Here is a 72,089-nt window from a genome sequence, read left to right on the forward strand (position 1 = left end):
TAAATAATTATATTTTCATTAACAATTAAAATTTAATTTTTTAATAACAAATAATTATACATAATGAAATAAAATCTCTATCATTAATTTTATTATTTTTTATTTTATATATAAAGAAAGAAAAAATAAATCTAAATCTTTCATATTTAACATATATATAATTATTATTTGATTATATTCACCATTACATCTCCACCACCCATTTTAAATTTAAGATATATATATAAGAATAAAATCTCATATGTTCATTTTAAATTCAAGGACTGATACAAAGATCTGTTTAGTATTAAAATTCTGTGATAAAAGTATTTTTAATAAAAAATATCTTAAATAATATTAAAAAAATAAATTAAAAATTATTTAAAGCTCCGTGTATTTTTATAGAAAATATGAAAAATATTTTCTATATTTCTTAACATTTAGGATATTAAAAAATTAAATTAACAGTAAATATTTTTATCAAAAGAAAAAATTAAGTTTTTTTTAAATAGCTTTTTCTTTTTAAAAAAGAGAATTATTTTTTATTTTTTAAATTTGAATAATTTTAGAAAAATATAATATATATATATATATATATATATATATATATATATATATTATAAGTATATATTATTAATTTAATATTATAATCGATGAAAATTATTTTTTAAAAAATATTTTTTAATTTTTTCTTCAAAATAAATAGAGAATAAAAATAAGTGAAATTTAATTTTAAATTAATTATTTATATTTACCGAAGTGTTTTTTTTTTCTTCAACAACTTCAAGAATAATACTAAACAAACCTAACATATAATTGGGCATGTTTTGTTTATATAAATATGAGAGAATCTTGATTTATTTCGTATTTAACTATTATCATATTTATGCAAATATCACCCTTAAAACAAAATTTTCTCATATTTATGCAAAACCCACACATGGGATTTAAATTGCAATTAATATACCAATTCCTTAATATAAAATATCAAAATTTTCAAATTTTAATGAAAAATATTAATTATTTTCAAAATTTTAATGCATTGGATTTTAATATAAAAGAAAAGGAAAAAAAATGAATGCATTGAATGATTGATTCAATAATGACAAAGGTAAGGAAACAGTGACAGAGAGTCAGAGACAAACTGAGAAGTAATTAACCACAGATTGAGTTAAAAAAAAAAAAACTACAGATTCTGTGGAAATATTATAACATTTCTCTCTCCCTCAAATGCTGCGGAGAAGTAATCAAAAAGTGGTAGTATGTTTTATTTTTTTAAATATATTAATTAAATATTATTAAAAAATAATTAAAATTTAAATTTAATTAATTTTAATTATAAAAATATTAAAATAATAAAATAATTTTTTTAAATTAATTTTTTCAACAATATTTAAAATAATATTTTTATTTAAAAAAATAGTTTAAGGTTGAAATAGATTTTAAAAGGTCCAACGCTTTTCTTCCAATAATTTTAGATTTTGTTTGGGAAGAATACAAAAGAGTTTACAATAATACAAATTGACCAAGAGCGCAAATTGTCATCTCTTCACATGGGAGAATTTTATCCCTTTGTGGCTCTCTTTCAATTATTAACTAGTTTTTTGATAAAATATTATCTAGTTGTTTTATATATAATTATTTATTATTTTATTTTAATAATATAATTTAATATAATTATTTTTCTATATTTTATATTTTTAGAATTATATTACAAAATTTTATTAATAATAAAATTTCTATTTAATTATAGTAAATACAATTTAAAATTTTATTAAATTTTAAATAATTATATGTCTATAAATTAAAATCAAATTTAATTTTTATTTTTAAATAATTATTATTTATTTTTTTTCTAAATATTCCTTTACAAGAATCTAACAATATGGTGTACTTTTAATAACAACAGGTATAGTTTTTTTTATTTTTTCTATAAAAAATATAAAAATATATACTATTTAATTTTAAATTTTAAAATAAATTGATTAATATATTACTTTTATCAATTTTAAATTATATTAATTTTATTTTTTTAATATGTCACATTGTGATTCATGAAATATCATTATTAAGTCAAATGACTTACTTTTATAAATATAAAGTGTAAAGTTATATTTAAAAAAAGAGAGAGAGAGATAGATAGATTGAGGACTAAAGTGTAAAGTGCATAAAAGAAGGAGGTGTTAAAGAGAATTTTTCTCAAAATTTGTCTTTTATGATACAGTTGGCACTCTTCTCTTCATGTGTTAAAAAATAATAATAATAACAAAAAAAAGATAATGAAAGAAATTTGTAGTGAAGAACGACCAAAGAGAGAAGAGAACTTCTTTCTTTCTCCTTCTTTCTTCTTCCAAACCGTAGATTAAGCTCCACATCCAATCTCCATCTTACCTTTATTCCATCACCTTATATCCATCCCTTTAATCTTCAAAGAGAAATCAAGGGTTAAGAAAGAAAGGGAGTTTTCCATTGTGGCCAAATTAGTAAGGAAGAAAATCATCTCTTATTGGCTTAAATTTCTGTTTGAATCAATCTTATACATTGTAAATTGTTATTTTAGAGTGTGATTTGACAAAGAAATGATCAAGAAAGGAAGGGAACGGGGGAATTAGGACTTTGGCTAAAATGTGAGTTGAATATCTTTTTCTTCTTCATTAAATTTCTAGTTTCTTCTTTTTATATCTTTATGTGATAGTGGAATGGGTGTACAAGGTTTGGAAAATTTGAGTTTGAAGTCATTAAAGTTGATTGCTAAATTGAGAAGTATATGAATTCTCTTTTTAGAGATGCCAAGTACAGAAATTTTGTATTTACAACTATCTATCTTCTGTTGTTTTATGATATGGTTAGATTATGTAGTTAATTTGAATTTAATTGCAAGTAGAAGGAAAACTCTTTACTGTGATTTATGGTCGGAAATATTTAATAAATAAAGATTTAAAGAGTACTAATTAAGGGTAATAATTTGATTTTTTTTTTCCTCTTTTGAGCATGTATAAGGTAGAGTTGTAAATTACACTGAATCACGAGTTAGAGATAGTTTATGCCGTTGATTTTTAATATTTAATATTTGGATATACAAAAAGTATGGTTAAAATTTGAGAATTCTTGAATAGTCAAATTGTGTGAAATAAATTTCAAAATATATATTGTCTAATTCTAAATTCTATATTTGTGATTTGCTATTTTTTAAGTAAAATAAATATTTATAGTGCTTATTTGAAATTACTATTAAATTTTACTATTATTATTTTGAAAATTATTATTTATAAAATTATTTTCTAAAAAATAGTTTACATGTTCGGTAATAAAATAGAAAATTATTATTGATAAAAAAAAGTTATTTGTTATGCTTTTATTTAAAATGCTATCAGAGGAAAAATGATTAAAAAGGATTAAATTATAAATATATTATTTTATTTTTATTAATAATTAATAATTAACTTTGTTTCTATTAATTTTTTATAATTATATTTAATTTATATAATGAAATATATTTTATTTTAAAAATTTAATTATTTGTTAAACATTAATAAACAGCAATTAAAATTTTCACTTATATTTACAAAATAATTATCAAAATAATATGTCATTTACTTAATTACAAAGCATAAATATTTATTTTAATTATTAGTAAAAATGATTTATATATTGACTTAAATAGTATTATAAAAAAATATGAAAGATAATTTCTACAAAAGAAACTATAATTAAAAAAAATTATTTTTAAAATAATAATTTAATAAAAAATTAGAAACAGGCAATCTTATTTGATATTGAATTTTAAAATTTAAAATTATTTTTTAAATAAAAATGTTATTTTAAATTTGATTGAGAAAATTAATTTAAAAAAATTTATTTTATTATTTTAATATTTTTATAATTAAAATTAATTAAATTTAATTTTTAATATTTTTTAATTAATATATTTTAAAAAATAATTTTTCCAATAACAATTTCTCCACTAACGACAAACAAAACCAAAATTTGCAAAAAGTTTCATCACCTCGACGTTTGTGAAAGCAGCTGAAACTGTGATAAAAGTACGGTTATTGCTGCTTTTTTAAAACTGGGGTTTTGAGCTCTCAAAACTCTGGTTCCAAAATTATTTAAGTGTTTTTGGCATTAAATTTGGGAAGTTTAAATTATTTTTTTTAAATAAAATTATTATTTTAGATATTATTAAAAAAATAATTTATTATTTTTATAATTAAAAATTAAAATATGTATTATATAATATATTAATACACTTAATTATATATATCTTAGTTATATATATATATATAGAAAATAATAATGGTTAGATAAATTAGTGTTAAACTTGAAGTTTAATCTTTTAAAATTTCACAATTGTGAGAAAATAGAACAATAGAACAAAAGAACAATATTGAGAATGATTGAAGAGTTTGATTATTCCCTCAAGCCAATGGTGTCAATTTATAAATTGTACAAGACAACTAAATATGAAATACAATTCTAATTAAATACGTAATTATAGTCACGATTCTAGCACCTAAATATATTCACATAATCACTGCAAACACACATATTCTAGCTATTTATGGTACATATCTTAACACTCCCCCTCAAGCTGGAGCGTGCAAATCATATGCTCCAAGTTTGTTACAAATATATTCAATCCGAGAGCCTCTGAGAGATTTTGTCAGGATATCTGCTAATTGGTCATTTGAGCTAACAAAGATAGTGGCAATACACTCAGATTCAATCTTTTGTCTGATGAAATGACAATCCACCTCTATATTTGTAACAATTTGCTTGCCCAATCTGCATATGAGTAACCAATAATCTGTGAATGACCCCTTTCTTCATATAATAGGCCTTGTTCTGAAGCTCCTTTAATATATTTGAATATCCGAATAACTGCATCCCAATGACTACTACATGGTGTTTGAAGGAACTGACTGACCAAACTTACAACAAATGAGATGTCTGGGCATGTGATTGTAAGATAATTGAGTTTTCCAACCAATCTCCGGTATCTACCAAGATCTTCCAATGGCTCCCCCTGTCCAGAAACAAGTTTGACATTTGAATCCATAGGAGTATCTGCGTGTCTACAGTCTAACATGCCCGTCTCTATCAGTATATCCAAAGCATATTTCCTTTGAGAAATGGCGATACCTATTTTGGATTGTGCCACTTCAATCCCAAAGAAATACTTTAGCTTCCCAAGATCCTTAGTCTGAAAATGACTGGACAAGTGCTATTTGAGTTTTGAGATCCCAACATAATCATTTGCTGTAATAACAATGTCATCAACATAAACAACGAGATAAATGCACTTATCATGGCCATTATGGTGGAAAAATACTGAATGGTCAGCTTCACTCTGAGACATTTCAAATTGTTGGACTAAAGTACTAAACCATCCAAACCATGCTCTCGGAGATTGTTTCAAGCCATATAAAAAATGCCATAGGTGACACACCAAACCAGACTCCCCCTGAGCAACAAACCCTGGTGGTTGCTCTATATAAACTTCCTCAGCTAGCTTGCCATATAAAAAGGCATTTTTAATATCCAGTTGATGAAGTGGCCAGTGATGGATGGCAGCTAAGGAAATAAAAAGGCGAACCGAGACAATCTTAGCCACAAGAGAGAAGGTATCACTGTAATCAAGGCCAAAGATATAAGTATAGCCCTTTGCAACAAGGCGAGCTTTAAGTCTATCAATATAGCCATCAGGCCCCACCTTGACTGTATAAACCCATCGACAACCATCAGTAGATTTTCCCTTTAGTAGTGGCACCAAATCCCAAGTGCCATTGTTATGGAGAGCAGTCATCTCTTCAACCATTGCATTACACTATCCTGGATGTTCCAAAGCTTCTCTAACAGTCTTAGGTATAAATACATTAGACAAAGTGGTGACAAAAGCATAGTAGAAAGGAGACAAACGATGATAACTCACAAAATTATAAATAGGATGAGGATTTCGAGATGAACAAATACCTTTTCGGATAACAATGGGAGGAGTAGCATCGTCTGTTGAAGGCGAGACCAAAATAGGTGAAGATGAAGGAGGGCGAGAGTCACCAGGAGCCAGTGTTGTACCTGTATCAAGCAAATGAGCATTAATTGTGTTAGTGGGAGGATGAGAATGACGTGAGTAGACATGTGGAGGTGGTGGACTAATTGGTGGTGGAGGAAGAGTAGGAACTAGTAAGGCGGTGGGAATAAAAACCTTGGATGCGATATTAGAGGAAAAAATAGGGAGATATTTCAAAGAAGGTTACATCAACTGACACAAAGTATTTATTTGTAAGTAGATTGTAGCATTTGTAACCTTTTTGAAGTTTAGAATATCCCAAAAAGACACATTTTATTGATTTGGGTTGAAGTTTATCTTTGCCAGAAGTGTGATCATGAATAAAACAAATACAACCAAATACACGCAGGGACAACTGATGGGCACCTTGGTCGGGAAACAAAATGGAATGAGGACTCTGATTCTACAAAATAGAAGAAGGCATTCGGTTAAGTAAGTAACAAGCAGTAAGAATAGCATCTCCCTAAAAATGAAGAGGAACATTATGGCGAATGAGTAAAATGCGGGCAATCTCAACTAGATGTTGATTCTTTCGTTCGACAACCCCATTTTGTTGAGGGGTATAAGCATACGAAGTTTGGTGAGTAATACCCTGAGAAGATCAGAAATGAGTAAAAATAGTAGACAAATATTCTTTTACATTGTCACTATGAAATATTTTAATAGAAACACCAAATTAATTACGTATTTCAATAGAGAATTTTTGAAATATAGAAAATAATTCAGAATGAGTCTTCATTAAAAATAACCAAGTGCAACGAGAATAATCACCAATAAAAGTAACAAAATAATGAAATTCTAAAGTTGTACTGACACGACTTGGACCCCAAATGTCTAAATGGACAATTTCAAATATGGCATTAGCCCTATTATTGACTCGCTTGGGAAAGAAAACACGACTTTGTTTCCCAAGTTGACAGAACTCACATTCAAAAAAAGATAAACTAGAAATACTAGGAACTAATTTTTGCAATTTGGCAAGACTCGGATGACCCAGACGATTATGAAAAAGATCAGCGAAAGTCGTAGAGGCAAGAGCAACTGGAGAATTTGAAGTAGAAAGATTGTACAACCCTTGTGACTTACATCCTACTTTAAACATCTTCCCAGTACTCCGGTCCTGCACAACAACAGAGTCGGCTGTAAAGGTGATAGAACAATTGAGATTTTTAGTCAATTTACTAATGCAGATTAAATTATATGGGCATTCTGGAGTGAACAAAACTGTGGTTAAAGGAATAGATGGAAAGCCTTTTACTTCTCCTATGCCCTTAACTAAAGTTTGTGAACCATTAGCCAAAGTCACTTTAGACAAAATCGGAGGAGAAACTAGAGATGAGAAAAGACTTTTGTTATCAGATATTTGATCAGAAGCACCAGAGTCTAGGATCCATGGACCAGTGAGCGAAGACTGTGTTAGACAAGCAAAGGAATTACCAAAATGAGCATTGCTAGAAGATTGCTATTTGGCTATTTGATATTGTAAATACTCCTTATAATCAGCTCTAGCTAATAGGATAGAATCTGACACTTGATCCTTTCCATCAGGTAATGGAAGAATACTATTTTCACCGGATTGAGCCATATGAGCAGTTGATCGGCCCACATTATTTGACTGAATGAGGCGTGGTGGTTGACCATGAAGGGCTCAACAAGCGTCTCGAGTGTGATTACTCTTATCACAATAAGTGCAATGGAGCCTTTTACCCTTGCCTCTCTAATAAGTACCCTGTCTCGATTAGTTTCCACTTTGTGCAGCTAAAACTGAAGATTCAATTCTGGAGAAATTATTCTTATTAAGTGAGATGCGTAGAAGCTTGGCAGACACATCCTCTAGAGTGGGAATAATCGGACTAGTTAATATCTGGTCTCTAACAGAATCAAGGTCAGGTCTTAGCCTAATCAATGCCAAAACCATGAAGAACCTATCCCGTTGTTGCTCAGAAATATTATCAGTACATGGCATGATAGAATTAAATTCATCTTTCAGTGATTCTACTTGTCCTAAATAACTAGACATATCTTATTGATTTTGCTACAAATGAACCATATCTGATACTACCTTATAAATACGCTGCACATCATTTATATATAAGGTATTTGCCGTAGTCCAGACTTTGCAATAGGTTTTACAAGACTGAAAAATATTAAGTAATTTTGGATCTAGAGAATGCCACAAGAGACTACATAATTGAGTAGCAATCTTAGTCTAATTAGCTCTATTTGTTAAAGCTATATCTATGGCATTTTTAATCAAGTGGTCATCATACCCCTGCCCCATAAACTATAATTCTACTGATGTAGCCAAAGACATATAATTTTGACTTTCTACTAATTTAACAGTACTAATAGCTAGTGAATTACCAATGGAAGAAAATATGGGTTTGAGAATCTCAGAACCTATGTTGGATATGGGTGTGAGAATCTCAGAACTTGTGTTGGAGGCTGTATTGGAGGACTCCTCAATCTCAGACATGTTGGCAAGAGAAGCACACTGAATGTTGTTCAGAAATACATTAGAAAAGCCTACTGTATGAAGAGGTAGTGACAAAAAAGTGAGAAACAGGTGACAGAACCAGGGTGGTTGAGGTCACTTGAGGCCGGCAAATTGACGGGAAGAAGCGCGTGAAGGCGCTTGTATTGGAGTCTTTCGCCGACGGTCAATGGAGAGGCCGATCCTGGGCTGGGTAATCTACTAGACTAGGCTGTGACAGCTATGGACTCCTAGAAAGTAACCGAAAAAAGAGGGAAAGTTCCTCCCTATGACTTTGTTTCAGATTTCAAATCAGACCCACGCAGGGCTCTGATACCATGTGAGAAAATAGAACATAAGAAAATATTAAGAATGATTAAAGAGCTTGATTACTCCCTCAAGCCAATGGTGTCAATTTATAATCTGTACAGGATAACTAAATAGGAAATACAATCCTAATTAAATATATAATTATAGTCACGATTCTAGCACCTAAATATATTCACACAATCACTATAGATACACATATCCTAGCTATTTATGGTACATATCTTAACAAAAATTTAGAAAGAAAGAGGAAAAGAGAGACAGAGAGATGATTCATATTTTTAAATCATACAACTATCACCAAAACTACATAGTCTAATATTCTAAATTTATTTCTCATATAATAATTAACTTGATTTTTCATTAAAAAAATTAAATTTATATTAAAAAAATATATTTCATAAATGCACTTTTTATTTGATTATATCATAATATTATATAATAATAATATAATATTTAACAATATATTATTTCATATTGAGAGCACATATTTAATACCTTAATTTTATTTTTATGTATAAGTTAACTTAATTTTTTTAAAAAAAATTAGAATACAGATAACTATATTTTATATATTGGTTATATTATAATTTTAAATAATATATTATTTTTAAAACAATTATAAATAAAATAAATATATTTACAATATTATGAAATGTAATTATTAATATAAATGCTTTTATAAACAAGCCAGCTCATGACCTTATAAACGAACTTGTTCACGAGTTTATTTGTGAGCCTATTCAATGAGCTTGTTCAATGAGTTGGCTCGTGAGTTTGTTTAACTACCTGACTGGCGAGCCTATTTAACGAGTTGACTCGCGAGCTTGTGAACGAGCCGAGCTCGAGCTCGAGCCAAATACTGTTAAACTCGAGCCTAGCTCTTTTAAAAAATGAATCAAACCGAGCCGAGTTCGAGCTCGAGCTCGAGCCAAATACTGTTGAACTCGAGCCTAGCTCGTTTAAAAAATGAATCGAACCGAGCCGAGCTTATATCAAGTTGAGCCTTGAGTAGCTCACAAGCAACTTGATTCATTTACACCCCTAGTGGTTTGGAAGACATTAAATTATTTCTACAAGCTATCTGGATAAGAACAATTTCTGGAAAAATTCAGAAATCCAAAGGGCTTGAAAGATCCCTTGACATCTTCTGACATGGAAATAAATTGAAGCTTAAAGTTTCACTGAGAACACATATGTATGTCTAGATTATATTGTTTAAATTTGAGGATTATAATTTGAGGATGATCAAATGGCTAGAATATTAGATAAAAATTCGGATATACGAACAGCCAGATTGAGAACTTGTGTAAAAATGTTTGTTCAGTCATAGAAAATAAATTATTTTTAGTATCTAGAAATTTTGGCTTGACGTAAAGTTTTGTATACCAAATATTTGATATGTTAGGAAGCTTGTAATTTAATTTGGAGTCGGTGAATTTAAAAATTTATAATGAATTTTTATATATAGGTTGTCTGGTTTTGTATCATGAGAAGTACTCTTTGCTTGCTTGTATATTTAACTTGGAACCCAAAGCTTTAGTGTGAGTATACAGACCCTCTAGATTCCATCATTTCCTTTTCTTATGTCATTTAATTGTTAGGCCACTTCATTAATTTGACTATGAATGAGTTGTGCAAAAAGGGTTAGAATGATTGTTAGACTAAATGGAGGAAATTGTAAACAAATTCCCTTCCTTTATTTCCGTACTAAACTTTTATATGATGATGTTGCGTGAGTTCACAAGACAAAACTTTTAATTTTTGCTTTCCCTTGGTAACTAAAATACATTCTTATTCATAAAAGAGTAAGCTTTATTGTAAAGTAAATGTTAGTATAGTGAAATTTTTAATGGAAATCTATGGGTGATGAAATGTACTAAAACAAGGTTAATTAATTTGTGACCATAATCCTAGTGGAAGGACGAATGGATACTTACATGACTGTAGTGATGTATTAAAAATTCTCAAGGATTGACAAACTACTTGTGTTTATTTATGCAATTAAGATTTTGTGAGCACCTGCATTCTAAACGGTTATGATAACTTGAGTAAGGTGATGAAATGTGATGTGGAATAAAACTTGGAAAATTTGGGTTGTATACCTAAAATGCATGAGAATAGTTAAGATACCTATTTATGCATAATTTATAGTTGAGGGAAATTCCTAAAAATCTGATAATAGTGGCGTTGACACTTTTGTTATTTGGATATAGTGGCGTTGTCACTTCTGTTATTTGAATCTAATGGCTTTACTACATCTACATCTCTATATCTGACTCTAGTGGCTTTGCTATATCTGTATTTTGCCACATCTGTATGTAAATTTAGTGGCTTTGCCACATTTATATCTGGTTCTGGTGGCTTTGCCATATCTGTGTCTAACTTTGGTAGCCTTGCTACGATTATGTTTTCCCTCAACTCTAAATCTATGCATATAGGGTTCAAAATATAAAAAGAATAAGAATGGACAATAGCTCATTAAATGAATGATAAATTTGAGATAAGGTTATAGTGAGTGCTAAGGGTCTCGGTAAAAGGATTAAATGAAATAGCTAATATTACACCAGGTATTAAATTACTAGAAACTTGATTAATCACTAGGATGTTGTGTTCTGACTAATAAAGATTGTAATGGTAGGTACTTTTGTGCAAATAAACAAATGAGATTTCATTATTGAATAAGACAAATTCTGAATTGTCTAAAAATATGCAAAACTAAATTGAATTAGAAATTGTAAACTAAGATAAAAATTTATTTTAAGTTCTGAATAAGGAATTTGTAGTAATATGCCACCAAATTTTGTTTTTAGATGTAAGTACATACCATATAATGTATTAAGATTGAGAAATTTTGCAAAGCTTACTAATCCATGAATTAAACTAATGGTTTTAAATTATGTTTGTATAGTTTTGAATAATGGGATAATTTCCCATTTTATGTCACTATTAGTAAAAAATAATTGCTAGAGAAAATATGAAAATACTGAACTGTTGATTATAACTTATGGATGGTAATCTAATGATATGATAAATATGTTGCTTAACTGACTAGTAGAGTTTTTCTTGATGAATATGGAAATACAAAATCTTCCAGAAACTCTGAATCTAATGTTCCAGGAATCATTTATTAATTCTTGCTATTTATTAAATTTATTGATTTAATAATATTTATGATTTCTGCAGGTATTGATAAGTTTGCTTTTGTGTCAAGGATTGTAGCTTGGAGTATTGGCTTAGTTGAACAAGAATAACGGTAAATCTACTAAGACCAGAAGACAATTGTAATAGTCAAAAACTCAAGTAATGTATATGAACATCTGCATGCATTATTAGAATTGTAAAATACCATAAAAAAATGTTAGCTTAGCTTTGGGATATGTGACGAGTACTTGTCATAATATAATTTGCAATAATTGATTATTACAAAGAAATTGAATGTTGAATTTAAAATTATGGTTTCATAGATTTGATTACATATTATTCTGTTGATTTTTTTTAAAATAGAATTACTTAAGAAAAATAAATATGAGAAATCTTGATTGACTAAATGAACTAATCAGTTAGAAATTATTATACATGCGATTGCAGTTCTAGATTAGTAACGTAAACCATAGGCGTTGTGAACACTAGTACCTTAAGAATTTGGTTTTGACAATGGAGAATAAAAAAAGAGGCAGATGTCAATGATAAGGTCAACAGCCAAAATATTTCAAAGTGAGTCCTCTTTTCCAATAATTGTAACAGTTATCTATATTACAATGCCAGAGCCACAATTCCATTTAATGTATTTTATCCAAAGTTTCTGCTTCTTCCCCTTCATAGATGTTGTGAAAATAAAGCATTCTTCATAGTAGAGCACTATCGAAAGTGCTCGATTAATTTTGGATTAGATTGTAATAATTAAAAGTGATGACGGTCGAGTTAGTGAATGCGTTGAAGAAAATTAGTACTTCTTTGATTATTTGAGTGTCAAAGAATTGAAGATAGGCATTAAATACAATTCAAGCGTGCACTGACCTCTCTGCTGTAAGTCCAAATCACTAGAAACATATTTTTCCACTTACTATATGTATTATATGAAGATAAAGATCCGTAGACAACTTGTTCAAGCTCGATATTTGTAGAAGCAAGGTGAGATTATTTAGCACGCATATTTCAAAACTATAACAAGTTTATCATATGAGATTAAGAATTTGTTGTTGAGTCAAGTTTTATGATAAATTATACCTTTTCAGAAACATGAGCATGGAAGAAGCAAAAGAAAAGAAAGAAATTGAGAATGAGGACATGGAAGAGACACAGTATGAAGCAGAGAAATTAGAAAGAGCCCAACCATGGACAAAGCAAATCACTATAAGAGGACTGCTAGTGAGTGTTGTGATAGGGGCCATCTATAGTGTTATAACCATGAAGCTGAACCTGTCAACTGGGATGAGTCCTAATCTAAATGTTTCTGCAGCACTTCTTGCTTTTGTTTTTATCAGAACATGGACAAAAACGCTTCATAAGGCAGGATATGTAGCCAAGCCCTTTACCCGGCAGGAGAATACTATGATTCAAACTTGTGCAGTTGCTTGTTATAGTATAGCTTTGGGAGGTTAGCTTTCATCTCTAGTCATAGAACTTGGCATAAATTAACGTTCTTTTTCTTGTTAATTAGCTTGCTTATTTATGACCTTTTTTTTAAACATTTCCTTTATTTTGGATTTTGAGTTAATTACAGGTGGGTTTGCTGCTTACCTTTTGGGATTAAACAGGAAGACATATGAGTTGTCAGGGGAACATACTGAGGGGAACTCTCCAAGAGCTATTAAGGAACCTGGATTTGGTTGGATGACTGGCTTCCTTTTCCTAGTTTGCTTTGTTGGCCTTTTCGTCTTAATTCCACTTAGAAAGGTGTCTACATAATCTCTACTTTCTAGTTTCCATTAACTTCTTGCTTTGAAAGATCACAAAAGTGCTGTTACATTTTTTTTCCAACTTAATTTGTAAGTTTATTGGGTTGAAGACCATAGGACGCCAGTGGCATCATGGAGTCATAACTCCCTTCTTATTTTATATTAATTTTCTAAATTAAAAAAAAAAAATTTTGGGCTTTGTGTTGTAAAATAAAGTTCTGCTTTTTGAATCCATATTCAAATGGGTTATTATTAATTATTAATTTTGAGGAGTTGTTGTAACCCAGATCATGATTGTAGACCTCAAGTTGACTTATCCAAGTGGCTTGGCAACTGCAGTTCTCATCAATGGCTTTCATGCCCAAGGAAATAAGATGGCTAAGTACATTCCAAATTTAGCAGTTTCATTTCTTGGTTTCTTAGTTCCTAACGTTAAATATATTATTAAATATTGAGCTATAATTGTTATTGAAGAAAACAAGTCCGTGGGTTCATGAAGTACTTCTCAATCAGCTTCTTGTGGGCATTTTTCAAGTGGTTTTTTACAGGGAAAGAAGCATGTGGGTTTGCACAGTTCCCTACTTTTGGATTGCAAGCTTGGAAGCAAACGTATGTAACGTTTTGTTTCTCTTATCGTTGCTGTCTCTAAAACTTGGCTTCTTCACATACGATACTGATCATTTCTTTGCTGGTTTGTCAGATTTTTCTTTGATTTTAGCGCCACTTTTGTGGGAGCAGGGATGATTGTTTCCCACCTAGTGAACTTGTCTTTGCTTCTGGGCGCTGTCCTTTCATATGGGATTATGTGGCCACTTATTGATAAGCTCAAAGGAGATTGGTTCCCTGAGAATTTAGAAGGAGATGCTAACATGAAGGGCTTGTATGGTTACAAGGTCTAGCTCTCTCTGATCAAACGAACTTCTGTTCGTAATTTTCTAAAACTTGTACTAATTCTTGGTCTCTGGCTCCTTATAATTTGACAGGTTTTTATATCAGTTGCTCTAATCCTAGGAGATGGGCTTTACAGTTTCGTCAAGATAATGAGTTGTACAATCATTAACATCCATAGCAGATTAAGGAGCAGCAACCTCAATACAGGTAAATTGAACAACCTTGTTATGATAACCTATAATAAATCAGCAATTGAAAGATTCCTTGTTATCTCACAAGATTGCTTTTCCCAGAGGCTTTGGATGACCCGCACAAGTCACTTGATGATTTAAAACAAAACGAATTCTTCCTCCGAGAGAAGATACCCATGTGGATAGGAGCTGTTGGATATGTCTTATTCTCCATTATATCCATAATTGCTGTCCCAATAATATTCCCACAGCTTAAATGGTACTACGTTGTTGTTTCTTATATTCTTGCTCCGTCTCTGGCATTTTGCAATGCTTATGGTGCTGGTTTAACAGACATAAACATGGCCTATAATTATGGCAAAGTTGCTCTCTTTGTACTAGCAGCACTGTCTGGGAAAGAGAACGGTGTCGTTGCAGCTCTTGCCGGGTGTGGCCTTATAAAATCTGTCGTTTCTGTTGCCTGCGTACTTATGCAGGATTTCAAAACAGCCCATCTGACTTGCACATCCCCAAGAGCAATGTTCATGAGCCAAGTTATTGGCACTGCCGTTGGTTGTGTGATGGCTCCTCTCACCTTCTTCCTCTTCTACAAGGCATTCGATGTTGGAAATCCAAATGGAGAGTTTAAAGCTCCTTATGCACTAATCTATAGAAACATGGCAATTCTTGGTGTTCAGGGGTTCTCGGCTTTGCCTCAACATTGTTTGCAGCTTTGTTATGGTTTCTTTGGTTTTGCAGTGGCAGTTAACCTGGTAAGAGATCTCTCGCCACAGAAATTTGGACCATGGATGCCACTTCCAATGGTTATGGCAGTGCCTTTCCTTGTTGGGGCTTACTATGCCATTGATATGTGTGTTGGAAGTTTAATTGTTTTCACATGGAATAAAATCAACGCCAAGAAGGCAGAGTTTATGATTCCAGCAGTTGCTTCAGGATTACTGTGTGGAGAAGGACTATGGACTCTTCCTGCTGCTATACTTGCTTTGGCCAAAATAAATCCACCAATCTGCATGAAATTTGTACCTTCCTAGTCCTACAGAAATCTATTGAAAATAAAGATTCATGGCAAGGCAATCCATGATTCAGGATTTGAGTAGAAATGTACTCTTGCACTGCAACCCATTAGCATGCCCTTTTAGTTGCAACTTAAAACAGTTACTGTAGATGAGTTTTAAATAGCTCAATGATATTGAAGTCATTTTTAAGACTCTGTACTTTTAAATTGGAGTCTCAATTGAAGTTGTATATGTGTATATTTTGTGACGTGCATTACAATTTTATATAATTGTAATAAAATATATCATTTTTACATTCTAAATATTTTTAATTTAATATAATTATATTCTTATATAGATTTTACTTTCTTTATATTTCTAAATATTTAAATAATTATAAAATAATATTATAATTTGATATTTTGCTTCAGCCTTCAAAATTAGTATGTTGACCTTAGGTAAATTGACAATAATAGCAAGATTTTTTATTGATAACATTCACATGCAACTACTCTAATAAGAATGATCCTTATGATTGCCTGATCAATCTTAAAAATTTTAAAAATAATACATAAAGAGAGAATATAGAAAAATCAAATAAAGAGAGAATATAAAAAAACATAAAATCCAAATTAAAATAATGATATTTGATAAGAGAATTCATCAGGATTTTTTTTTTGTATTTATCATTTTTTTAACTTTTGCTAGGTTTAAATTTCTTTATAAATGTAATTTTATTTAAATTAAAGAATATATTAATTAGTGATTAATTATTAAATATATTATTAAACTTTTCATATAACAAAATATGTTTCTAATTAAAAGAAAATACTATATAATTTTCACTTTACTCTTTAATAGGACTCCATAATTTTTTTTTCACTTTAACTTTTTGCTAGGTTTAAGTTTCCTTATAGATTAGAATTTTATTTAAATTAAAGAATATATTAATTAGTTTCTAATTATAAAATAAATTGTCAAAGTTTCATATAATAAAACAGATTTCTAATTAAAAGAAAACACCCTATGTTTTACTTGACACTTTTTATGTAACATCCTCACCGTAGCTATTCCGTACATTCTACTGTTCCGATGACCGGTGTCGGTCCGGACAGCTAGAACGTTTGAAAAAATATTTAGACTAAAGTGAGGATTCATAATTAACTCAAATATTAATAAGAAAAATTTAGGAAAAATTTTAGAAATAAAATACAACCAAGTTAAATGAGCCGGTACCCTAGCGATGAGTAACCTAGTGAGAAGTTGCGGTCTTTGCAGCTAGGAGTCCTAAACTTGGGAGAAAATTCATAAAATAAATTTTGAAACTCTAGAGAAGAGTCATTGAGGTTTCTATGGCATTAGAATGCCAAGAAAAGGCTTAGAAAATTTTTTCGATCGGTACAGAAGATTTTGGTTCAATAAGCCAAACGGAGGGCATTTTGGTCATTTCGTCTTCAGAGATAATTTTTGACCGACTTGTCCAGTTAAGTAAATAATTATTATGATCTAAAATATGAATAAATATTGCTAAAAATTAAATTGAAAATGAGTAGAAAATAAAAGAAAAAGAAAATGAATTAAATGAAAAATATGACATCACATGATGTCATTAGTTAGGTCTCCACCAATCACAACTCAACAAGCCAATTAAAAAGAGATAAAATGGGAAAAAAATGAAAACAACATCTGCCTTCTTCCTTGAGTGACCAGCCGAAACACACCTCCCTCTCTCTTCCTCCATTAAAGCATCACCCAAGCTCCATTTCTCACTCAATTATACCATAAAACCCTATCTTGTCTTCACTAAAACTCCTCCTCACACCTTAAACTATCTCTAGGCAGCAATTAGAAGAAGAAATTAAGGAGATTTATAAGCTCAAGTTAGCTCCTAAAAGAGGTTAGTGCCTAATATTTCACCTTTCTTTTTAATTTCTTGTTTAAGAACATGATTTAAGTTGAATTAGTAAGAAAAGAAATGAAAATTATGTGTATATATAAATATATCCCATGATTTTGGCAGCCATAGATGGGTTAGGGCTTGATGAATTCCTTTGAATTAAAAATGGCTTCATAGCTGCCCTTAACACTAATCTCATGATTTGGATAATGAAATGTAAGTTAATACATGAATTGAAATGGTAGAGTTAGGGTTTGGGCACAAATTTGAGATTTTGTTTATGTATTGATGAAAAGAAGTTGTAATGGTCAATTAGTGACCATTTGGTCATGTTTGAGTAGGAAATTGAGTAAATAGTGCTAAGGGAATAGAGGTTAGGCATGCTGCCCAATGTGCCCTGCAGTTCTAGATGCGAGTCCAGCATGTTTTGACAGCTATAACTTGGGTTGTGTAGGGTCAATTGATGCAAGGCCAATTGGACATGAAATTAGACACATAATGGCACAACTTTGATGAAAGAACCCTATCTAGAAACTAAACTTAGGATGCCCTAAAAATTGACCAAATCCGAGTAGCACCAATTCTGCCTGGGCAAAATGACCAAATGAACAGTGTTCATTCATTTGGTCATAACTCAGTGTAGAAAGGTCCAATTGTCCTGAATTTTATACCGAAAGAAAGCTGAGATATAGCCCTACAACTTTCATGAAAAAAACAAACCTAAAATTTGACCATAACTTATCCAAAAACTCACCTGCAGTCAGTGTACAAAAACTGCCAATACCCAAAAATAACCCAGAAATTCTGGGTAAAGGCAATCCGACCAGTTATGGTGAAATAACCATAACTTGAGTTAGAAAACTCCAAATGGGGTGATTCAAAAAGTGAAATGTAATTAGACACAACAAAGAACAACTTTGATTAAGAACACTTGGCCAAATTCTCACTGCAGAATGGCCTAATGGAATAGTGAACTCTAGCACCAAAAAACTAAAATTTTGATTTATTCTCCATTGGTTAGAAGTATGGATTGACAACTAATGCCAACACTTTTGGGAACCAAAATGTGGTAAATTTATGTGATTAAAACTCATATAACTATTATATATGAGAAAGTCAATATTTTGACTTACATGACCAAATGAATAGTAACCTTACATGTTAAGTACAAATATTCAAGAAATAACTTTGTAAAATGCCCTAGTAGGCTTAGTGTGATTGGTTTGGATAGGTTGGCATGCCAATAGGGTTCTGATAGCAATACTGCGTAAGGGTTCTGATAACAGTACTACGTATGGCTTCATGCCATTCTGTGATATGATAGCCTATGGCTATACTGATTATAATGTTAACTTTATGCATTATTACTTTTATGGCTTATTAGCCATTCTGTCTGCACACCGGGAGACACATTGTGACCGATGGTGTGACGGCCTGAGGTACCTAGTACTCAGTGCTAGTTTACCCATTTATCCAGTCCGGTCAATTTGTATAGGTTACTTGGGCATGGAAAAGTATAAATGTAATTGAATTGATTATTAAAGAAAGTAAGGAAATTAAATATCAAGATAAAGAACAAGAATGATTACAATAAAAAAAAGTTCAAAATCATCAAGAAAACGATTAATAACATGCTAGAAGGAGTTAATATCATAAAATATAATTAGCCTTCGAATAAACAATAAGTTAGTAATTATTTATTTCTTATAAATACAATAACTAGAAAATTTTTACTTTTATTTGCATATTATATTTTCTTGTATTATTGACACCACTAAGCTTTATGCTTAGCGCGTCGCTTTTGCAACGCGTAGGTACTGAAGATTTGGACAGAAAACCCAGTAGACCACAGACTGGGTGAGGCCATTCACAGTTCTACATAGTGTTCGTATCACCTCACAGACTTCAATGCATTGGTAGGACACCAGGTCCCATTTTGGTATTTTATACTGTTTGTATTTTGTAATTAAACTTTTATTTTCTCATGTATAGTTGAAACTCATGTAATATATTTTGGTATTAATACAAATATTTGTAATTTATGTTTATAAATGAAAATTTAGTATTTATATATGATTTGAACATGATTATCATGTGAAATGAATGAATGTCAAATAGAAAAAGTTGTGAGAAATTATTGAGAATATTGAGATTATGTTGATACAAATGGAGTTTGAGAATGATTGGAAATGTATTGAAAGCGTTTTTCACAGGTTCCGAAGAACTGTTTTATCCATTTTTAGCCATTACTCTGCCGAATTTTCTATAAAATTTTCGAAACCTCAAATGAATTTATAATTTCAATAAATGACTTAAATGAGTCAAATTTCACAAATTACACTTTATAACCATGAATAAATAAATTAAGAAAGGATAAAAATAACGAAGATGAATTATGGTGTTCCTGCACAATGTGTGGCATATCTTGCTCGGCTATACTGTAGACGGGTAAGGGGTGTCACATTTTAATAACACTCCATATCTCAATAAAAAATAATAATGATCTAAATTAATTTTTTAATAAATAATTAAATTTAAATTTGTTTTCAAAATAATTAAAATTAAATAAAAGCTAACTAAAGAGATTGTTGGGTAGGACAAATCCCTTGTGCCAAGGTCCTTCCATTTCACAAACTTGAAAGCCCCACCTCGTGTACTACTGTAACCCATAGCCAAATTAGGTGAAGGAATTCTTATAAGATTTCCAGTTAAAATAGGAAATTTAGGGACAATATTTAGTTAATAATAACACATAACAAGGAGGACAATCTTTCCGCCTTATTTGGTTGGGGTAACTTAACTAGAGAACTTCAAGTTTATAGGAAGCGTGAGAATCTAACTTGTTTGGTTGACATTTTATCTCAACTTTCTAAGAAGTCAAAGAAGCCATTTCCTTCACTTTCCAAGAAAATAACTTACTTATCCCATGAGGGTAAGTTATGATCTTCCTAGGAAGTTCACTTCCCAGGAAATAAAGAATTTGAACCAAACAAGGCCTCCTATGTATAGTTATTAGCCTAGTGCTCTATAGGAGAAAGGCAAGCGACATTCACCAAACTCTCGCCTTATGTACCGAAGTGTGCGCCTTACTCTAGGAGCAAGGCTCTAGAAAGACATACCTTTTTTATTTTCACCTTTGACGAGCACTTCCATTGACGAAAAACATTGCTACTCAACTCGAAATTTATTAACCTAAAAGTTTTTAAAATTAATATCGCCAAAGATAACTAGTCACTAAAATCTCATCAAATTATCACACTTAGAATCACAAACCTCCTATATTTTCATTTTACACTACCACTCATTTTCTTTTTTAAAAAAAAAATATTACACCTATACCTATTTCAAGACCTATGCTAATCTAACTCGAGAACTCAATGATACTCCTTTAGTTCTAAAAGATGAGGTAGATGATGAAAATATTGATTTTGAAGATGAGTGTTAATAGGATGAAGGTGTAAAAGAAGATGAAGAAGATTATGATGCTACTCTTGATGAAGATTGAAGAGTAGTTATTTTATAGTTGCTTGATTTTAGTTTTGAAACATTAAAAGACTATTTAAATTTTAATATATTAATACTTGAATGCTTATAAATTATTATTATTTTTAGTTTTATATTATTTGAAATGTGATAAAATATTCAGATTTATTTGACTTTGAATTTCTTTTCTGTTGTGTCTCACTTCGCTTAGGCACGCGGCTGCGCTTTGCGCCTATCCCTTGGCGGCTTAGTACACTTTAAGCCTTTAATAACTATGCTCACATACACAAGTGACTTCATCACAGCGGGATGCACATAAATAGGCGCATCAAAAAGATCTAAAAGCATTCGTCCGCTCATATTGCATGGAAATTGGATCCAAATTCAAATTAAGAGAATTAAGTGAAACAATGAAAAGTGCAGAGATCATGATTTAGTTAGAAATTTTAGGTTCTACTGTCATAATCATAAGAAAGCACATTATCTATCCTGAGTGAACAATACATTCAACTCATCCCATGCGTGTCATATATCAGAAGTCTAAACAAGATCACTCCCATAAGCCGTATAAAATAAAAGAATCTACTTCCAATATAATATAACGCAGAGAAAATTTGATAAACCTTATGCTATGCCAAAAATTTTATAATCTACACAAATAGAGGAACCATAAATCTTGACAAGTATATTGCATTGGTCAAGAATGTAACAATAACGATAATCAGCCTGTGACAATACCTGCTAGGACTTCACTTTTACCCCGTGCATAGATTGTGTAAACTAACCGGATTGCATCCAGCCAGCCATCCAGGGACTCCCATGAATCAGCAACCTGAAGAATCATTGAGTAGATGTTAAAACATGGATGCTTAATGTGCAAAAGCAGTAAATTCCATCCCAAATGTTCTTACAATGAAAGACCCAAGAATTGGCAATCATTAGTGAAGAATGAAAAAGGAAGAATTACAAAACTTTCATCTTCCTCTTAATTTTGCAGAACAGATCAATGAACAAACTTTTAAAGCTTGTGCTTTAGATTACAAATATTTGAAGAAAAACTTACAAATCATCTATATATGAGCTTGCTTTGTCTAAACTCTTTTATTGCCTACTTTCTTAGCTTACAATTCCCTCCATGCAATTATCCAATTATATTCCATTTCAAAAGCATAAGTTCCCCGTTCCAACGGATCAAGTGCCAAAAGAATAAATCATGCTTGTTATCTCGTTTAGAGGGCAGCTAATTCATTTGCATGGTCCCTATAGTAGAGAGCAACTGTTTGACAAGCTTTGGAAGTTAACTGATACAAGTCCATACGTTTCTCATTTACATAAGAACATCATTTAGATAGTATATCAATTGGCTATTAGATAACAATGCTATTATTAAAGAAAATACAGTCTAGCTAAAGTTTGTTTTTATGGCAAGATGGTGATAGTTGTAATGTATAAGTGCTAAAGACATTAACCTTCCAGGAAGAAGAATGCAGATGCAACAAAACATCATTCTATTCTTTTGTACATAAATTTCAAAAGTAAAATGAAAAACTAATGCCTACCAAGAAAAATGGTCCATGAATTGTATCAATGCAGAGGCCTGAACCAGGTGGCAAAGTCAGATCGGCACAAGCTGATACAGAAACAATATCTGGAACATCGACTTTGATAGCCCTTTTTTCACTGTTTGTGACATCTGGTCTACCTAAGAGGTTCTGAACTTGTTTTTGCTCTAATTTATTAACCTGTCCAGGAAATGATAAAACAAGAAAGAAGTATAGAGGGAAAAATAAAGGAAATGTAGGTTAGTACAAGCAGTTCCATCAAATCTCATGACAGATTGTTTGATAGTCCACTTAACACATAAAAACATCAACAAAATTGCAACAAAACTTAAAAGACATATCTCATTCCCACAATCTCGTCCAAGCAGGCCCTAGTACTGGTTTTGTTTGGTGTCCTCTCCTCCCCCAACCAGGTCTTTTTAATTTAACTGTTACACTTTCCTTAACTCAAAATCTGCAAGGCTTCTAGAGGACAATCGGTCCATGGACATGCACAAATTAAGTTTCTTCAACTCTTGCTGGGGAAGCAGATCTTTCTGATGCAGTCAAGTTAGCAAGGAGAGTGAATGCAAGGAAGAGTAATTTTTGAGACTGATTCTCCTCAGCTCAAGGAATCACTCTTTGATGATAGTGATTGCATTCATTGGGAGATCAAAGTACTAGTCATACAAGCATTGTCTACTGAATTTCCAGAACTGCCGAGTTCTTTATGAGGTCAGCAAATCTTTTCCGCCAAAATCTTCAATAGAATCCAGGATAAGTTGGCATCTTGTGTAAGTAGGTCAACCATCAGATGAGACAAGGACAACATTTTATATCATTGTTAATTTTCAATTTTCTCCATAGCACCCTTCAGAGTTAAGCAAGTAAGTTACCTTTGAAGGATTATACAAGGTGTATTGTCATCACAAAAACATAACAAAATCAAAATGGATGAAAATTTTACTAACTATGCAATAAATGAAGACACTCAAGTTCCAAAATGGACTAAAATAAAGGGGTTCATTATTAGATAAATTGTGCACCAAAGAAAGTAAAATTTACCTGTTGAAGCCCTTCATGATTTAATACATACTGGGATCTCTTCCAGTCACTATGAGGTGCAACTGGTTCCCCAGCTGGAGGTGCAGTCAGATAACCAACTTTAAGATATGGTAATGGCAACTGTCAACAATTAAATCCTGTCAGATTTTTCATTAAAAAAAAATGATTTCTAACTGGTCCTTCCAATAAACAATTTACAGAACCATAACAACAGCTTTTAGACTGAATAACTCAAATTTTATCAGCTGAGTCAAGTTCCAGCTGCTGAATATAATATCATGTTTAAAAAGTAACAAGTAGCAATTACCCAAAATACAGAATGCGTAGTTCAAAAAAAAAAAAAGAATGAGATATTTAGAGAAGAGTACAATAAACAGGGTAGTAGAAAGCTCACCAGAAGCCAAAGGGATGGTAAGAAAAAGATTAGTTTAATGTCTTATTCTCTGTTAAGATCAATTTTTCAATATACAGTAGCTTTAGCTTAAGCGAGAGGTGACAAACTGACAATGGTTTAGGTCTTGATGTAAAATCAGTTGCATAGAAAACAGATCTAGCAGATAATCCAAAGTCTGTGTAGAAGTCACTTGTCAACTAACAAAAATGACCAGTGTAAGATCCATAAAGCTTCCAAGGCATTTGTCTTGTCCAATGATTAAAAGGTCCAAGAAAAGAGTAAAACCAAAATAAAATCTGAAAGACTACTATTGTAAACAAACAACCAGAAATAAGTCACACACCAACAAGGACTTGCTCCAGGAATAAACATTTTATATATATCATTACAAAAATTATAATACTAACCATTGAACGCACAAGTCTCAAGGCACTGCTGTATACCTGTAATCATGAAATCAAATAGAAGCTTAGCCTACTAATCATAATCATTATCTTCTTGCTATTGGAGACTTTAATATCACGAACATCAGCATTACATTAGCGAATGAACTATTAATTGGTGATTATTTATGCCATCAAGTCACAAAAAAATATCAAAACAAAATGAGAGCCTGTGATCCATCAACATGAAATTGATTGGCAACACTTACAGAGTAATTTGGTTTCAATGCATGAGCAGCTGCAATGTAGATAGCAGACTGACTATAAAACTCATCTGGGGAAACATCTTCAGGATTGGTTGCACCACCAGTTCTTAATGTGTCCTCTGCTAATCCATACTGAAATGAATAACATAAAGAATTTACATAAATATCCCATCTGATTTACAAGAATGATAAGACAATAATATGATCAATTATGTTCATTGGCCAACAAGGTAAATAAAGCAAAAGAAGAAGAATAAGAAGAAGATAGCACCATGATATTCCAAATACATATTGAAAATAATACTGACCAAAACAGTTCCAAGATTGTAGATTGCTCGGTGGAAATCAAATTGCAATTGTATTGCTGCACGAAACTGCATTATGAGACCAGTGAAAGGTATCAAAAAGAAAGAAGGCATTAGTAGACGCTATTCTTAGGAGATATCAGATTCCTAATTACTTTGCTTCTTGTTCCTATGCATTCATCCAAACAATATTTTGTACCTTGCTAATAGCAATTCTGACAATTGTTTGCTCTTCGCGTGCAGGAACAATTGCACTGAGTTCCTAAAATTGCAAAATCAAAACATAATATTAAATGAAACCAACAGCACCACACACCAGGTCATCTTCAACTATTCCACATAAGTCAAGTAAAAAATTTATTTAAATAATAATTGCAAACAAAACGAAAAGGATAATCAAATTTGGAACTCGGAGCAATCTAAATTTAACTTAAAAGCACCTGCAAAGCAAGTCCCCAATTGTTAAGTGCCTGAGACAAAATTTCACGTAAGGTTAGAATCAATAATAAGAAAAGAAAAAAGCAACTTCAAATAAGAACAGATGGAAATTAGTGGATTCAGGTTTCATAAAAACTCAAGAATAAATGTGGCATACCTGGGGACTGTTCCAGTTAAGTTGGACAGCTTTTTCATAATTTTGGGTTGCCTGCAAAATTACATTACACACTTGAGTTCTTTAATAGGGCTATCCCAAAGGAAAATACAAAAAGCAGTGTCACATGCAAGCCCAAGGCACTCAACAAGAAAAACATAGAAGAGGAAATGATTTTGGATGCAGTAGTACTGTTAGCTCCTTTTTCAATGTTAGAAAGGTCCTATACCTTACAGATGACTACAAATTAAATAGTTATTTTCAAAAGGCTAATCTACAACAATTTATTCATATTTTCCACCTAATCATAATAGCAACACGTACAATTAACAAAAACAATACATATGTTCATGTTCGTGTCTGTGAATGAATTGCTATGTTTGTAGTCAACCTGCTTCCACAGTTCTTCAGCCTCCTTTGTACGACCACGCATTTTTGCACGATCAGAGATTGCTATAGCCCAATTGTAAAAAGCCTGTCAAGTAATCATAAATCACAAAATTTTACATCAGGAGATCATCATTGCTGATTTATAAGCTCATCAATGTGAGGGTACAATTTACAAACATGCATCTTCAATATAAAAAATGTGATTTGTAAGGTGTGGAGGCCCATTGGCCATGACAAAAAACCCCAAAAATCACAATCAACAGCCAATGGCCAATGGCCTAACCTAGCTAGCACTTCATGTAAATTGTTTTTCCTATTCTCTAATATAGTTCTAACGTTCTACCAGAAAGGAGGGGGGAAAAAGCATATATACAAACTTGAGCTATCCAAAGCACTAAACTAGTCACAACTCCAATGGATATTGGATAGAATATTCAACAGTCTGGAATAATCACTCACAAGAAAGCATTCTGTGCATTTCCATTACTTATCTCATTTATCTGTTCTGGCCAGTTACAGTGCTTCTCAAAAATTGATCCATCAAAAGAATATTTAGGAAGGATATAGAATACATACATCATGAAGTGTAGGACAGAGGCGGGTAGCCTCATTGTACTTTTTACAGGCCTCCTCAAGCAATGCATCTTTAGAAGGTGATGTAGAATCTGGATTAACATTATCTGCACTTTCCTGCAAGCCAAATGTGGCTCATGTAAATATGCTGGAAATGAATATTACATGAACTGTTTCCATCACAACACACACAGGATGAAACATTTCAACTTCTAAACAACATTAATTTGAATATGGTCCACCGTCCACATGTTAAAGGTACCTTTAATGCATGATATAAAACATATTTCATCCTCTCTCATGCCATAAATAGAACTAATAGAATAACATTCTATTTGCTACCATGTGATAGGAAGGCAGGCGGGTGATCCACATGGCCAAAGAACCTTCTAGGTGTATTCTAGAAGAATCAAAGGGAGCAGTAACAGAAAGGAGGCCATTGGAGCAAGTGGTGATGCAAGGAGCATGTGAAGTTGACAGCTGGAAGGAGAGAAGAAAAGTGTATAAAAAAAGAAGGGCTAGTGTGAGTAGTTTATGTTTTGGATAGCTGGGTTTTCTCTGTATTAGAGGGGCAGATTGTATCTGCATGGGGTAATCTCCCTGGGGTCTATTTGGCAGCCATTGTTGAGTGCTTGTTTGTATCTTTTATCTTTGTTAATTTGGAATTGTAATCAATCCGAGAAGAAGAAGATTTGCAAAGGAATTCTTTCTATTAATACAAATATTCTGTCAATTCCAATTACAAATCTCATTGCAGTTGTTTAATTACAATACAATTTTCTCCTTGCTCTACCACCATGTAAGAGCATTACCCTCTTCATATGCATGCACATTGATAGAGAAACATACATAATAAATACACGAGCTAAACAAGAATTCTGAAAACATTTTACTCATAGAAAAATGCCTCTTTGTAACTCTCACAAAACAAGTAATCAAGCCAGCTGGCTGGAGAACATCTATGATCTAACTTACTTGAAAATAAAAATAGTTATAGAATTTTAACGTTACAAGAATCAAAAAAGATATTTCGGACCTGAAGAACCAATGCCCAATTGTATAGTGCATCATAGTCTTCAGGATTTCTCTGTATTGCACTAGCATACCTACAAATTTTTGAGTAAAGTGTACAAATTTGGAAATTAGCAAAACTCCAAAGCAAGTATAATTAAGGTATTTTTCACAATGATGAAGCACAAACTGAAATTCTTCCAGTTTTTACTTCAATTTTATCATCTTAATTGTACTTTTAATCACTCAAAGTTCTGAAAGGAAACAGAGGAGTGCCTTCTATAAAGCTTAATAGTAATCCAGAGAGAGAGAGAGAGAGACAGTCAGACAGAGAGGGCACCTAAGAAATCCACAGCCAAGTGGAAAAGGAAGAACAAAGAAAAAAGTACCTCTTGGCAGCAAATGTAAGAATCCGTTGGCGAGACCGACCTTCCTCATCAGCACCTGTAACACTATTTATCAATTCCATTGCTGCACTATTTTGCTCTGCTTGGTGGTATGGTGTGCTTTGTTGACTGAAACAATTAAAAGGCATATAATGGAAAAGGTAAGGCTTCTGCAGAAGCAAAACACACAAGCAAGCTGAAAAAAAAATTCCTCTAATGACATCAATACCAAAGAAGAGCACAGTTACTACCACATGACAATGATGACAGAATACATGGAATTTCAGTTTTAAAATAACATTACTGGAAAATTGCTAGTATTGCAGCTTTGGAATTTAATACCTGCCACAAATTTTCAGCAAAAGCAACAGGATGATTTGAACAATGGGACGTCACATGGCATAATTTGAGATCAGAGTTAATGAAATGGCGTGTACTGTCAAAAAAAAAAAAAAAAAAGGAAGAAAAAGAAGAGCAAGCAAGACTGCATTTTGGCTAAGGCAGGAATCAAGAAGCTTTGGAACATTTTTGTAACAGTTCCAAGAATTTGCTGTTAGCAGTTGGCTAGTTTTGGATTTGTTTATTCTTCTTCTTCTTCTAAAATTCCTATCTATAATCCTTCAAGAGATGGTTCTTATTATTGGTATTAGAGCATGATCTTGGCCTAAATGGTAGAGAGAACACAAGCACAAGAATGGTGAAGGGAGGGTAATGTTTCTGATCAAGGAATTTGAAGGTCGCTGGGATCAGAGGAAAAAAGAGCTAAGCAAGAAGCCAAGTCGAGGACAAATAAGGCAAAACAAGAGCTTAAGACCTCTTGGCTGGTCTAAGTCCCCAAAATAATGGATTGGCTTCTAATAAGAGTCAAGCAGGACCTCCACAGCTGGGGGATTGTTTCTATACAACTTCTGGGCAATCTGTTACATACCAGAGGAGAAAGTATAGAGTAAGGCAGTAGTAGTTTGGGTTGTTAAGGAAATTAATTGAGTTGTTGAAATTGGAGGGAAAGGGATTAGGTGGTTACAAGATCTGTTAGGAGGTTAGGGATAACTACCTGCAGTAGCTGAGGCAGTTACTGAGCTATTATATAAGCACGATAATCATTCTTGTAAGGCATTCTAGATTCATTAACAAGTGTTATGGAAAGTCAATCACTATATTATTTCTCTGTATATTCTACATTCTGTATTCCTATTTAGGATTTCTTCTTAATTAGTAGAACACAATTATAAGAATCAATTGTATATATTTACCCATGTACAGATTAATTGAAATTAAGGAGAATCATCTCTTTCTACATGGTATCAGAGCAGGTCATTTATCTAGGGTGACTATTTGTTCTCACCACCCAGCTCAGGAGAGACCTTGGCCGCCGACCGGCTGTTTCGACTCCGATCAACATCGCCGGCATCGCCTCAAACCCCTCATTCCACTACTCTGTGTGTTGTTGCCTAATCCAGTACACCATTAAAGGACTTCTGAGGTTTGGCTCTCAAATTCTATTTCGGTATTTGCTTGATTTGTGATTTTAGGTTATTTTGCTGCTGTAAGCACTTTGAATTAGCATTTCAGTTAGTTTTCTTTGTCTCAACAAATGGCAGACAATAAGAATGTTATTTCTGATGTGATTCCAGTGATGACTAAGATCACGGAATACAAACTTAATAGTTTGATTTACCTGGAGTGGAGTAAGACTGTTTGGGTCTATTTGAGTAGCATTGACAAGGATGATCACCTTACTAAAGATCCACCTACTGATGATACACGACAAACTTGGCTAAGGGAGGATGCTCGGTTGTTTTTGCAGCTTCGGAACTCAATTCTCAGTGAGGTAATTATTTTAATTAATCACTATGAATTTGTTAAGGAATTGATGGATTACTTAGATTTTCTGTATTCTGGTAAAGGGAATATCTCCCGTATTTATGATGTTTGTAAGGCATTCTACCATGCTGAGAAAGAGGATAAGTCTCTCACAGCTTATATTATGAATTTTAAACGAGTATATGAGGAACTTAATCTATTGTTACCTTTTAGTCCTGATGTGAAAGTTCAACAGGCTCAACGAGAGCAACTGGCTGTTATGAGTTTTGCAACTGGTCTTCCTTCAGAGTATGAGACTGCTAAAACTCAGATTATTTCCAGTTCTGAGATTTCCTCTTTGCATGAAATGTTCACACGGGTCCTTCGTACAGAGAGTACCCAATCTTCACAGCCTGCCAGTAGTGCTCTTATTAGCCGTAATCCAAATAGACAACAGGGTAATAGAAGAGGAAGTAGATAATGAATTACAGGCAACAGAAGTAATCAGCGTAATGGAGAGGCTAGTTCTAATCAGGACTCAAGAGGAGTCATTTGTTATTATTGCCATGAGCCTAGCCATACAAAATATAATTGTCTGCGACTTCAGAGGAAAAATTAGTAATCACAGGTGACAAATATGGCAGCAGAGAATTCTACAGTATCTTCCTCTGAGAAAACTATTTTGTTATCTGCAGAGGATTTTGCACAGTTTTTTCAGTATCAGGTATCTCTAAAGCCTACCAGTTCCCCTGTCACTGCGATCGCTGAGTCAGGTAAATCCACTACATGCCTTGTGACTTCCTCATTCAAATTGGTTATTAATTCTGGTGTGACAGATCACATGACAGGTAATTCTAGTCTTCTATCTGCTTTTAAGTCTAATTTCACTTCCTCTACTGTTACTTTAGCTTATGGTTCTATTTCTTGGGTCATGGGTTCTGAAACTGCGAACCCGATTTCGTCAATTTCTTTGTCATCTATTTTGTGTCTATAAAAATTCTCTTTTAATTTACTTTCTGTTAGTAAACTTACTCGTACCTTAAATTGTTCTGTTTTCTTTTTTCCTAACCAGTGTTTGTTTTAGGATCTTACGACGAAGCAGATTATTGGTAGAGGACGTGAGTCAGGTGGTCTCTACATTCTGGAAAATCATGTACTGCGGTCTTGTTTGCTCCAGTGCCTTAACACCTCTTGAAGCTCATTGTAGATTGGGCCATCCTTCTTTGTCTACCATGAAGAAGCTGTGTCCTCAGTTTCAGTCTTTATCAATACTAGAATATGAGTCGTGTCAGTTTGCAAAATATCATCGTTTGCCTTCTGTGTCTAAAGTCAATAAACAGGCTTTATCCCCTTTTGAGTTAGTTCATTCTGATGTTTAGGGTCCTTGTTCTGTTACTTCTAAAACTGAATTTCGTTATTTTGTTACTTTTGTTAATGATTACTCTCTTGTTACCTGGTTATATTTAATGAAGAATCGTTCTGAGTTGTTTTCTATCTTTTGTGCCTTTTGTAATGAAATCAAAACTTAATTTAATATTTCTGTGCTCAACTCATATTAAGAAGTGACAATGCCAAAGAATACTTTTCAGCACAATTTCAGTCTTATATGATACAAAATGGCATTCTTCATCAGTCTTCCTGTGTGGATACCCCATCCCAAAATGGCGTGGCCGAAAGAAAAAATCAATATCTTCTTGAGGTAACTCGTGCTCTTCTTTTTCAGATGAAAGTGCCTAAACACTTTTGAGCGGATGCAGTTTCTACAGCATGTTTTTTTTATCAATCGTATACTGTCTTTTGTCCTTAATGGGGATATTCCTTATACTGTTTTGTTTCCTATAAAATCTTTGTTCCCTGTTGAACCCCGTATTTTTTGTTGTACCTGTTTTGTGCGTGATGTTCGTCCACAGGTTACTAAATTGGATCCAAAGTCTCTCAAATGTGTCTTCCTTGGGTGCTCTTGGCTCCAAAAAGGGTACCGTTGTTTCTCTCCTACTCTTAATCGTTATCTTATTTCTGCAGATGTCACATTTTTTAAGTCCACTCCATTTTTTCCTCAATCATTTGTGTATGAGAGTCAGGGGGAGGAGGATGATCTCTTAATATATACTGTCCAACCAATGTCTAGTCCTCTCACACAGCCTGTTCCTTCTATCTCTAGACCTACTTGACCTCCCGTTGTTCATGTTTATTCTAAGAGATTGGAGATTTCTGACTCAGATCCTCCACCAGCTACTTCGTTAGGAGATCCTATACCTCATACTGATCATGATTTTGATCTAGACTTACCCATTGCTCTTCGTAAAGGTAAACGTTCATGTACTTACCCTATCTCTTCTTTTGTTTCTTATAATTAATTGTCTTCTTGTTCTCGGTGTTTTGTTACTTCTTTAGACTCTGTTCTTATCCCTAATACTGTTGGTGAGGCACTGTCTCATCCTGGCTGGTGTGCTGCTATGAAAGAGGAAATGGAGGTTTTAGATGCTAATGATAAATGGGAATTGTTGCCTTTGCCCACTGGTCAGAAAGCTATTGGTTGCAAATGGGTATTTACAGTAAAGGTAAATCCTGATGGTTCTGTGGCTAGGTTAAAAGCACGCCTTGTAGGAAAAGGATATGCTCAGACATATGGGGTTGATTATTCTGACACTTTTTCTCCTGTAGCTAAACTTACTTCTGTTCACTTGTTTATCTCTTTAGCAGCTACATATGATTGGCCCCTGCACCAATTAGATATCAAGAATACTTTCCTTCAGGGTGATCTTCAGGAGGAGTTGTATATGAAGCAACCACCTGGGTTTGTTGCTCAGGGGGAGTTGGGTAAAGTTTGTAGGCTTCAGAAGTCTCTTTATGGCTTGAAACAAAGTCCTAGGGCCTGGTTTGGAAGATTCAGTGAAGCAGTACAGGAATTTGGTATGCAAAAGAGTAAGTGTGATCTCTTAGTATTTTATAGGCAATCTGAGGTTGGTTTAATTCTCCTGATAGTCTATGTGGATGACATTGTCATCACTGAGAGTGACTTTGCAAGTATTTCATCTCTTAAAACCCTCCTCCAAACCCAGTTTTAGACGAAAGACTTCGGATTGTTAAAGTATTTCTTGGGTATAGAAGTTATGAGAAGTAAGAAAGGTATTTTTTTGTCTCAAAGAAAATATGTCCTCGATTTATTAACAGAGACAGGAAAATTAGGTGCTAAGCCTTGTAGTGCACCAATGACTCCAAATTTATAACTGTTAGCAGGGGATAGTGAGTTGTTTGAAGATCTAGAGAGATACAGGAGATTGGTAGGAAAATTGAACTACCTTACAGTCACTTGTCCTGACATTGCTTATGCCGTTAGTGTGGTAAGTCAGTTTATGTCTTCCCCAACTGTTGCTCATTGGGAAGCCTTGGGACAAATCTTGTGTTATCTGAAGGGCGGTCCAAGAAGAGGTTTGTTATATGGTAATCATGGGCATTTGAATGTTGAATGTTTTTCAAATGTCGACTGGGCTGAATCTAAGGTTGACAGGAGTTCAACTACTAGATATTGCGTTTTTATTGGAGGAAATTTGATGTCTTGGAGAAGCAAGAAGCAGAGTGTAGTTTCTCGATCTAGTGCTGAATCCGAATACAGAGCCATGGCACAATCAGTATGTGAGGTAATGTGGATACTTCAATTACTAGATGAGATAGGTTTTAAGACCTCCCTGCCTGCGAAATTGTGGTGCGATAATCAAGCTGCTCTCCATATTGCTTCTAATCCAGTGTTTCATGAACGAACCAAACATATTGAGATTGATTGTCACTTTGTTCGTAAAAAGATTCAACAACAGATCATCTCAACAGGACACATCAAAACTGGAAAGCAATTAGGAGATATTTTCACAAAAGCTCTGAATGGAGCTAGGATTAACTACATTTGTAACAAGTTGGGCATGATTAACATCTATGCTCCAACTTGAGGGGGAGTGTTATGGAAAGTCAATTACTATATTATTTCTCTGTATATTCTGTATTCTATATTTCTATTTAGGATTTCTTATTTAGGATTTCTTTCTAATTAGTAGAACACAATTATAGGAATCAATTGTATATATATACCCATGTACAGATTAATTGAAATTAAGGAGAATCATCTCTTTCTACAACAAGAAATACAATTCTCTCTCTCTTTTAGTACTCTTTCTCTATCTTGCTCTATTTCTCTCCCTAATATTCTTCTTCTTCTAAATTCTTCTAAAATTCTCTTGTTAGGGTTAACTACCTTAACAATTGGTATCAGAGCGCTTCCATGGGGGAATTAAGTGGAGGTTCACCGCATTTTGGTCGCAATAATGATCAGATCTGTGGTAGTTAGTGCTGAGATGGTTAGGGTTGCGGAATTGGAAGAAAAATTAATGACACTGCAGGAGAATGTAGACGGGAAAGTTAATATGTTGAATGAGAAAGTGGAAGGGAAATTCACTATATTGGAAGGAAAGTTGGATAGAGCCTTTGTAGATAATGATGCATTAAGGGAGGATTTGAAGGCTTTCATGAGTGCATTTGCAAAAGAAAAAGGGAAAGAAGTTGTTTCTATAGAAAAGGAAGGGAAAGGCAATAACAAGAAGACTGAAAGTAGGGGACTGCTGCCAATTCCAAAGGATCTGCCCAACCCATAATGGAGAGATCAAGGCAGTTCTAGAAGCATTGCTATAACTGAAGGTATGATTCTTTTTTACCAAAAATTAAGTTGGTGACTTTTGATGGGAAAGAACCTCGGGTTTGGCTAAGGAAATAGGAAAAGCACTTTGAGGTGTATAAAGCTCCTATGGATCAAAAAATTAGTATTGCAAGTTTGTTTCTGGTGGATAAAGCAGATTCTTGGTTCCATAATTGAAATAGGGGAACTCATACTTGGGAAGAATTTGAAAAGGGGCTTTGGGGTAGATTTGGAGATGTTGGGTTGGAAGATACAGTGGAGGAATTTATGAGATTAAGGCAAGAGGGTTCTTTAGAAGATTATTTGGAGAATTTTGAGGATTTAAGGATTTGTATGGAAAGGGTGATGCCAGAGTTAAGGGAGCCCTATTTTCTTTCTGGTTTTATGGGGGGACTGAGGGATGAAAATAGGTTGGTGGTTAGGATGTTCAAACTTGCTACTTTGGTGGATGCTGTAGAGATAGCTAAGTTGCAGGAGCAGTTGCTGCTGGATACCAAGAAAACTGAGACTTTTACTAGACCTTTCAGTTCTAATTTTCTTAGAAGCACTGCTAATTTTAATTCTAATTTCTCTTATTCAAACCCTAAACTTTCTCAAATATACCCTTGCCCTCCTAAACCTCCATAACAGATCAAAACACCAAATCCACCAACCCCACACCTACTAACCAACCTGTTAAATCCAATTCTGTTGGCAGTTCCATTTCAGCTAATCAACCTTCCATTTTACCCAGCAATGCCAACTCTTCTAAATCCAATGTTTCCAACATAAATACCAACCTAAACCTTGTTACAGATGCGGAGAAAAATATTTCCCTGGCCACCAGTGCAAAGCTAAAACACTAACAGCAATGCAACTGACTGAACAGGAGGAAGGTAGTGGAGAGGACATTTGGCATGAGATAGCAGAAGAAATTGAAGATGGAGGTGAGCAGGGGGTGCTTATGCTATCTGTACATGCTGTGGAAGGAAGTGAAGGGGCAGAAACAATTAAAGTGAAGGGAGTTTATAAAAATAAGGAGATCATAATACTAATTGATAGTGGTAGTAATAGTAGCTTTATAGACAAAAAGTTAGCTGAAGAATTGAAGTTAGATTTGGTGGAAATTCCTACAACTTCCATAGCAGTAGCTGATGGTAGGAAACTGAATTGCAGCCATCAATGCAAGCATTTTGGATGGAAGATGCAATTTTATAAATTCCAGTTTGACTGTAGGATTTTAGAGTTAGGGAGCTTTGATATAATTTTGGGAGTTGATTGGCTTAGAAGTTTTAATCCAGTACTATTTGATTTCAAAGCATCTAGAATTTCTTTTGTAAAGGACGGGAAAGAAGCAGTGTTGCAGGGTGTGGGCAAGACAGGTGAAGTGTTAGCACCTATTTTATGTTCTGTTGCGGAATTATTTCTAAGGAAGGGGAAGGATTTCAAGTCTCCATTGTTGTGTATAGTGGATTTCCCAAAATCTTCATGATCTTCATTACCTGAACAAGTATCAGCAGCAGTAAATGAAGCAGGTGCCAGTTCTGTTTCTGATAATGAAGCACTGCAGTTGTTATTGCAGATATATCAGGAAGTTTTTCAGGAACCTCATCAGTTGCCTCCCCTTAGAAGTCATAATCATGCAATCCACTTGCTGGCCCAAACTCATCCAGTGAATATCAGGCCACATAGATACCCTAGTACCAAAAAGCAGAAATTGAGAAGTTGGTAAATGAAATGCTAGCTTCATCAGTAATTCAACCTAGCACTAGCCCTTATTCATCTCCAGTTTTATTGGTCAAGAAGAAGGATGGAACTTAGAGATTTTGCATTGATTATAGAAGATTGAATGAGGTGACTGCCAAGGATAAGTTTCCTAATCCTATCATTGATGACCTCTTGGATGAACTTCACGAGGATAGGTATTTTTCAAAAGTTGATTTGAGAGCATGGTACCACCAAATTAGAATGCATCCTTAGGACATTTCTAAGACTGCATTCAGAACTCACCATGGCCACTTTGAATTCAATGTGATGCCTTTTGGGCTTACTAATGCCCCTGCCACTTTTCAGGCTTTGAGGAATCACATTTTTCAACCTTTTGTCGGAAAATCTGTTCTAGTATTCTTTGATGATATTCTTGTGCATAGTATGGATTGGGATTCTCATTTGAAGCATTTGGAGGAGGTGTTTCAAGTCTTGAAAGACCAACAGCTATATGAAAAGCAATCCAAATGTTCTTTTGGATAGACTGAAGTGGAGATTTTAAGCCATATTATCACAGCAGAAGGAGTTTCCACTGATCCCAGAAATATTCGGGCTATGGTATAGTGGCCCACACCTGTTTTAGTCAAGGAATTAAGAAGTTTTCTTGGTTTAACAGGGTACTACAGAAAATTTATAAGAAATTATGGGGTAATTAGTAAGCCACTAACTGATCTATTAAAAAAGGACTCTTTTCAGTGGTCTGATTCAGCTCAGAAAGCTTTTGATACTTTGAGAAAAGCTATAGCAAAAGCTCCAGTTCTTGCTTTATCAGATTTTACTATTCCATTTGTAATCGAGACTGATGCTAGTAGCTGGGGAATGGGGGCTGTATTGCAGCAAAAAGGGCATCCTTTGGCTTATATCTCAAAAGCTTTTGGTCCTAGAAGTACAGCTTTATCTGTCTATGAAAGAGAATTACTCACAATTACTTTTGCAGTCTCCAAGTAGAGACATTACTTGGAGCAAAGGCAATTTTTCATTCAAACTGATCATGAAAGTATAAAATATTTGCTTGAGCAAAGGCTTCATACTAATTTGCAGTAGAGGGGCATTTCTAAACTTTTGGGGCTGGATTATAAGATCCTTTATAGAAGAGGTGTTGAAAATAAGGCAGTAGATGCCTTTATAGAAGACCTATTAGGGCTGACTCTAGTTGCTATGCCCTTCAGTCAACAATTTTGCCTTCTTGGATAACTACTTTAATTCACACTTATGACAAGGACTCTGAAGCAACTGACTTGATGCAACAATTGTCATTGGATAGTACAGCTCAGCTAGGATTTCAGTTGAAGAAAGGAGTTCTCTACTTTCATGACAGGCTATATGTAGGCTGCTCCACTAAATTAAGACAGCAATTAATTGCTTTATACCATGACAGTCCCCTTGGAGGTCATTCTAGAGTTAATGTGACTTACTTAAGGTTGAAAAAGCATTTCTTTTGGCCTGGTATGCTTAAAGATATATTGGAGTGGATAAAAAAATGTGAAACTTGCGCTAGGTGCAAAAGTGAACATTGTGCTAGGTGCAAAAGTGAACATTGTGCTAGGTGCAAAAGTGAACATTGTGCAGCCCCTGGCATGTTGCAACCACTGCCTATCGCAACTCAAGCTTGACAACACATCTCAATGGATTTTATTGATCATTTACCCAAGTCCAAGGGTAAAGATACCATACTAGTGGTGGTTTGTAGATTCACTAAGTATGGGCATTTCATACCATTGACTCATCCCTATATTGCTTCTGTTGTGGCCAAATTATTCTTAGATAATGTTTTTAAGCTGCATGGGGCACCACAATCTATTATCTCAAATACGGACAAAATTTTTACTAGCTTATTTTGGAAGGAGTTGTTTAGATGTTTGGGCACTACATTGGCTTTTAGTATTGCTTATCATCCCCAGTTTAATGGTCAGACTGAGAGACTTAATTAGTGCTTGGAGGGTTACCTAAGGTGTATGGCTCATTTGAAACCCACTACGTGGAGTACTTGGCTTCCTCTTACAGAATGGTGGTACAATTCTTCCTCCCACAGTGCTATTAGGATGTCACCTTTTGAAGCGCTTTATGGCTACTCTCCTCCATTTCTTCCATTAGTGCTTGTGGGGTTACCTACTGTTGGAGCAGTGGGAAGTTTTTACAAAAGAGACAGCAGCTAGATGGGTTGTTGAAAGAAAATTTGTTGTTAGCCCAAAATAGAATGAAATAACAAGCTGATAAGTAGAGGTCAGAACGAGACTTTTCAGTTGGGGATTATGTTTATCTGAAGCTTCAGCCTTACAGGCAGGCATCAATAGCTATCAGACAGTCCTTAAAGCTTTCTCCTAAGTACTATGGTCCTTATCAAATCATTGCTAAGTATGGGTCAGTTGCCCACAAGCTTTAGTTGCCTTCATCTTCTTCAATCCACCCTGTTTTTCATGTTTCTATGTTAAAGGAAAAATTGGGCAATAACATTACTCCTCTACTTGACGTTCCAGTGATGTATGAAAATTCAGTGGTAGTGGCTCCGAAACAGGTTTTGCAGACTAGAACCATTACTAGAGACAGCCGGCATGTTTTTCAAGGGTTGATCCAATGGAAGAATTTGCCTCCTGAAGATGCTACTTGGGAGGACTATTCTTTTATTCAGGCACAATTTCCTGATGTTGTCCTTTCTTGGGGTCAAGAAAGTTCTAATGGGGGAGGAATTGTTACATATCAGAGGAGAAAGTATAGAATAACGCATTAGTAGTTTGGGTTGTTAAGGGAATTAATTGAGTTGTTGAAATTGAAGGGAAAGGGATTAGGTGGTTACAAGATCTGTTAGGAGGTTAGGGATAACTACCTGCAGTAGCAGAGGCAGTTACTGAGCTATTATATAAGCACAATAGTCATTCTTGTAAGGCACTCTGGACTCATTAACAAGAAATACAATTCCCTCTCTCTTTTAGTCCTCTTTCTCTATCTTGCTCTATTTCTGTTTCTCTCTCTAATATTCTTCTTCTTCTTCTAAATTCTTCTAAATTCTCTTGTTAGGGTTAACTACCTTAACACAATCTTGGAATCACTCTAAAATGTTGGACTTCTCTCGTTTTAATGGAGATGAATTAGAGACGTGGTTAGTTAAGGTGGAGTATTTCTTCGAGGTAACTAAACTAACACTCTACCTGAAAATAAAGTTAAAGTAGTTGTGTTGCATATGTAAGTAAAGGCAATGCAGGGGTATATCAAGATTAAAGGGCCAAAAGCTTATACAAGTTGGGAAGCCTATGTATAAGGTCTGAGGGCTAGATTTGGCATGCAAGTCTTTGATGATCGCTTGGCAATCTAAAAAATCTTAACCAAGCAAGCTCACTGCAAAATTATTTAGATTCCTTTGATTTGTTATACACTAAGGCAAGTATAAGAGAGGATAAGGAGTTGAGTTTCTTTCTATCAGGATTAACTGATGAATTACAAATGCCTATATGTATGTCTAAACCACAATATCTAAGGCTTATTCTTTGGCCAGGATTCAAGAAATAACAGTAGCAGCATTGCAAAGTAAGCTTAAACCCTTATCTAAAGCCAATTTAATCCCAACTCTTAACACCAGTTATAAGCCTACAACCCTTATTCCACCTACTTTTCCAAAAACAAATACCATGAAGCATCAAACAAGCTTACTACCAACCCCAAATGTCCCTAAACTACTGCATACAGCAACCAAACCTCCAAGAACCCTAACTAGTAAGGAAAAAAATGAGTAAAGAGAAAAAGATTTGTGTTTTTGGTGTGAGAAAAAGTTTATGCCTGGTAATAGATGTAAGAAAAGACAGGCTTATGTGATGCAACTGGGAGTTGATGAGGGAGAAGAGGAGGACATTATCTTGGTAGATTAATTAGCCATGTGCAAACTCCAATTATCTCTGGAGGCAATTAGAAACACTCAAAGGGCACAAACAATGTGTATTCATGGAATGTCTAGCAAATTGCTTGTTCATATTCTCATTGATACTGATAGCACCCATAATTTACTTAATGTGCAAATTGCCAGGAACGATAATGCATATTAGAAGAGGTTTCTGGATTCTTAGTAGAAGTCACAAATGGCTAAACTTGCAATGCCAATCTGTGTGGAAGGATTTCTCATGGCAGATGCAAAATCAAAATTTTGATGCTGAAGTTTTTGTGCTACCACTAGACAATTATGATTTGACACTTGGAGAGGAATGGCTAGCTACCCTTGGAGATATGGTTAGTTGCCTCTCGCAAAGTATTGGGATAACACCAATTACCATTCCACAATTTTAATGTTTCATTTTGAGGCATTGTATGGAGTAAAACCTCCTTTACATGTCCCCCACTTTCCAAGTGATTCATATTTAACAACGATGAATATTCAATTGAGTAATCGTGAAGCTACAATCGCATTACTGAAACATCACTTACAAATAGCTAGTCAACGTATGAAGCAATGTGTAGATCGTCATCGAACTGAATGTGATTTTGGTATTAGGGATTTTGTGTTTGTTAAAGTGAATCCTTGTGTTTAATGCTCTATGCATAAGGGGATTCCTAAACTCTAACCCAAGTATTTTGTGCCTTTTCCAATTATTGATCGTATGGGCAAGGTCACTTACAAGCTGCAGCTGCCCTTGGATGCCCTTATCCATAACTACATGTTTCCCTTCTGAAACCAGCTTCTGCTTTAGTAATAGCTTCTTCCCAAGTTCCTCCAATGTCACGGCTAGCCAATGTCGTTCCTCAAGCTATTATTAATCACCAAATTGTTAAACTACGAAATGCAGCAGCCACACAACTATTGATTCATTAGCAAGGGTCTTCACCTGTGGATGCTACTTGGAAGTATGTTGATGAGTTTGCCTCGTGGTTCCCAACGTTCTCCTTGCAAACAAGGATTCTAGAGGGAGAGGGAATATTGATATGAACAATGGTCGGGTCGACTTCGCATGGTGTAACTTGAGACCAGAGTTAATGAAATGATGTATTCTGCCAGTAACAAAAAAAAAAAAAAAAAAAAAAAAAAAAAAAAAAGCAAGCAAGATGGTGGGTTTTGGCTAAGGTGGGAATTGAGAAGCTGTGCAATCGTTCTGATGGCTTTAAAACAGATTTGTAACAGTTCCAACAATTTACTGTTCGCAGTTAGTTTGTGAGATGATTAGCTGGATATGTTAATTGATCTGTAACAACCATAAAAAGCTTGTAGCAGAAGGAGATATAGAGAAGAATGAATAGACATTTTGTTTTCATTCCTATCTGTAATCCTTTTAAGAGTTAGTTCATATCACAGGAGTCCAGCATGAAGAGATTAATATAGACACAAACAATGCAAAGTGTTGTGAAAACTAAGAAGAGCGACGAGAAAGTAAAAAAAAGAGAGATATTTGCAACCAAAGATGGATTATTAACCAAAGAAACATATGAAACAGAACACATTTGTTATGGAAACAGAACAATTTAAGGTACGAGTAAGTTTACTAACAGAAAGTAGATTAAAAGAGAATTTTGGTAGACACAAAACAGAAGACAAAGAAATTGACGAAGTCGGGTTCGCAGTTCCAGAACCCATGACACAAGAAGTAGAACCATCAGCTAAAGTAACAGTAGAGGAAGTGAGATTAGACTGAAAAGCAGATAGAAGACTAGAATTACCTGTCATGTGATCTGTCGCACCAGAATCAATAACCCATTTGGATGAAGAAGACACAAGGCATGTAGTAGATTTACCTGACTCAGCGATCGCAGTGACAGGGGAACTGGTAGGCTTTAGAGATGCCTGATACTGGGAAAATTGTGCAAAATCCTCTGCAGATACCAAAATAGTTTTCTCAGAGGAAGATACTGTAGAATTCTCTGCTGCCATATTTGCCATCTGTGATCGCTGATTTTTCTTCTGAAGTTGCGGACAATTATATTTTGTATGGCCAGGCTCATGGCAATAATAACAAATGACTCCTCTTGAGTCCTGATTAGAACTAGCCTCTCCATTACGCTGATTACTTACATTTGCTGTAATTCCTCCTCTACTTCCTCTTCTATTACCTGTTGTCCATTTGGATTACGGCTAATAAGAGCACTCTTGTGAGTTGTGAAGATTGAGTACTCTCTGTCTGAAGGACCCGTGTGAACGTTTCATGCAAAGAGGAAATCTCAAGATCTTGGAGAGAATCGAGATTTAGCGATCTCATACTCGAAGGAAGGCACGCAAGAAAACTCATAATGACCCATTGCTCCGTTGGGCTCTTTGAACTTTCACATCAGGACTAAAAGGCAATAATACATTAAGTTCCTCATATACCCGTTTAAAATCCATAAAATAAGCCATGAGAGACTTATCATCTTTCTCAGCACTGTAGAATGCCTTACAAACATCATAAATACAGGAGATATTCCCTTTACCAGAATACAGAAAATCTAAGTAATCCATCAATTCCTTAACAAATTCACAGTGATTAATTAAACTAATTACCTCACTATGAATCGAGTTCCGAAGCTGCAAAAACAATCGAGCATCCTCCCTTAGCCAAGTTTGTCGTGTATCATCAGTGGGTGGATCTTTAGTAAGGTGATCATCCTTATCAATGCTACGCAAATAAACCCTAACAGTCTTACTCCACTTCAGGTAATTCGAACCATTAAGTTTGTGTTCCGTGATCTTAGTCATCACCGGAATCACATCAGAAATAATATTCTTATTGTCTGCCATTTGTTGAGACAAAGAAAACTAACCGAAACGCTAATCCAAAGTGCTTATAGCAGCAAAATAACCCAAAATCACAAATCAAGCAAATACCGAAATAGGATCTGAGAGCCAAACCTCAGAAGTCCTTTAATGGTTATCTTTGGATCGTGCAACAAAGACACGGTGGTGGAATGAGGGGTTGAGGCACGCCGGCAATGTTGATCGGGGTTGAAGCAGTGGTCGGCGACCAAGGTCTCTCCCGAATGGGTAGTGAGAACAAATAGTCACCCTAGATTGATGACCTGCTCTGATACCATGTAGAAAGAGATGATCCTTATTGATTTCAATTAATCTGTACATGGGTATATATATACAATTGATTCCTATAACTGTGTTCTACTAATTAGGAAGAAATCCTAAATAAGAGATCCTAAATAGGAATACAGAATACAAAATATACAGAAAAATAATATAGTGATTGATTTTCCATAACATAGTGATTGACTTTCCATAACAACATTAAAATCACAATTCTGTACTACCAAAATCAGTGATTATAGAGGTGGAAAAGTTTGTTACGAGGAGGTTAAGCTGAGTTGGAAACAATCATTAGTTTGTTAATAGTAACAGCTTGGCGTGCAGTAAAATAGCTAGTGTGCTAAGCATGTGTACCGTGTATATAAGAAAAACAATCAATCAATAATATCAACTTTTCACTTTCACTTTCTCTTTAATAATCCTTTCTGCGTTATTATTCTCTCATGGCATCTGAGCGTCTTCTTCCTGTGTAGACAGCGATTTTTTTTTTTTTTCAGATCTAGTAACCGTCAATTTTGATCAAAAGGAAGTGGCGGTTCTCAGAGATTTCTGCTTGGTTTATTTCCACAGATTTCTGGTTGTATTCTTCTTACTTGACTATATGTCATCTAGCAATTCTAATGAAGTGAGGAATATGGCTGAACAATCAATTGAAGAGGCTTTATCATTTGCTTAACCCGGAATGGTTCCAAGAGCTCAAGCAGAAGAAGAAAGGGAAAATGCAAGCTCATATGACTGTTCAAGATTCACCTGATGAACCCATAGTTGAATGGGGAAAAGATTTTTCAAGTACCGTACATCAAGAAGTGACCAAGTATATGGAAAATAAGGTGAATGGGGAAGAAACTTGTCCCAACTTTGCTAGATACGCAAGTATGGTTCTTTATCATTCTCTCCTTAGCACTGAGTATGATTGGCATGAATCTTGGATTATAGATACAGAAGCATCTACTCACATGACTATTGATCACACACAATTCCAAACATATACACAACCCAATACACAAACCTCTATTTCTTTGCCTGACGGTACCAAACAGCTTGTCAGCAAAATAGATACTATATCCTTAACCCCTAGCTTGATGTTAACCAATGTTCTTTGCATTCCAACCTTTCGATTCAATCTTTTATCCGTAGGACAATTAGCTGCCACATCTAACATCAGCATAACCTTTTTCCCTAAACACTGTTTGTTGTAGGAGTGGTGCCAATTGAAGATAAGTTGAGATAAGGGAGATTGAGGTGGTTTAGTCATGTGAAATGTAGACATACGGAGGCTCCAGTTAGACAAGTAGAGCACATTAGGTTAGAGGATAGAAAGAAAAAAATGGGTAGACCTAAATTGACTTGGAGGAGAGTAGTACAACATGACCTAGAAGCATTACACATTTATGAGGATTTAACCCAAAATCGTTCAGAGTGAAAAAGCGAATTCATATAGCCGACCCCAAATTTTTGGGATAAAGGTTTAGTTGAGTTGAGTTGAGTTGAGTTGAGTTGTACTGTTTGTTGTAGGACCAATGGACTAAGCAAGTTGTGGCAATTGGAAGGTTGATAGGAGGGCTATATAGATTGGACAAGTCATCCTTTAGTGTGTCAAATCCTTGTACTAGCCACGCCACACCTACTACCACTACTAAGTAGATTTGTAATGAATCAAATACAGTGTGTACTAATGCAAATAAAGCACCTCCTATTATTGACCAACTATGGCATAATCAACAAGGTCATGTTTCAAACATCACTACTGCTCACATCCCAGAACTCACATACGCAAATAGAATTCCAGATTACAGCATCTATCACATGTCTAAACAACAAAGACTGTTGTTTATCCAAGCACCACGCAAATTGATTTTCTCTTTCAACTAGTCCACATTGATATCTCGGGGCCCTACCGTGTACCTTCATTATCTGGTGCAAGGTATATGTTAACAATTGTGGATGATTATAGTTAGGCAACTTGGACTTCTACCTCTTGCGAGACAAAACTCAAACACCTTCTGTGCTTCGAGTTTTTCTTTCCACAATTGAAAACCAATTATCAACATCAGTAAAAATTATCCGCGGTGACAACGGATCTGACTTTGTTAACAAGCATTGCAACCAATTGTTTCAAGCCAAAGGCATTATTCATCAGAGATCATGTGCTTATTCCCCACAGCCAAACGGCATCGTGGAGAGAAAACACAAGTCACTGCTTCAAGTTGCCCGTGCCTTGATGTTTCAAGCGGCATTACCCTCCAAGTTTTGGGATGAATCCTTATTAACAACCACATACATCATCAACAGATTGCCCACCAAAGTTTTGCAATGGAAATCTCCAGATGAAGTCCTTCATAACAAATCTCCTGATTACTCAATCATGCGCATTTTTGGTTGTCTCTGTTACATCACAAATACACTACCTTCTAAGTCCAAATTTGATCCAAGGGCATACATACGTGTGTTCTTGGGGTATCCACCTGGACAAAAGGCCTACTGAGTTTTTAACCTAGTTTTTAACCTACACACTAACACCATTGTTGTTTCAAGAGACATCATTTTCCATAAGTCTGTTTTCCCTTTCTCCCAGTCAACTTCACATAATCTACCATCTTTGTCCACACCTACTTCCACTCCAATACCTATTCCACAACATGATTACCATTCCCCAATCATACCAACACCATCGTGTCAAATTTCACCCTCACATTCTACCTCATCGCCTTCTCAAAATGAACCATCAGATTTACCTAGTCCTTTGGCAGTCTCTATTGCCCCACCAACCATGACCCAAGACTCTGTTTCTGTCATTCCTCCTACAAGGAAGAGTAATAGAGTTATCGGTAAACCTACATGGCTACGTGACTTTGTGGATAATGTCCAATCTTGCAACTTCCTTCATCATTCCAATTCAACTTCAACTAGTATTAGTTCATTGGTTCCAATGTCAACCACAGGTAATGATTTTATTACCTCTCAATTTACTCCTTTTACTTTTAACTCAGAATATTTGCATTTTCTTGCCAATGTATCTGTGATCCATGAGCCTACCAGTTATACTCAGGCTAAGAAAGACCCCCATTGGGTTGAGGTAATGAACAAGGAACTAGCTGCACTTGAACACAATGGGACGTAGCAACTTACTGCTTTACCGCCAAATAAAAGGGCTATTGAATCCAAATGGATTTACAAAGTAAAATACAATCTAAATGGTACTGTTGAACACTACAAAGCCCGCTTGGTGGCCAAGGGCTACAATCAATTGCAGGGTCTTTATTATACTGCTGATTTTTCCCCTATTGCAAAGACTGTAACTGTGCGACTCCTTCTTGCCCTTGCTTCTGCAAGAAATTGGCCAATTCACCAACTCGATATAAATAACGCATGCCTTCACGAGTTTATTAATGAAGATTTATACATGAAACCTCTAGAAGATTATACAAAAGCACAAGATGGGCAAGTATGCAAGTTGGTCAAGTCCTTGTATGGCCTTAAGCAAGCTAGCTGCCAATGGAACAAGGAGCTCATGTCTAAGCTTCAGTCATATGGGTTTGTTCAGTCTATCCATGATAACTGTTTGTTTACTAAGGGTATTGGTGACCGCTTTCTTGCTTTATTGGTATATGGGGATGATGTACTTGTTACAGGGGCTGTTGAATCACATATAATTGATGTAAAAAATTATTTGCACAAATCATTTACCATCAATGATCTTGGTTACGCAAAATATTTTCTTGGTGCTAAGATTGCAAGATCAAATGCCGGGTTATTCTTAAGTCAACGCAACTATATCCTCGATACTCTTGCAGAGGCTGGTATGCTTCGGGCCAAGGTAAAGGAATTTCCTATGTCTAAGTCATTAAGGCTTGACTCCTCCATTGGACCATTGCTTACTGAACCAGAAAGTATTGCCGGATTGTTGGAAGGTTATTATACCTCAATCTTACAAGACCTGAAATTTCATACATTGTGCAACATCTTAGCCAATTCCTGCAACAACCAAGACAAACTCATTGGGATACTCTCACAGCATTGCTGCATTACTTGAAGGGCACCCTAGCTAAAGGCCTTTTCTTTCCCGATCATGCAAAACTTCAATTACTTGCCCACTGTGATGCAAACTGGGCTACATGCCCGATGACTAGAAAATCATTAACGGGATACTGCATTTTCCTAGGTTCTTCCTTGATTTCATGGAAAACAAAGAAACAATCCATTGTAAGTAAGTATTCTGCCGAAGCTGAGTACAGGAGTATGGCTACGACAGTATGTGAACTTCAGTGGATCTCATATCTGTTAAAAGATTTGCAAGTTCCCATTTCGCTTCCCATTCCGCTATTGTGTGACAATAAAGCTGCCATACATATTTCCGAGAATCCCGTTTTTCACGAGTGCACAAAACATTTAGACATTGACTGTCACATTGTCCGCCAACAAGTTCTCAACAAATTCATTTCAACATCTCATATTGGCAGCAAGATGCAACTCGCTGATTTGTTTACTAAACCCCTTACTTCTTCATCATTTCATCAATTCTTATCCAAGATGGGATTGGTTTCTATCGACCCATCTCCCTCTTGAGGGGGGCTGTAGAGTTAGTAAGTTATAGAGGTGGGAAAGTTTGTTAGGAGGAGGTTAAGCTGAGCTGGATACAGTTATTAGTTTGCTAATAGTAACAGCTTGGCATGCAGTAAAATAGCTAGTGTGCTAAGCATGTGTACTGTGTATATAAGAGAAACAATCAATCAATAATATCAACTTTTCACTCTCTTTAATAATCCTTCCTGTGTTATTATTCTCTTAATACTATAACGTTACCAAGAATCATGGTGCTTCAACTACATGCGAAAATATTTAAACATGAGATCCCCAGTATCACAAGTGCCATTATTTCAATGTATACAAACAGTAAAAGATAATGATGATTGATGATTCACAAATTCACAAACTTCTGATGTCAAAAGGTCAAGTCTAAAAGGTCAAGTCTTTTAATGCGTAACGATGCTCAACTCAACAAATCCTTAACAATGCAATAAATTCAGTTACACAAAGATCCAGCAAATTGTTAAGAAAAAATTATCAGTGAGAAAATATCAGTGATTGAAAATGCTTAACTCAACGCAACAAATCCTTTACTACCGAACCTTTGAGAACTGCTGGCATCGTCTCCTTCTGCGCTTCTCGATTCGCTAAGCAATTCTCTCATCGTGAACGTTCTGCTTCCTTCGTCCTTTCGCAGCTCGGGACGTGCATTTTGGTCATTGGATTGAGGTTTGTCCGCTTCGTTTGATTGGATCGAAGCATCTGTCGGTTCCTGGGCATTGGGATCTACATCCGTTATTGCCAACGCTGTTGAGTCAGGTTCTGGTTGAGAAGCAAGATTAGGTTCAGGTTCTGATGTAGTTGCAGTTTCACGTGCGGGATTTGGTTCTGGGGTGCGTTCAGGTTCAATTTCGGCTCCATTTTGCAATTGGGGTTCTTCGGTGGACATTGAGGGAAGGGCAAAGGGTTTTGCGGAGTTGAGAAAATGACGATTATGTTCAAAGTTGGAAGCAGAGAGATCTATTGAAGTGGAAAAGAGAGGAATGAAGAGATGATACTGTTGAAATACACTTTTTCTGTTTTTGCCCGCCCTTTACACTATGTTTGGCACTTGGGAGAGTGTAAGCCTGTAACGAGATCAGGTTTAATACAACGTGAAATAAAAAAAAAATAAATAAATAAATAATATGCAACCTGCATTAAAGTCCATAAGGGCAAAGAATATATCTTGGGTTTAGAAAACAAACGGAAAAAAGGAAGCCCACAGCAACAGAACTAATTACTACACAAATCAACCAAACCCACAAATCAAATTCATTCTAAATCTTAATTTTACAAAAAAGATCACAAAACTGAATAGTTCGCCGTTGGCCACCACCATCGCTTGCCACCACCAGTGAAGTTGAGCTACGATCAACACAAGGGGCAATCAAAGTCGTCCGTTCAAACTTAGTCACTCACCCAAATAAAGTTACAATCAATAAGAGGGAGCTGTTGTAGAGCTCTTTAGCATTCTAAGCCTTCAGGAAGAATAAAAAAGGCGAGGTGATTTCTTTTTTTTTAAGGATAAGGTCATGGTTATCATTAATCAGTAATTTTATATTATTTGAGTGAAAAATATGAAAAAGTAAGATTAAATATAATTCTATTTAAATATTTTTATTATATAAAGTAATATATTAAGATTAAATATAATTCTATTTAAATATTTTTATTATATAAAGTAATATATTTAAATATTTAAATAATAATTTTTAAAATTTATTGAAAATAATATGAATAATAAAAAAATTAGTTATCTAAACTTTTTAAACCCACTAATTTAGATTGTTGAGAAAGTGAGGGTTTATAGACTTTGAAAACCTTTAAAAATCTTTAAAAATTTTAGAAGATTTTTAACTATAAGTTAATTTAAAAATAGGTAATTAATTATTTGATAAAACTATTTAAAAGTTACTTTTAAATAATTTAAGTGTTTAATTAACATATACTTAAAAGTAATTAATATGTGAACCATAAAAAGGATGTAATATTTTTAAATAGTTGATTATTTTGTTAAAACAAGATTAGTGCTAGCATTTTTAAAAATTAATATAATATGATCTTTTAATCATAAGTCATAATTTTTTACTTATTTTAAATAGTTTTTTAAACTTTTAAGTCAAATAAAATTTTTTTTTTAATAATATATATATATATATATATATATATATATATATATATAAATATATGAAGGAATGAGAGAACATTAGAATTTTTAAAAATACCCATAATAATTTAATATTATAACAATAAAAGATTAAATTTAATTGGTTATGTAATTTAAAATTAATTACAACAATAAATAACTAAATTTAATTGACTATTATATATCTATATTCTATATAATATATAAAAGTGCAAAAGGGAGAATATTGTGATACACAAAAATACCCTTCATGCATTAAATTATTTACGGTAATATTTTTATCATTTAAATTAATTTTAAAATTTATATAAATTTAAAATTTTTAATTCTACTTATACCTAATTTTTAACTTCAATTAAAAATAAAATTTTATAAGAAGTAATTAATTATAATAAGAAATCAATAAGTTAAAAATAAAAAAATTATTAATAAAAGAAAAAAAGAACGTATTATCAATACTTGCTATGAGAGAGAAAAATAAAATTCTTAATATTCTATAATTCTATTTTAATTTGACAACAAAAATTTATGTAAAAGAAAAAAAAGATATTGTCTTTAAATTTTTACCTCATGTTATATATTAGAGAACTTAAAATTTTATAATATAATAAATTATATATTTATTTTCTATTCCTACAATAAATTATAGAAAATAAGACTATGTAACCATATAATTTACCCTTTCCAAAAAAAGTGGATATATTCTGAATGTCATGCCATCTATTTATCTATAATATATAATAATTAGCTAAATATCCATCCACTAAAATTATTAATTTTTAGTATTTAAATTTTTAATATGTAAAAGCATATATAAAATATTAACAAAATAATTATTAGCATAATTTATATTAATATTTCAAATAATTATAAAAAAACATAAATAAAAAGTAAAATAAAACAGAAAAAATATACTTTCATTTAAAAAATTGAAATCATTTCATTTTAAATGTGACACCATCAATTAATACATTTTACTATTTTTTTTTAAATTTTCATATTTAAAGTTGGCTGTAAAAATTTTAAGAGTTAAATATTTAAATATGATATTATCAATTAATTCATTTTATTATTGTCTGATTTACATATTTAAAACTGATTTTAAAAATTTTTAGAATTAAATAAGTAATTAAATAATGTTTTCTAGTAAAATAATATGAAATTGTCACGGCCCAAATTATGGGTCAGACCGACACTAGAACTTGAGTTGACATAAGGCCCCCAAAACTCGTAGTAAGTCCAACTAAACTCTAACTTATCAGCAGGCCCATATTGGGCCCAATTTCAAGAAATCAACGGGACAGAGTTCGGCCATAAAATGGACTATCCAATGCAGAGTTAATAACCCACCCGACCTGTAATCTCAATAAAAATACATTTGGGGAGCTCAGCTCACCCATCAATCATCCACAATCTAGAACAAAATCAATGGGAGTTTCGCTCCCTAATCCATCATAGGTATCTAACCACCCAATTACACATACATAAAGTTTAATAAGTTACAATTCCAAATATTAATAAATATTACAGTCCCAAACTAAATAATATGTTTCTACGCATGCGGAGGGCTAGGATTTACATTTAACAACACAAAACATAAAATTAATAGCAGTAGACCTGCAATGAATCAAATAATAACAAGATGGGATCTTGTGATGACATGTGACAAGGGAGTTAGGGTTTGACCTAAGTATATAAAGAAAAGTTATAAAGAAAAATCAGCCCACCTCTCTTTTCTCTCTTATGTTGGATGGCAATATGCTCTCTTCCTCTCCTATTCAATTTCTCAATTGATTCAAGAGAAAAACTAAGATTTCCTCTTGAATTAAATTACTAGAAAATGTTTCTAACACCCACTACATTCATACAACCTTCACAAAGCATAAACCCCATCTTATAATTGGTTGACAAGGCTTGAGAAGCCAATCTAGGGGCAGCCATTGCTACTTTGGTGTGTGCTTGTGGTAGACAAATTAGAGGGACAACATTTGAGGTCCTAAGAACATCCTAAGAAGACATCAATTGTGTATCAAGAGGTTAATACCTAAAAATCCCTCTTTTAGTTAGGGTTTAATTGAATTAAATGTTAATTTATAATCTTTGATGGCAAATGAAATTTTAATACATGCTAAAATATGTTTTAGTATGCAATTGGGCATTGAAAATTGATTAGGATCATAAGATACTTGGTATGGTGTATGTAACCTTAGAAATAATTTTTGAAATTCAAGGTTCTAATGCCCAATAATCACGTTTTGACTCCTTCAATAGTATCCTATGAGATGCTTTCCTGTAGCACCTATCATATGCATCTCGTTTGAAATCTTTACTTATCCTATGACCTCAATGGTCAACACCTATGCATTTTCTCATCTCCCATATACTTCGAATTTCCAATCTACTTTGTGTCATTACTAAGGTCCTTAGACCAACTCTTGTCAATCTTATATAACTAGTCATATAGAGTTTCATTCAAGTGCCAAGTGTACCTTGCACCATCCATCAACATTGGAAAGTGAATAGAGTCTTTTCTCCTATATGAAAAAAGTGTTTGTATTCCCTAACAACCCAGTTAATGCGACCTTATCATTTCCCACTCCTTTTCTGGAATGGAAGTATCTTGACTTTTTTTCTAAATCTTCTTATTATGTGACGTATTTTCTGACACATTGTGTAACATCCTCACTTTAGCTAGTCCGTACAGTCTACTGTTTCGGTGACCAATGTCGGTCCGGGCATTTATAATGTTTGAAATTATAAATAGACTAGAGTGAGGAGTTATAAAGAAACTAAATAATGCTCATAACAATCAAGGAAAATTTATAGGAAAGAAATACACTAAGGTTAAACGAGCCGAAACCCCAGTGATGAGTAACCCGAAGGGGAAGTGACGGTGAAGGCCGTTAACAAACCTAGACCCGGGGAAAAATTTATAAAATAATTTTTGGGACTCCAGAGAAGGGTCATAGAGGTTCTTATGGTATTAGAATGCCAAGAAAATATTTAGAAAAATTTTTCTATCGGTACACAATTTTGGCTCGTTAAGCTAAATGGAGGGCATTTTGGTCATTTCGTCTTCAGAGATGATTTTTGACCAACTTATCCATTTATGTAAGTGAATTATATGACATAAAATATGAACAAATATTGATGAAAAATTAATTAAAAATGAATAGGAAAAGGAAGAAGAGAAATTATGAATAAATAAGATTTACATAAGCATAAGGTAATTAAAATGCTTAGCCAATCAAATTAAAGGAAAACACTTATAATACATAAAATAGGCAGAAAAGAAGGCTAATTCTAGAAAATTTTTGCAGCCACTCTTCTTCCCAAAGAAGACGCCCCATGCTCCTCCTTCCCTCCTCCATTTTCATGCTTACAAAAGCTTGAATTCCTTAGTCTTTTCTCAACAAAACCCTAACCTAGTAACATAAAATCTTGTTCTTTCATCTTGGTGAGTCTTTTAGGATAAAAAAGAAGTGAAAAAGAAGAACCCTAGCAAGTTGGAATTTCACTCCATTAGAGGTTAGTGACTTAAACTTATTTTTCTCTTTAATTTCATGTTGAATGAGTGGTAATTGATGCAAATTTGCAAGAAAATTTAGTAAACATTATGTGTATGTCTTATTCTAAATTCCAGCAGCCTTGAACTTGGTAGTGTTTTGAAGAATTCTTAGAATTAAAGTGGTATAGTGCCTGCCCTTAACATTAATTTATTGGTTAGGATAGTGAAAGGTAAGTGAATGCAAGTTTTGAGATGGTTGAGCTAGGGTTTGAGCTTGAAATTGAGACTTGTTCATGTATTTATTGAAAGAGAGTTTTAATGGTCAATTATTGACCATTTGGCTGTGTGTGAATAAAAAATGAAGTGGTTTGTGTAGTGGGAATTGAGTTTGGTGTGGCTACCCTTGGTGACCTGCAGGACTAGGCATGAGTCCAGCAAGGTTGGGCAGCAATAACTGGAATTATAGAGGTTCAATTGGTGCAAGGCCAATTAGATATGAAACTAGACACATAATGACACAACTTTGGTGAAGAAACCATGCCCAGAAAACTAAACCAAGTTGACCTAAAGATTGTCCTAATCCGGGTGACCTGCATTCTGCTTGGGCAAAATGACCAAATGAACAATGTTTAGTCATTTGGTCATAACTCAGTGTAGAAATGTCCAATTGACCTGAAATTTTACTAGCAATAAGCTGAGATATAGACCTACAACTTTCATGAGAAACCTAACCCAAATTATGACCATAACATATTCAAAAAGTGACCTGCAGTCACTGTTCAAAATACTATAGATTTGGTCAGTCTAGAAATTCTGGAAAAATTATAATTCAGCCAGTTGTGGTTTTTGGGCCATAACTTGAGCTACAAAACTCCAAATGGAGTGATTCAAAAAAGGAAATGTAACTAGACAAAATAAAGAACAACTTTCATGTTGATCATTTTGCCAAATTCCCACTGCAAAAATGACTAATGGAATAGTAAATACAAAGCTTGAAATCTAAAAATTTTGAACAATTAACATTAAACTTAGAAATGGTATTGGCAACCAATACCAACAATTTTAGAATGCAAAATGTGGTATGTTGGGAGTAATAAAGCCAATGTACCTATTGTCCATGTAAAAGTCAACATTTTGTTGACTAATGAATTGAATAGTAACACCAAAACTTGAATTTCAAGAATTGTGAAATTTAAAAGTGTAATATGCCCTAGTATACCTAGCAAGATTGGTTTGGATAGGTTGGCATGCCAATAGGGTTCTGTTAGTAGTACTGCATATGGCTTCATACCATTCTGTGTTTCATGGCCTCCCATGCCATTCTGTGATAAAATAGCATTTGGCTATGTTAATTGAGTTATTATACTTGAATTATATCCTTGATGATTTTTACAGTTTACTAGCTATTATGTTACACACCGGGAGACACAATGTGACCGATGGTGTGATGGTCCGAGGTACTTAGTACCCAGTGCCAGTTTACCCATTTATTCAGTCCAATCGACTAGTATGGGTTACTCGGGCAATGATAATAAATCTTATCAAATTTTAATCGAATAATACTGTAATAAATATCAGGAATTAAGTCTACTAAAAATATGAACACACATTCTGCATATTTACTTTATTTTAATTATTTTATTTTATATTATCACCACTAAGCAGAATTGCTTAGCGCGTCGCTTTGCCACGCGCAGGTACTGGAGACATAGCTGGGGAGTCCAGCAGACCTCATACTGGGTGAGCTTTCAGATCTGCACACAGAGTTCAGAGTCACCCCTCATTGCAGTGCATTTGGTAAGACATTAGGCCACTTTTGATATTTTGATATTTTGTATTTTATAAACTTCTGTAATGTATATTTTAATTTCATGTAATTATGCTTTTTATGTAATTATTTGTGAACTATGTTCAGTAATAAATGTGAGCATTTCTCATTGAGTTGACTGTGATATGAATTTAATTTAATTTTGAGATACTGAAGTCATTTAAGAAATTATTGAGAATATATTGTTGGTTGACTGAGAATGATGTGATGATTTTATTGGAAGTGTTTTTAACAGATTCAGAAGAACTATTTTTCCAATTTACAGTCGGCACTCTGACGGATTTTCTATAAAATTTGCAGAAAAATTTAGCTTACTCAAAAATTGTAAATAAATAAGTAAAAAGGGTAAATTGAATTGAAATATGATTTGGTACTCCGGCACACTGTGTGACATATCTTGCTCAGCTACACTGTAGACGGGTAAGGGGTGTCACACATTGGCACTTAGATCAAAGCTCCACTACTCCTTTAATCTATCATCTCACCATAACTTATTTTAAATATTCCTTAGTGTGTCCCTAGCATACTTATTTCTTCTTATTCTCATTATTGTAGCCAACTCTACCTAGCTTTCCTCCTGTTCTTTGGATCTTATCCATTTGCTTTTTCTGTTTTCTGCTATTGTTGATATCTTTTCAACCTACTGTACTTATTCTTTAACCTTTGTCCTTTCTCACCCTTATACCTTTTTCCCTCAAGGATGTCCATCCCATCATCAACTTCAATCTTCTTTTTATTTCTTAGTCCTTTCTTGATTACTAGTTCCATTACGTTTGGACTTCTAACCTTATGATTGGCTCCTACCAGCACATCTTTCATATTATGTAACACTTGTAATTGACTATAGAAAATTCTTCTTATATCTCTTTTTCCAACTTGACCATCAGAACATTATCATTCCCTACTACCCTTTGTAGGAAATCGCTCATCATGGTTAGATAGGAGCCCTTGTAACTATAAGTTTTACCTAAACTAACATGGTTGTGAGAAATGTGTGATGCTATAATTCCTGATAAGATATTTTACGTGTTCATTCTCCTTAATATAATCACATATATTGCTCATGTCTCTCCAAACTTCAGCCTCAAATTTACCCATCAGCAATAATTTCATCCATTGAAACTCATCTACAAATTGTACTTCCTCCAGCTTATATTTCAAATGGGTTGTAAGCCCTAATAACTAACTTGATTTAACTCCTATCATTACTCTAATCGCCATTTCATACTTAGCATTAGGTACACACTTACCGTCATTTTCTTTTAAGGAGAATGTATACGGACTAGTGCCTACCAAATTCTTAAATACTGGGTCTCCTCAACACAACTTTCCTTACTTATGTAGTCTTCTAGAGCCAAAACCATAAGCTAAACTTAAAGAGAAAGGGAAATCTCCTCCTATAATCATTAGCACACTGTTGTCTGTAGAATAATGTTCAGCCCATATCTCTTGGTCTTCTTCTTGATATTTTATCATCTCTTTCTATAAGATGTCAGCTGCAACAATCCTTCTGTTGTACCACCGATTTGCCTAACATCATCTTAAGATTTACTATCTTTACTTATACTTCATTTTTATCTTTTATGCCTACCCTTGCTCTTTTGCTTCCCTATATCTTACTGTATTCTAGAAAATACCTCTTACCAACGAACTCTTCCAAAATTGATTCCAATCATACTTACTGCCATAACTCTTATCCTTGTACTTCTCAGTGACTTGTGACTATCACTCATACATATGTCTTCCGGCTCTATCTCCTACTGTTGTTCTGTCACTTATTTTTGTTCATGTTTTCTTATAAAGTGACCTTATTGGTCATACTAAAAATGCTTACCTAACCTGTGACACCTCTTACCCGTCTACAGTATATCGAAGTAAGCTATGTCACACGGTGTACCGGAACACTCCATTTTATCTTAATTATTTTTATTCCTCCTTAATTAATTTTTAAGATAGTTTTGAATATAACTTGTGAAATATAATTCATTTAAGTCATTTATTGAAATTATAATTTATTTGAGGTTCCGAAAATTTTATAGAAAATCCGGCAGAGTATCGGCTAAAAATGGAGAAAACAGTTCTTCGGAACCTGTGAAAAACACTTCCAATAATCATATTCAATCATTCTCAAACTCCAATATCAAAATCTCAATATAATTTTTATTTTCAATAACATCTCCATTTCTCAATCATTCATTTCTCATGGTACTCATATATAAGCAATAAGTAAATACTCAAATTTTTCCATTCATAATCACAATTTTCATTATTTACATGAATATCAAAATACATTACATAAGTTTCATTTACACAAAAGAAAATAAAAGTTAGTTACAAAATACCAAAATGAAACCTAGTGTCCTACCAATGCACTGAAGATGGTGAGGTGACACGGACACTATGCAGAGCTGCAGGAGGTCTCACCCAGTCTGTGGTCTACCGGGCTCTCGGTCAGGATCTCCAGAACCTACGCGTGGCAAAAGCAACGCGCTAAGCAATAATGCTTAGTGGTGCCAATAATATAATAAAAAGAAATAATAGAAAATAAATATGTAGTGAATGTATTAATGTCTCATTGTAAATAAATTTTCTTTGAGTATTTGTAGTCGTACTTATTTTGTACTGGTTATATTCGTTATTTCATTACATTTATCCACTTTCATTTTTTTGTTGCCCAAGTAACCTATACTGGACGACTGGACTGGACAAACGGGTAAACTGGCACTGGGTATCAAGTACCTCGGGCCGTCACACCATCGGTCACATATGTATCTCCCGGTGTGTAACAGAATAGCTAACAAGCTGTAATAACATCAGGCACAAGGCCAAATCTCAACACAATGTCAGAATGGCTAAAAGCCATGAAATCACAGAATGGTATAATGCCATGTGCAGTACTGCTAACTGAATCCTATTGGCATGCTAAACTATCCAAACCAATCTTGTTAGGTATACTAGGGCATTTGATACTTTTTGAATTTTACAATTTTTGAATTTCAAGTTTTGGTGTTACTATTCCCTTCATTAGTCAACAAAAATGTTGACTTTTGTATAGAAAATAGGTACATTGGTTTTAACACTCCCAACATACCACATTTTGCATTCAAAATTTGTTGGTATTGGTTAATAATACCATTTCTAAGCTTAAAATTAATGAAGCAGAATTTTCAGTTTTCATACCCAATCTTTGCTGTTCTATTAGTTACTGTTGCAGTGGGAATTTGGAAAAATGATAAACATGAAAGTTGTTCCTTATTTTGTCTAGTTGAATTTATTTTTTTGAATCACTCCATTTGGAGTTTTGTAGCTCAAGTTATGGTCCAAAAACCACAACTGGCCAGATTGGAATTTTTCTGGACTGACCATATCTACAGTGCAGTGAACAGTGACTGCAACTGCCTTGTTGGATAGGTTCTGGTCATAATTTGGGGTGGGTTTCTTCATGAAAGTTGTTGGTCTATATCTTAGCTTGTTGCTGGTAAAATTTCAGGTCAATTGGGCCATTCTACACTGAGTTATGGCCAAATGAACAATCACTGTTTATTTAGTCATTCTGCAGAAACTGGTTGCAGGATACCCGGATTGGGGCAAGTTTTTAGTACACTTGGTTTGGTCTTATGGGCATGATTTCTTCACCAAAGTTGTGCCATTATGTGTTTAGTTTCATGTCCAATTGGCCAAATACCAATTGAACCTACACAGCCCAAGTTATGGCTATCCAAACAGGCTGGACTCACATCCAAACCTGCTGGTTTCACTAGGCAGCATACCAAATCAGTTTTCTAATGCTACAATTCACTCCAAGTTGTGGTCAATTTACCTCAAATGGTCACTAATTGACCATTAGAATGTTCATATACCATTTCATGAGCAAACCCTAATTTTTTTCAAGTCTCCAAGTTCTCAAAGTTCAATTTATACATTAAACTTGCAATTTCAACTTAAATCATGTCCTTAAACATGAATTGAGTGAGAAAGAGAATAAATTGGGCACTAACCTTGTTGTGTGCCAATCCAAGCTTGAAAAACTTCTTTATTTTCACTTCTTTTTGCTGCCCAAGTATTGCACAAATTGTGATGAACAATTTTTGTGAAGGGAAGATGGGGTTTTATGGTGGGATAAAGGGAGAAATCAAGCTTACAAGGAAGCTTTCATGGAGGTTGAAGAGGGCTGCCGAAATTTGGAGAAGAAGAGCAGAAAGTTTGTTAAATTTTTAACTCATTTCTTTCCTTTTTAATTGGTTTAAGAGTGCTTGTTAACATGTGATTGGTGGAGGCCTTTTTGATGACATCATTATGATGTCATAATTCAAGTTTTCATTCAATTTCTTTTCTTTTCTCTCCTACCCATTTTTAATTCAATTTTTAACAATATTTATTCATATTTTAGATCATAATAATTATTTACTTAACTGGACAAGTCAGCCAAAAATCATCTTTGAAGACGAAATGACCAAAATGCCCTCCGTTTGGCTTAACGGGTCAAAATTGTTTGTACCGATTGAAAAATTTTTCTAAATATTTTCTTGGCATTCTAATGCCATAGGAACCTCAATGACCCTTCTTTGGAGTCCTAATAATTATTTTATAAATTTTCCCCTGGGTCTAGGGCTCCTAGTTGCGAGAACCGCAACTTCTCACTAGGTTACCCATCGCTAGGGCACCGGCTCATTTAACTTGGTTGTATTTTATTTCTAAAATTTTTTTCTAAATTTTTCTTGTTAATATTTGAGTTAATTATGGTCCCTCACTTTAGTTTAAATATTTTTCCAGATGTTCTAGCTGTCCGGACCGACACTGGTCACCGGAACAGTAGAATGTACGGAGTTGCCACAGGGAGGGTGTTACAACTCTTCCCCTCTAATTTAAATTTCGTCCTCGAAATTTACCTAATGCAAATAGTTGAGGGAACTGCTGCCTCATCGTCTCTTCATTTTCCCATGTTGCCTCTTCAGTATTATGGTGCCTCCAAAGTACTTTCACCAGTGGAATCTGCTTATTCCTCAACTCTTTCACTTCCCGAGCCAGGATCCGTATGGGTTCTTCTTCATATGTCAAATCCAGTTGTACTTCAATTTCTTCCATGGAGATGACATGTGAAGGATCTGATCGGTATCTTCTTAGCATAGACACGTGGAACACATTGTGGATCTTATCCAGCTCTGGTGGTAAAGCTAGCTCAGAGGGCTACTGGTCCCACACGTTCAATGACTTCATATGGGCCAATGAACCTAGGGCTCAACTTACCTTTTCTTCTAAATCTCAATACCTTCTTCCACGGTGACACCTTGAGGAACACTTTGTCGCCAACCACATATTCTATTTCTTTTCTCTTCAGGTCGGCATAAGATTTACATGCATGCGAGGTAACCTTGATTGGCTTTGATTAGTTTTACTTTCTCCTCGATCTGTTTCACTAGGTCCGCCCCACGGTTTGTCTTCGCCCAATTCAGTCTAGCACACTGGAGTTCTACATTTTCTCCCATACAGTGCTTCATACGGGGCCATTTGGATACTAGCTTGGTAGCTATTGTTGTATGCAAATTCTGCCAATGGGAGGTATTTATCCCAATTTCCCTCAAACTCAATGACACAACCCCTCAGCATATCCTCAAGGACCTGGATTACTCTTTCTGATTGCCCATCCGTCTGAGGATGGAAAGCTGTGCTGAAGTGGAGTTGTGTACCCAAGGACTCATGCAACTTCTTCCAAAATCTCGATGTAAACCTTGGGTCTCGATCATGTAGTCTAACTATCTCACTGATATACAATTCTGCTAACTTCTCCAGTGAGTAGTCAGTCCTAACTGGCAAAAAGTGTGCTGACTTCGTCAATCTATCTACTATCACCCATACTGCATCAGGTTTCTTCTGGGTGAGAGGTAAACCACTTACAAAATCCATGGTGACCCGATCCCATTTCCATTCAGGTATGCGTATAGGCTGTAGCAAACCCGATGGAACTTGATGCTCTGCCTTGACTTGCTGATATGTCAAGCATTTAGTCACATAGTCAGCTATGTCCTTCTTCATACCAGGCCACCAATACTGAAGTTTCAGATCATGATACATCTTTGTACTTCCTGGGTGCATAGCATAAACACTGGTATGTGCCTCTTTCAGAATACTGGCCTTCAATTCCCCATCATCTGGTACACATACTCTTCCTTTGTAGTACAGACACCCATCTGTTTTCACCTCATAGTCAGTTATTTTTCCCTCTGAGATTTTGCTCATAATAGCCATTAACTTTTCATCTGCCTTTTGCCCATCTAAAATCTGCTGTAGCAGGTTTGGCCTCACTTGCAACTCAGCCAAAATAGCTCCATCTCGAACCAAAGATAGACGGGCATTCAATGATCTCAAAGCTGTGATGGATTTTCTGCTCAAAGCATCAGCAACTACATTTGCCTTCCCAGGATGGTAGTCAATTACACAATCATAGTCCTTCAGGAACTCAATCCATCGCCTCTGTCTAAGGTTGAGCTCCTTCTGAGTTGGCACATATTTCAGACTTTTGTGGTCTGTGTAAATGTAGCACTTTTCACCATATAAGTAGTGCCTCCATATCTTCAGTGCGAAGATAATTGCTGCAAGTTCTAGATCATGGGTAGGGTAATTCTGTTCATGTGGCCTTAGCTGCTTGGAAGCATAAGCGACCACCTTCTCCTCTTGCATCAATACACACCCTAACCCATTATGAGAGGCATCACTATAGACCACAAAGTCCTTTCCTGACATTGGCTATGTGAACACTGGTGCCTCTATCAACATAGCCTTCAACTTCTCAAAACTAGCCTGACACTTGTCATTCCAATCAAATCTGACATTCTTGTGTAATAACTTGGTCATTGAAGCATCTATTAATGAAAATCCCTTCACAAATCTCCTGTAATACCCAGCTAGCCCCAAGAAGCTTCTGACCTCAGTTGTATTTCTGGGAGGCTTCCATTCCATCAATGCTTCTATTTTCTTGGGATCCACCCTAATCCCATCAGCTGACACTATGTGTCCAAGGAATGCAATCTCATTCAACCAGAAGTCACACTTGGACAACTTAGCATACAGCTTCTTTTCTCTCAGGGTTTGCAGAACAATCCTCAAATGCTCATCATGTTCTTCCTTGGTCTTGGAATACACCAAAATATCATCAATAAAGACCACTATGAACCGATCTAAGTGTGAATGGAAGATACGGTTCATAAGGTCCATGAATGCCGCTGGTGCATTTGTTAGGCCAAAGGGCATCACCAGAAACTCATAATGCCCATACCGGTCCCGAATGCGCCTTTGGCACATCTACATCCTCACCCTCAATCGATGGTACCACGATTCGAGATCAATTTTAAAAATACTCCTGCTTCCCTTCAACCGATCAAACAGATCATCAATTCTAGGCAACGAGATTTATTCTTTACTGTCACTTTATTCAATCACGCAGAATCAATGCAAAGCCTCAAAGTCCCATCCTTCTTCTTTACAAACAGCACTGGAGCTCCCCATAGTGACACACTGGGGCGTATGAACCCCTTATCAAGCAACTCTTGCAACTGAGTTTTCAACTCCCTCAATTCATTGGGTGCCATCCTATAAGGAGCAAAGGAAATGGGTGCTGTACCCGGCAGTGTCTCAATAGCAAATTCAACTTCCCTTTCTGGTGGTAAACTAGGCAACTCTTCAGGAAATACATCTGGGAAGTCTCTTACTGTGGGTATGTCACACAGATCTGGCTTAGCCTGCCTACTATCCACCATATGTGCTAGGTAGGCTTCACAACCTTTTCTCATCATTCTTCTTGCAACTGTGGCTGAGATGACATTGGACAAGAAATCTGTCCTTTCCCCCATAACTGTGATCTCATTACCCCCAGGAGTTTTCAAAGAAATCCTCTTCAGTTTACAATCAACCATTGCCTGATGACGTGACAACCAGTCCATTCCCAAAATCACGTCAAACTCATGGAAAGGCAAATCAATCAAGTCTGCCAAGAATTCATACCCCTGAATCCTTAATGGGCAACCTGTGACACCCCTTACCCGTGTACAGTATACCCGAGTAAGTAATGCCACCTGGTGTACCGGCACACTCTAATATTCCTCAATTAATTTAGACAATGCTTTTGCATATAATTTATGAAATACAATTTATTTAAACCATTCATCAAAAGTATCATTCATTTAAGGTTCCGAAAATTTTAAAGAAAATCCATGAGTACCTGGCTAAAAATGGAGAAAACCGTTCTTGAACTGTTAAAAACACGTCCAATAGACAAATTCATTCATTCTCAACTTCAATATCATCACAAAACTCAATATCAAGGTTTCAACAATTTTTCAGTTTCAGGTTTCAACAACCTTTTCATTTCTCAACATCCATTTCTCATATACAAGCAATAAATACATGCTCAAATCTTGCATTCATAGTCATAACTTTCATTATTTACATAAACATCAAAATATATTACATGAGTTCAAATACATATGAAAAAATACAAATCTGCTACAAAATATCAAAATGACAAAATGACACCTAGTGCCCTACCGATGCATCGCAGTAGTGAGGTGACATGCATAATCGAGCGTAATCGGATGGACTCACCTAGTCTGTGGTCTACTGGGCTCACGATCGGAATCTCCAGTACCTATGCATGGCAAAAGCAACGCGCTAAGCAATAATGCTTAGTGGTGCAATAATATAATAGAAGAAATTGGCAAGAAAATAAATGTGTATGCAAAGTGTATGCTTTCTTTGTTTGATTTTGGTATATTCATTAATTCATTAACTCTATTCACTTTTATTCATTTGGTTGCCCCAAGTAACCTACACTAGACGACTGGACTGGATAACGGGTAAACTGGCACTGGGTACCTAGTACCTCGGGCCGTCACACCATCGGTCACATACGTATCTCCCGGTGTGCAGCAGCTAACAATGTCAGAATAATATCCGGCACAAGGCCAAGTCTCAATACAAAGTCAGAATGGCTAAAAGCCATGAAATCACAGAATGGCATTTTTGCCATGTGCAGTACTGCTAACTGAACCCTATTGGCATGCCAAACTATCCAAACCAATCTTGTTAGGTATACGAGGTATTTTGAAACTCTTTAATTTTTCAATTGTGAATTTCAATTTTTTTGGTGTTACTATTCATCATTGGTCAACAAAAATGTTGACTTTTAGAATAAAAATGTGTACATCAACTTTGGCACTCCCAACATACCACATTTGGTGTTTAAAACTTGTTGGCATTAAGTGTTTTTACCATTTCTAAGCATTAAACCAAAGGAGCAGATTTTTCAGATTTTGTACCATAACTTCACTGTTCCATTGGACACTGTTACTGTTGGAATTTGAAGAAATGTAAAACATAAAAGTTGTTCCTTATTTTGTCTAGTTTAATTTCCTTATTTGAATCACTCCAATTGGAGTTTTGTAGCTCAGATATGGCTCAAAACCCAGGCTGTCCGGATATGCAGTCTGCAGATTTTTACCATATCTACAGTGCATGAACAGTGACTTGAGTCACTTGGTTGACTGGGTTCTGGCCATAATTTGGGGTAGGTTCCTTAATGAAAGTTGTTTGTCTATGTATTAACTTGTTGCTGTAAAAATTTCAGACCAATTGACCAAATATACAGTGACTTATGGCCAAATGAACAGTTACTGTTCATTTGGTCAAATTCTCTGAGAGGCAGTTTCAGGGTTCGGATTGTGGCTGAGTTTTGACCCTTTTGCTTTGGTCTTTCGGGCATGGTTTCTTCAGAAAAATGTGCCATTATAAGCCTAGTTTCATGTCCAATTGGCCAAACATCAATTGGACAAGCACAGCAAGTTATGGCAGTGCAAAGGGACTGAAATTTCAGTCCCTATGCTGCTGTCCATAGGGCAGATTTCACCTCACTTTGCCATAGCATTTTTCAGTCCCATTTATGGTCAACATATCTAAAATGGTCACTAATTGACCATTACAATGTGCCCTAACAATTTCCTAAGCCAATTCACACTTTCACCTTTCCAAACCCTAATTTCCATATGAATTTTTCACAACATGCTTTAATTAACTATCTCTTTCAATAATCACATGCATACATGGTTTAATCTTGATATCTAGTCCACTTTAAGTCCATCAAAACACTCATACCTTTTCATTCAATAGGGCTGCCAAAACTTAGGGCATGGATAGACATAAATTTCATTCATTTTAGTTATAAATTCCTACTTATTCCAAGTCTCTAACATAGAATTTAAAAAGCTTTAATTATATATATGCACTAACCTTGTTTGGGCAGAATTTTCCCAAGCAATTCCTTCACTTTCTTGGCTTTTCTTGGCTGCCAAAGGCTTTAGCAAGGTGCTAGGGCAAGTTTTAGTGAAGCTAGGTTAGGATTTTATGGTGAGACAAGGTAGGAAATCAAGCTTGCTTAATTGAGCTCCAATGGAGGGTGGAAGGAAGGGTTCACGTTTTTGGTGGAGAAGAAGGAGAAGAAGAGCAGCTGATTTTTGGTCCTCATTAGTCTTCATTTATCTCTTTAACTTGTTAGTCAAAGGATGGCTTATTTGTGATTGGTCCACATTTCCTTAATGACATCACTTTGAGGTCATAATTTGCATTTGTTGCATTTTTCTTTTCTTTCCTCCACTACTCATTTTCAATTTAATTTCTAGCAATATTTCTTCATATTTTATGTCATATTAATTATTTACTCAACTGGACAAGTCGGCCAAAAATCACCTCGGAAGGCGAAATGACCAAAATGCCCTCCGTTTGGCTTAACGGTCAAAATTATGCATGTCTGGATTGAAAAATTTTTCTAGGTATTTTCTTGGCATTCTAATGCCATGGGAACCTCAATTACCCTTCTCTGAGTCCCAAAATTATTTTATAATTTTTCCCAGTCTAGGGCTCCTCGTTGCGAACCGCAACTTCCCTTGATGACCCATCGCTTGGCAGGCTCGTTTATTTCGGTTGTATTTTATTTCTAAAATTTTTACTAAATTTTTCTTATTAATATTTGAGTTAATTAGGGTTCTGACTTTAGTTTAAATATTTTTCGGACGTTCTAGGTATGGGACCGACCGATCACGGAACAGTAGGATGTACGGAGTGGTTATCGGGAGGGTGTTACAACTCTTCCCCTCTAATTTAAATTTCGTCCTCGAAATTTACCTGATGCAAACAGTTGAGGGAACTGTTGCCTCATCGACTCTTCACTTTCCCAAGTTGCCTCCTCGGTGTTGTGGTGCCTCCAAAGCACTTTCACCAATGGAATTTGCTTGTTTCTCAACTCTTTCACTTCTCGAGCCAAGATCCGTAGAGGTTCTTCTTCATATGTCAAATCCGGCCGTATTTCAATTTCTTCTCTGGAGATGACATGTGAAGGATCTGAGCGATATCTTCTGAGCATAGACACGTGGAACACATTGTGGATCTTGTCCACTACGGTGGTAAAGCTAGCCTATAGGCCACTGGACCCACACGTTCAATAACTTCATATGGGCCAATAAACCTAGGGCTCAACTTACCTTTTCTTCCAAACCTCAACACTTTCTTCCATGGTGACACCTTGAGGAACACTTTGTCGCCAACCGCATATTCTATTTCTTTTCTCTTCAGGTCGGCATAAGATTTTGTCTGCATGCGAGGCAACCTTCAAGTTGGCTTTGATTAATTTCACTTTTCCTCACTGTTTCACAGTGCAGTCCTACTGATTTGTCTTCTCCCAATTCAGTCCAAGCTGCTGGAGTTCTACATTTTCTCCCATACATAGCTTCATATGGGGCCATTTGAATGCTAGCTTGGTAGCTATTGTTGTATGCAAATTACGCGATGGGAGGTATCTATCCCAACTTCCCTCAAACTCAATGACACAACTCCTCAAAGATATCCTCAAGGACTGACATATATTTCATGTTATTATTATCATTTGATTCAACATTTGTATCAATTTCATGGGTTTCAATTGCTTACGGATTACTCTTTACGATTGCCCATCCGTCGAGGATGGAAAGTCATCTTTGAAATGGAGTTGTGTACCCAGGATTCATGCAACTTCTTCCGAATCTCGATGTAAACCTTGGGTCTCGATCGGATATGATGGAAAGTGGAATTCCATGCGATCTAACTATCTCAGCGATATACAATCGCTAACTTCTCCGGTGAGTAGTCGGTCTAATCGGCGAGAAAGTGTCGACTTTGTCAATCTATCAACTATCACCCATGCTGCATCATGTTTCTTCCGGGTGAGAGGTAGCCCACTTACAAAATCCATGGTGACCCGATCCCATTTCCATTCAGGTATGCGTATAGGCTGTAGCAAACCTGATGGAACTTGGTGTTCTGCCTTGACTTGCTGACATGTCAAACATTTAGTCACATAGTCACCTATATCCCTCTTCATACCAGGCCACCAATACTGGAGTTTCAGATCATGGTACATCTTTGTACTTCCTGGGTGCATAGCATATACACTTGTCACACCTTACCCCTCTGTAAGGCATAACATGATCCCGTAGAATACCTAATGAACTACCGAACTTCACCTACCGATAACTCATTAAGTACCCTACAAGGGATTTTAAAACAATTTTCTTATCTTTGACAAGTGGTGAGCATTTCTAATAAGTATTTAAAACATTTAGTTGAAATTAAAACTAATTAATATTTTTGGCCATTTTAGTTTTCCGCAAATCTTATAAAAATTTTGACAGAGTTTCCTCTGTATTTTGAGAAAACCGTTCTTCAAATATCTGAAATAAAAGCACTTCCAATAATTATCTAACCACTGCTTCAAATTCATACTCAATCTCAACCAATTTCTCAAAATTCACAAGTTCAAAAATTCTCAAAATACTGTCCATCAATATCATTTATTCATATTCCATTCAAGATAAACAATTTATATATTCATCATACTAAAATTTACATTCAAAAAGTCCAAATTAAAATTTATTACAACTTTAATACAAACTTTTTACAATTGCTCAAGACCCATGTACATGTCCATACATTTATGTGCAATATATACATCAAAAGAAATATTTCTGATTAGGGTATAAATTATACCCAAGACTTCAAGTGATGACTTCACACACCTCGTGACTCGATCTGCTGCTCCTCTAGTCTCTGTATCTGCGACAGCAATAAAAGCTATCGCTGAGTACTAGGACTCAGTGATGCACAATATACTAAAATAATCTTTATGCAAAACTTAAAGCACATTCATTCAAAAATTTGACTAAACATGAAAATTAAATACAATCATGCATTGTAAGATTTTACATGTAAACCAAGTTTATTTCAAAGTATCAAAACACATTTCATAAAACCCACAGTTAGATCACGCCATTCGAAACAAATAGAATCTCAATAGCCAGAGGCTAAAGAGAAATCACATGAATCTCAATAGCCAGAGGCTAAAGAGAAATCATATCACAGGCTAGCTAGCTCAAATATATGGATATCCAGTCACATGCTCTTCTAGTGGCACACCTCATCACTTCTCCTGAGAATGATTCAAATTTCGAAACTAATTACCCCCACTAGTCGTGCTAGTGAGGTGTTCAAATATATGGTCATGACACTGTGGTTTCAAAACTTATCTTAACAATTTGCTAAACATTGCCATTTCAAATATACACAATAACTTTCACAATTTAAATCAAACATCATAAAAATGCTATAATCCAATATTTCACATTATTCAAAACATTATGCAAAGATGATTATAAAAGTATATGTTGTGCACAAACCTCAAACAGTCGCTGTTGGCCTTGACTCGACTCCTCGGGTTACGTCGGTATTCTTTTCCTTTGAAACACGAAATTTTCCAATGTTTCAGTACTAAAACTTAAAATAAATCCAAAATAAACTTAACTTCACATTTACCTAGCTCTAACGTGTTAAATTCGACGTTCTCGAAATTTTGTGTTTCGGGTTACTATTCACTGCACTATTCAAGTCAAATTATTGACTTTCTAAGGCTTAATGGGTATGGGAACTCCAACTTCACCCACATACCACATTTTGGTCACCAAACTTGTTGGTTTTGGTCATTTGTTTAAAGCTTAGGTCATTTTGGCAAAATTGCCAATTTTCGGTTTTGGTTCTCCGAAGTTGTACTGTTCCATTGGTCGATCTACTGTTGGAATTTGACAAAACTTCCTTCATAGAAAATGTTTCTTATTGTCTTAAGTGTATTCTCATTTTTGGATCACCCCAATCGGAGTTTTGTAGCTCAAGTTATGGCCAAAATAAGTTTACTGTTCACATGTACTGTTCATACTGAGATTTTAGTGCTCGCAGATTTTTGGTCCAACTTTGGTTAATAATTTGACCAAGTTAAGTTCATAATTTGGTCTCACTTTCTTCATATGAAATGTTGTACTATGTCTTAGGTTTCCATCGGTTCAAGAATCGCCTAAATCCGAGTTTTCTAGAGAGAGTTATAGCCATTCAAACATTGCTGCTCAATGAAAATTCTGCAGAATCTCAGTACAGTAATTTAATTTTGCTCAATGATTTTGAAAGGGTTAATGGCCTAATTTGGGTTGGTGTTCTTCATGAAAGTTTTAGATCTATATCATATCTAATTGCTGGTAAAATTTCAGGTCAATTTGACCTACCTAGCTCGAGTTATGACCAAATGAACAGTTACTGTTCATTTGGTCAGTTTAATCTGATGGCAGCCTGCTATCAACTCACTTTGGTCAATTGTTTCACCAAGTTTTGGTCAGTTTTTTGCTATGGTTCCTTAATGAAAATTGTGCTCTTTTATGTCTATTTTCATCTCCAATTGGTGGCATATCAATTGGACTTGTAAAATTTGAGTTTTGGTCCTTCAGTGGGTTTGGTCATGCTGCGGCATGACCATTGACCTACGAATTTGATTTTTATTCCAACAATTCCCACACAACTTATTCGGTCATAATTGACCATTATTTCATTTCACAATAGGTTAAACATGCCATTTATGTATTTCTCCAATTTTTGGTTCATAAACCCTAGCATTGAAAACCCTAACTCATCATTTTCATGCCTTTAACTAGTTCTAATGGTTTAAATGTTAATCATTTAACTATGTAAAGTTTCTAAACTCATTCAATTGCATCATATTCATGCAAACCATACTCCTCTCAAGCTGCCCCAAAATTCAGTTTGTTCTTCCCCACATTTTTTTTTCATTTTAAGGTTATTTACAAGCTCTTAATGCCATATAAACACTAATTAAACAAAGAAAAATTAAGGCTTGTATTACCAACCTTGAGCAGAATTTTCTTCCTCCTTTTCTTCAAATTTTCCTTCTTTATTTCTTGCTCAATCCTCTTCTCAAGTTGCCTAGATAAGCTTTAACTATGGTGGCTAATTTTTCTATGGTGGAATTAGGGATTTGATCAAGCTCAAAATGAGCTTTAATGGAGGTTTTGGGTGAGGGAGAGGGTGAGGGAGAGAGAATCACGTTTTTGATGAAGAAGATGACTTTATTATATTTTTTTTTCTTTTCTTTTCTTTTCTTTTATGTCTTAGGAAGACCAAAATTCCCAAATTAACAAAATAAATCAATTAAGCCTTTATGACATCATGCATGATGTCATCACTTTGACTTTTCTATCTTCTTTCTTTTTTATTTTTTTATTTTTCTATTAGTTCTTTAATTTAATTCTCGATTCTGAAATTTTCTTTTCTCCGATTTTATTCGACAGTTAGGTCAGGAGTCAGCTCTCGGGGTCAATTGACCAAATCGCCCCTCGCCGGTTCATCCCGGTTTGCAAATAATCCAATATTTCTTCCGGTTCCCTGACCTAATTATTTGACTGACTTATGACTCTTTTCGTGATTTTCTCTTTTCCACTTTGTGTTTATAAGGGTCCTAAGGACCGCAGCGTCACTTTTACGGTTCGAAATTTGAGTTTAAAACGACTTAGCGATGCGTTCGAGGAGTCACTCATCATTGTGACTCTCGCTCGTTTAACCTCTTATGTTCTGCTTTTTCTTATTTGTAGTTAACTAATTAAACATTACTAATTATTTGTGTTTATGGCTTCTCATGTTGTCTTAAGTGTGGCCCTAATCCCATTAATTGTCCGATGACATCGGTCAATGGAACGATGAAATATACCGTGCTATACAACGGGGTGTTACAATTCTCCCCCTTAAATAAATTTCGTCTCGAAATTTTTACCTGGTATCAATCTCTGAACAGCTGTGGGTGTTGTCTCCTCATGTCCTCCTCTCGTTTCCAAGTAGCTTCTTGGCCCGAATGATGGTTCCACAGCACTTTTACCAACGGTATCTGCTTATTCCGTAGCTGCTTCACCTCATAAGCCAGAATCTTTATGGGTTCTTCTTCATATGTGAGGTCTGGATTCACTTCTATTTCTTCTACTGGTAGTACATGAGATGGGTCTGATCGGTACCTCCTCAACATGGACACATGGAAGACATTATGTATCTTCTCCAACTCTGGAGGTAGTGCCAACCGATATGCCAAAGGACCCACCTTTCTAGAACCTCATATGGCCCGATAAAACGAGGACTTAGTTTCCCCTTCCTGCCGAATCTCATAATCCTCTTCCAAGGAGAAACTTTGAGGAAAACTTTTTCACCACTTTGCATCTTGAATATCCCTTCTTTTCAAATCAACATAGGACTTTTGTGATGCGATGCGACTTTAAGTCGATCTCTGATCACCGGATTTTCTCTTGATCTGTT

At 34.6% G+C, this 72,089-nt stretch overlaps 2 protein-coding genes across 9 annotated transcripts; one reads left to right on the forward strand and one right to left on the reverse strand.

Moving 5' to 3' along the window:
• The first annotated feature begins 2,248 nt into the window (after nt 1–2,248).
• Nucleotides 2,249–16,037, forward strand: LOC110659362 (metal-nicotianamine transporter YSL1). 6 transcript variants are annotated; one of them, XM_058153771.1, is made up of 11 exons: nt 2,249–2,462; nt 2,540–2,606; nt 12,036–12,105; nt 13,088–13,220; nt 13,312–13,449; nt 13,576–13,748; nt 14,038–14,132; nt 14,225–14,359; nt 14,451–14,643; nt 14,734–14,848; nt 14,935–16,037. In XM_058153771.1, the coding sequence occupies exons 4-11, from the start codon at nt 13,187–13,189 to the stop codon at nt 15,861–15,863; spliced, it is 1,812 nt and encodes a 603-aa protein (XP_058009754.1). In that variant the 5' UTR covers nt 2,249–2,462; nt 2,540–2,606; nt 12,036–12,105; nt 13,088–13,186; the 3' UTR covers nt 15,864–16,037. The 6 variants fall into 6 exon arrangements, with proteins under 6 accessions (XP_058009754.1, XP_058009752.1, XP_021672957.2 ...); XM_058153769.1 differs by having other exon boundaries at nt 13,088–13,449; XM_021817269.2 differs by lacking the exons at nt 2,249–2,462; nt 2,540–2,606; nt 12,036–12,105 and adding an exon at nt 12,340–12,983.
• Nucleotides 16,038–21,780: 5,743 nt separating this feature from the next.
• Nucleotides 21,781–49,370, reverse strand: LOC110659363 (protein HLB1). Of its 3 annotated transcripts, XM_058153773.1 has the most exons (15): nt 49,209–49,367; nt 48,458–48,982; nt 28,117–28,242; nt 27,753–27,822; nt 26,720–26,833; nt 26,145–26,228; nt 25,757–25,807; nt 25,602–25,631; nt 25,361–25,423; nt 25,165–25,230; nt 24,860–24,988; nt 24,615–24,650; nt 23,814–23,933; nt 22,767–22,949; nt 21,781–22,039 (listed from the first exon to the last, which is right to left on the reverse strand). In XM_058153773.1, exons 2-15 carry the CDS (start codon nt 48,802–48,804, stop codon nt 21,929–21,931), a joined length of 1,530 nt encoding a protein of 509 aa, XP_058009756.1. In that variant the 5' UTR covers nt 48,805–48,982; nt 49,209–49,367; the 3' UTR covers nt 21,781–21,928. The 3 variants fall into 3 exon arrangements, with proteins under 3 accessions (XP_058009756.1, XP_058009758.1, XP_058009757.1); XM_058153775.1 differs by lacking the exon at nt 21,781–22,039 and having other exon boundaries at nt 22,800–23,508; nt 48,458–49,370; XM_058153774.1 differs by lacking the exon at nt 21,781–22,039 and having other exon boundaries at nt 22,800–23,537; nt 48,458–49,370.
• Between the last annotated feature and the right edge of the window lie 22,719 nt (nt 49,371–72,089).

This window comes from Hevea brasiliensis, chromosome 9 (genome assembly GCF_030052815.1).
Source record: "Hevea brasiliensis isolate MT/VB/25A 57/8 chromosome 9, ASM3005281v1, whole genome shotgun sequence".
Classification (NCBI taxonomy): Eukaryota; Viridiplantae; Streptophyta; class Magnoliopsida; order Malpighiales; family Euphorbiaceae; genus Hevea; species Hevea brasiliensis.

What these genes read in the sequence shown, in the direction of transcription:
- LOC110659362 (XM_058153769.1), top strand. Translation starts at nt 13,092, where the DNA reads ATGAGCATGGAAGAAGCAAAAGAAAAGAAAGAAATTGAGAATGAGGAC. An exon ending in TTATAGTATAGCTTTGGGAG is followed by an intron (nt 13,450 to 13,575) that starts GTTAGCTTTCAT and finishes AGTTAATTACAG; the next exon opens with GTGGGTTTGCTGCTTACCTT. An exon ending in GAGCAGCAACCTCAATACAG is followed by an intron (nt 14,849 to 14,934) that starts GTAAATTGAACA and finishes TGCTTTTCCCAG; the next exon opens with AGGCTTTGGATGACCCGCAC.
- LOC110659363 (XM_058153773.1), bottom strand. Translation starts at nt 48,804, where the DNA reads ATGTCCACCGAAGAACCCCAATTGCAAAATGGAGCCGAAATTGAACCT. An exon ending in GATGCCAGCAGTTCTCAAAG is followed by an intron (nt 28,243 to 48,457) that starts GTTCGGTAGTAA and finishes TAATTGTTTCAG; the next exon opens with TCAACAAAGCACACCATACC. An exon ending in TTAACTGGAACAGTCCCCAG is followed by an intron (nt 25,632 to 25,756) that starts GTATGCCACATT and finishes ATTTTGTCTCAG; the next exon opens with GCACTTAACAATTGGGGACT.